Source organism: Aricia agestis, chromosome 2, assembly GCF_905147365.1.
Source record: "Aricia agestis chromosome 2, ilAriAges1.1, whole genome shotgun sequence".
Taxonomy (NCBI): domain Eukaryota; kingdom Metazoa; phylum Arthropoda; class Insecta; order Lepidoptera; family Lycaenidae; genus Aricia; species Aricia agestis.
The window spans coordinates 24,084,110-24,156,198 of record NC_056407.1 but is presented as its reverse complement, the minus strand read 5'-3'; the positions used below and the strand labels follow the sequence as shown (position 1 = coordinate 24,156,198).

The 72,089-nt window shown below is 36.2% G+C and overlaps 1 protein-coding gene and 1 long non-coding RNA gene across 4 annotated transcripts; one reads left to right on the top strand and one right to left on the bottom strand.

Annotated features, from left to right (window-relative positions):
* Positions 1-18,433: 18,433 nt before the first annotated feature.
* LOC121738976 (ATP-binding cassette sub-family G member 4) lies at positions 18,434-58,480 on the bottom strand. 3 transcript variants are annotated; one of them, XM_042131293.1, is made up of 9 exons: positions 40,908-40,911; positions 34,986-34,990; positions 27,218-27,384; positions 22,654-22,950; positions 21,824-22,398; positions 21,040-21,225; positions 20,287-20,679; positions 20,025-20,125; positions 18,434-19,774 (listed from the first exon to the last, which is right to left on the bottom strand). In XM_042131293.1, exons 3-9 carry the CDS (start codon positions 27,346-27,348, stop codon positions 19,274-19,276), a joined length of 2,184 nt encoding a protein of 727 aa, XP_041987227.1. In that variant the 5' UTR covers positions 27,349-27,384; positions 34,986-34,990; positions 40,908-40,911; the 3' UTR covers positions 18,434-19,273. The 3 variants fall into 3 exon arrangements, with proteins under 3 accessions (XP_041987227.1, XP_041987221.1, XP_041987214.1); XM_042131287.1 differs by lacking the exons at positions 34,986-34,990; positions 40,908-40,911 and adding an exon at positions 58,230-58,480; XM_042131280.1 differs by lacking the exons at positions 34,986-34,990; positions 40,908-40,911 and adding an exon at positions 35,814-35,846.
* Positions 58,481-66,339: 7,859 nt separating this feature from the next.
* LOC121739999 lies at positions 66,340-70,529 on the top strand. Its single transcript, XR_006037519.1, has 3 exons — positions 66,340-66,351; positions 68,073-68,079; positions 70,427-70,529. It is a non-coding gene; the product is annotated as an uncharacterized LOC121739999 (long non-coding RNA).
* The last annotated feature ends 1,560 nt before the right edge of the window (positions 70,530-72,089 follow it).

Here is a 72,089-nt window from a genome sequence, read left to right as displayed (position 1 = left end):
TGAAATTTAAATTTATGAAAACTATCTGACTAATAGCGATACATCTGTTAAGGTGCGACATCAGCAGGGTGTCCAATTTTTCACATATTTAGTACTTTCATAATTTAATTGGATGTACTGCGGAATTTGACCTTATAATATACATTATACATCCTTAACAAAACTTTTTCTGACGGACTAATTTTCATTTAGGGCACATCAAAAAATCGTACTCCGATGTCTTTGTTCCTCTGATCCATCATTTGTCACGCGGCCGGTCTGTCTTCAATGCCAGCACTCATTTTATCGTACGTCACATAACGACGGACCACAACGGAGCGGGTCGCATTTTCCATACATTTTTCGTGACATATCGCCTAATGTGCGCTTTTATAATTATTCTGGGCGTCACGTTATCGTGGAAGCCGACTTCCACAATAAAACGTTGGGTACGTTAAATGCCATTTTGATTTTACGCACCGCGGATTTTGTGCGGTTCAGAAGAGTGTAGACGTCGTGATGTCCTCTAACGTGCACGTTAAAAAGTTATCGTCGACGGAAATTTAAAAGCGTCTTCATAATATATTTCCATACATTTCACTTCCCTATGTTATCGTTTTACCACAGACGTCCACGATATTACCGCCACGTCCAAAATTATAAAAGCGCACATTAGGTAATTAAATGTGTACGGAAAATGCGGCACGCCGCTTTGCGCTTCGTCATAGTGTGCTCGTACCTTTACTGAGCATTCATGCCTACTTTGCTCAGATGATTGATAGAACATGGAAAGCCTTACTCAAAAATCCTTAAGTGTACGAGGTTTCGTCACTTTGCAGGTAACCGAAGTAATAAAGGATATCTACAACACAAAAATAAGTAAGAAACTATATTTGGTAAAACATTGTACCATCGAGGAAATTGATTTCTAGGCAGCTGACAGACCAACGTCATTTGGTCGGATTATGATAATTTAATGTTAATAATTGTGATCGGTCGGCTATGTTTGAAGTAACGCGATCAAATTACGTTAGTCCCCAATCTGTCTAGGAATCAACTTCTCTGATAGTACACTAAAAATAATCAAAAAAACATTTCGAAACTAAATAACACAATTCAATGTTTAATGTAAAAGTAATATTATTAGGATTTTACCGTAATATTAGCGAATAAAGCCACAAAATGCCAGATAAAATAATATAATTTATTTTCAATGAAACAATATTAAATCGGCAATAGGGACGATAAATCCCAATTTAAAATGAAAAGTTTTAAATGAAATTTAAGCTTATTGAATAAATTGGACGTAAATTCTTATTCGAGAGAAGTAATTATGTTTTGTTTAAATTGCGACACTCTGAAAATCTATTTATAGGAAAATTAAACCCCTTTAGTTCCGAGCGCGTCTCGATCGTGCAAGGTTGGCGTTTGTTTTATTCCTTTCATTTGAAAGCGGAATTTAATTGTTTTTCCCATTTTTAATTAAATTTTTTTATTAGATTTCGCGTGTTTTGAGTAATGAAATAAGTAATAACAACTCGGGTGTTGGAGGCGGTTGCCGATTTCATTAAAACCAAGTCAACCCAGAAAACCTTGTATTTTTGACTAATATTAGACAAAAATACAAGGTTTTCTGGTTTGATCAAAGTGGAATCCATACTTTTTATTTAATTTACACAATCAAAATTTTTTTTATTGCATGCGAACAGAAACAAAAAGTAATCCTAAAATGTTTAAAAAAATGTCACAATAAATAACCATATAAATAGGTACGAGTAAAACAGAAAATAACGAAAACATCTTTTTAAATAGATAAAGACGCCAATATATATATCTTTTTAGAACTACTTTTGTAAAGATAGCTTAGGAGAGCCCGAACACTTTAACCGATGACTTCCAATAGTCCCATTATTTTGGCGGCAAAGAAATTGGTCCGCTAATGCATCTATTGTTCGTATTTTTAGCTTGTATTGCCGGTAGAATGGCTGCCATTTTGTTTCGCTTGATAAAACAACGGACACGAACGTTTTTGATAGCTTACATATTCAAGTTTTTTTTTATGTAAGTAAGTACTATCAGAGAAGTTAATTCTGAATATTAGGTCACGTTGTATCAAACCCAGCCGACAGATCACGATTAATATTGAATTGACATATTTAATCCGACCAAAATTTGTTCGTACAGCTGTTTGGTTCTTGCTACGAGCCGCGCTACGACTTCCGTGATTTATAAAATGTTTATATGGCCGAATACTCTGACCACAGATTTTAGAAGTAAGAGATCTGTTATAGAGCGTGTCACATGTCGCCAATCCGGCACAAATTGTCAGTCGTATGTCAATCACTCCACGGCTTACACGTTTTCACTACGCCGTAAATTGCGAACAAAATGCTGACTTGTGCTATAATTACCTACAAAAACTGCAGCGATACTGTGAATTTCAAAAATAGCGGGATCACCTATCACAGCCAACTGTAATTTATACGACTTTTTAATTTAAAAATCAATTATTCTTCACGAAAAATATTCTTCACGAAAAATGTTCCGTGAACTATCAACTAAGGCACTAGTGATGTGGTGGGGTGCAGATTTTGGTATCGATATTTTTATCGACATTTTTTATGCGGTTGCGTTATTATCTACACTAATATTATAAAGCTGAAGAGTTTGTTTGTTTGAACGCGCTAATCTCAGGAACTACTAGTCCGATTTGAAATTTTGAAGTATCCTTTCAGAGTTAGATAGCTTATAGCCAAGAAACAGAGGAAAATGTGGAAAAAACGGGGAAAATTATTTTAAAGGGCTTATCTCACGCACCATCCAGCAATTTTTATGTTGTTTGCCATAAATAAAAAGTAGACCACATGAAGGATCATAGGCTATTTTTGTGGCCTAATTTGTCTTTGAAATTCCTAATTTACGGGGGAGAAGCCGCGCGGAAGGTCTAAATTTATTATAAATATGCGGAAGTTTTATTTTATAGTCGAAAGAAGTGGTGCTTTAATGCTTACTCATATAATAACTCACAATAATTAGTGCATCTTTGAAGAATGATTTGTATTACCTTCATCGCTTTTAGTCCTATTTCAGTTTTCCCAGAGACGCAAAATTCAAAGAGAAATGTATGAATAAAATCGGTCAAGTGCGAGTTGGTCTCACGCACGAAAGGTTCCTTATCATAATAGAGCAAAATTAGGCAAATAATGTGTTTTTGTACAAATCCTTAATTATTTAGTTTATTTTAATTTTATTATTAATTGTTAAAGTATAAATACAATGGAGTATTTTGTACTTTTCAAGTGCCTACCTAGTACCTGTTGCCATTATGGATATCGAGCAAAAAATAGCAAAAAAATCACGTTTGTTGTGTGGGAGCCCCCATTAAATATTTATTTTAATTTGATTTAATTTATTTTAGTATCTGATATAACAGACATACACAATCAAATTTCAGAAGTGTATCGGTTATTGAGATATTATACAGCCGAGACAGACAATAAGACATCGAAGTCTTAGGAATAGGGTCCCTTTTTTTTCCTTCTTAAAGATATTCTAAAAATAATGTTACTACATCGCTATAGAAGCCAAAAGTATTAAACAGCTTTTTGTCTGTCTGTCTGTATGTTTGTTCCAGCATCACACGAAAACTACTGATCCGTTTTGAATGCGGTTTTCGCAGATATATTTGTCTTTTTCGTATTTCGTATAGTAGAAGTTTTTCGTAATCTTGGATGATTTCAATCCCTTTCAGCCTTTGAGTTTTTTTTTTGTTAGACTGTAATATTAATTATTTATCACTTTCATTCTTTTAATAGTATTAATTAAATACCTACCAAAATACATCCATATCGTCGTAGTAATAATTAATCGACATCGTAGATAGACCGGACATCACTAGACCGTGTACCGTTAACACTATTCTGACAATATAGTGTCATTGAAATTGGCGACATAGGTTTTCATATAAACGGCGCTACATAACACTTCTCCTTATTTTCCTGTTCTGAGACTCTGACCTTTTTAATCTGTCAAAACTGTAAAACATAACTTATCAATTATTACTTATTACCAATTTATTGTAGGAAAACAGCCTTTATATATAGGCTGGATTTATAATTATGTACCTGACCGAACGCGCACAGCGAGAATACAAGTATTATGTATGTGGTAATTTAATAGTAGTCCGGTCACGCTATCATTTAAAATACATATTTTGCTTGTCATCTCGCGCTATTCCCGCCAAACCGCGCGTTTGCGCGATATCAATACAGCCTTAGATAGGGAAGGGTACCAGAAAAGAAAAAGACAACCATAGAAAACTTGTTTGTACTGCCAAGATGGAGGTGAAAAGTTAGTAGTTCGTCTGACCCACTCGAGTCCATTGTCTACGGTGCTCTCCGAATAGCCGACTGCCGAAGACAGGAAAAACTGGCGTTCTAAAAGAAGGTGTCGGTTATGCATGCTAGTCAGTAGTCCGTTCTATTCAGTTTACTGTGAAAGTAGCAGCGCCGAAAGAGCATTTTTTGTGATTTGTATGGGCAAACGTCATGAATTTGCCCATACAAAAGTTTAAAAAAAGTTACTCTTCCAGCGCTGCTACTTTCACAGTGAACTCTACACACTTTGATGTATGTATTATCACTTAGTTTTGCAATACGTACTGTAGAAGGACCTTCATATAAAAGAAAGAGGTACAGGTATTCCTTTGCCTATTTAGTCTTATATGCAAAATCTCGTTAGGTTTTACTTGATATGCAAAAGGGATATACCAATATGTTGACTGAAACTATATTACGTAGGCGAAGTTAGTTAATTTCAACTTGTGTGTAGTTGTGTACCAGTTTGCATAAATTAACTGCGATGAAAACTGTCTAAGTGGTTCTGCTGAGCTGTTTATTTCATTTCATAGTGAGGGTGATAAGTTTCGTGTGATATTATAATAATAATAACTCCTACATCGGTTTCGGTGACAATGGCCGGTTTCATTGTAACCAGGCCAGTGTTGCCGTATGCAGGAATAATTTTATAGTGCCCAAGTGTGTGTACAGTACACAAGAGCACTCTTTATGCCTTTACTCTCAATACCCAGTGACATTTTTTATACGTGGGAGAGCCATGCTTCGGCACGAATGGGCCGGCTCGACCGGAGAATTACCACGTTCTCACAGAAAACCGGCGTGAAACAGCTCTTGCGCAGTGTTTCGCCGAGTGAGTGAGTTTACCGGAGGCCAAATCCCCTACCCTATTCCCTTTCCTTCCCTTCCCTATTACCCAATTCCCTCTTAAAAGGCCGGCAACGCACTTGCTGCTCTTCTGATGCGAGTGTTCGATTGGTCGATTTTATAAAGTATCGCTAAAGAAAGCGACTTGGCTAAAGGGTGGGTTCCTTGTACCATCGAGGAAATTGATTCCTAGGCAATTGACAGACCAACGTCATTTGTTCGGATCATGTCAATTCAATTTTAATTGTGATCTGTCGGCGGGGTTTGACATAACGCGACCAAACTACGTAGGTCCCCCATCTGCCTAGGAATCAACTTCTCTGATAGTACATCCTATTTATGTTACAGCCTGCAACTTACAGGATTATTAAAATAACAATACAAGGACGTCCTCAGATCATTAGAGGCTGAGTAAACGTATTTGCGTGGCAGTCGATTTTCAATTTGCGCTCAATCACGTCTCAGGATGTCTCCGAATTGCCTTCGTGCTCCAAAGAGAAGAGGACTACACTGCCTTCACAGTAATTTAACCCTTATTTCCTTTAAAATAAAGGTACAATGTGAAAGAATTATATTTTAATCCGTCACATTTTTAGGTGAAAAGCCTAGCCACGTATACATAAAAGTTTATTATAATGAAGTGGACAAAGGATGTTACTGCTGATTGTAATTTTCTGTGTATTAAAGCAGTATTATAGTTGCTACTTTGAAAATTATACTTATGTCAATATATTTTTTAAACTCACTAATGTTAATATGTAAAGTTAATAAGAGCATTTTTTAAAAGATTTCATAATATCTTCCTTTTAGAAATTTATGAAATGTTAAAGTGTTACGAACAAAAATAATTCATAGTTGAAAACGTGAGTGTATGAGGTGGGTAACATTTTGATATAGTTCGGTTTTGCTTGGAGGCTTTAGGACCGGAAAAATGATTTAAAATCAAAGGTATGTGGATTTTATGTAATACATATTATTAGCCAGATGATTAAGTAGGTAGGTTACAAGGTTCGTTTAAATTACTTCCCTTTATGTTATAAAAAGTTAGTTATCAGTGGATGAAAATATGTCATTCACTCATTTCTTCAGTTATTGTTATGAAAAAAAAAACATAATAATTATTAAGTATGATTTATGATAAATTATATTATTAATTAATTAATTCCGCTTCGAAATACCACAGCGCTGCACTGTGCACAGCATCACTTTATTTCTCTTGAGGAATGCGATACGAGTATTTATATCTTATATAAAAATAACTTTAATAAGAATTGAGAAACTTAATATAAGTAATTGGTATGATACACATCTGTGACACCCATTCTGATATCTATGGTGACACCTATTCTAGAAGATATAATATGGGAAACTAGTTGACCCGACAAATGTTGTTTCACCTGTTTAAGGAATGTGCTTGAGAGCCTCAAAGAGAATCTTTCGACGTTTGTATTCTAACTGATAACAAAATCTATAAGTTTTAAATAAACTTCGAATTGATTTGATTCAAAATCTAGTACCGTAGTTGATTTGGTCGCAACTATTATATTGTAATAATTTATTATCTTCATCTTCTTTAATATTTCTTTTTTAGGATTCCGTAGTCAACAATGAACCTTAAAGGTTCGGTCTGTCCGTCTATCTGACCGCGGTTTTGCTCAGAGACAAGTCTTTGCAGAGACCATAATATTAGGACCTACAAAGCTGTAATTCGACATGAATGCACATAATAATGGTGCCGACAAAATGGTATTATAGATATAACTACCTACACATCTATGTGGGGATGATTTTTGTTCCGCGCCCACTCCACCGTGTGGGGTATCGTTAGATAGGTTTTTAAAAATATTACAAGTATTCATAGATCATTTTCCGATTAAGGGATCCATTTGTGAAATATAAAGTTTTAGAGGGGAAGAAATCGTTAGAGTCCAGTGTCCCCCGCCCTCAGCCTAACAGCTAAACGGTTGCTTCTGGAAATATGAAAAAATTCACGAGAGTAGGAAATATGCTGAATTTAAAAGGAAATACTACCTATAGTGAATCATCTAAAAATGTATTCCGTGTAGTATAAATGAACTTTTCGTTCAAGTTCCTTTAAACGTAACTGGGATGATGTTGTTGTTAGTAGTGTTACACGTTTTAAAGTTATATTTTTTTCATTTTGTCATTTTCTTTGCCATTATCATTTTTTTTGTCACTGACCAATCAAAAATTTTCGCCATTACGGAACTCTATATTGCGCGTGGCCCGACACGGGGTTTTTTTGCTGTAGTCATGTAAGTAAAGTTAAAGAAAACTGGCAACGCCTACATTGTGTAAGCAAATTTTAAAACTACTTGACTGAAAACCTTAAATGACATCTTTCTTGGATTTTACATTATACCCGTACCATCTTACCTACTACTTACAAGATATCAACCACAGCATAGATCAAGACAGATACCGCATGTCCCTCCATTTGTATGAAAACGAGCGTGCCACATTTTTCCTGCCTACTGTGATGTACCGATGATAAGAAACGTGTCAATTATCTAGGCCAACGTTTCTATTCGAATTTCTACAGCTCTATACGGCACAATTAGGCATTTTTCAATCCGATTGACGTCCGATTCCGATAACGGTGGAGCGCAGACTAAAGAACAGACTTTCGAAAGACGAGCATTGCTCGTCGTTTGGGAACGCCATATTATGGCACATACACATGCGGTATCTATCTTGATCTATGTCTGTGAAATCGACAAACAGTTTTCCTACGCATGTAGATTTTAAGTAAAATGAAATATGTACTTAAGTGTAAAAAATTAACACCCTGTTTTAATGGACTCTCCTAATGATACCTAAGCCCTAAAAAATTTGGCCGGTAGGTTTATTTGCACCCTGTATATCTTATTTAAACATCGTAATAAACTATTAAGTAACCCATAAGAAATTTAAATATAAATAATACCAATTCATCATGCTATATTTTATGAAAATCTTTTTGAGCTCTAATAATAATAATGACTGATTTTTGTAGGAGATAAATGGAACTGATTGTAATTTGCTATTATAATGCATACGCATAGGTTATACAAGAAGTCCTAAATAAAATGAAATATCAAACATAACCGATTAATATTATTATCGATACTACAAAAGGTATGACGTAGGCGGACACCCTTACTCGTCTGGCAATCTTGAATGTAATAAAATACATTAAAATTATAATTTTAAGATCGCCTACTGTGTACGAAAAGTTCCTTTATACTTCGCCGAATACACTTTTTTTTAGTTGATCGACAATTACTCAATAACTTATGAAGTCTTCTTAGCCGTGATAGTTTTCCTTTTAAATTCAGCATATTTCCTACTCCCGTGAATTTTGTCACATTTCCAGAAGCAACCGTTTAGCTGGTAGAAGGGGGGGGGGACACTGGACTCTCACGATTTTTTCCACTTTAAAACTTCATATTTCAAAAAGGATCCCTAAATCGGAAAATGGCCTATGAATACTCATAATATTTTTTAAAAAGTTAAAAACCTATCCAACGACACCCCACACGATGGAGTGGACGCGAAAAAAAAATCATCCCCGCTTGATGTGTAGGGAAGGTACCATAATAAATATGTTTTTTAAGATTTCATGTACAATTTTGTCGCCATCATTAATATGTGCATTCATGACAAATTACAGCTTTGTAGGTCCTATAGTCTCTGAGCAAAACCGCGGACAGACAGACAGACAGACGGACAGACAGACAGACGGACAGACAGACGGACAGACAGACGGACAGACAGATGGACAGACAGACGGACAGACAGACGGACAGACAGACGGACAGACAGACGGACGGACAGACAGACGGACAGACAGACCGAAACTATAAGGGTTCCTTGTTGATAGGCCAAGAGCGAGTTGGACTCGCGCACGAAGGGTTCCGTACCACAAATCCACAATAGAGCAAAAATAGGCTGAAAATTGTGTTTTTTGTAATCAAAAAAAAATTGTTCAAGGAAACCCTGACCTAATGAGAATGAGAAACTGACCTTAACCAGAGACCAGCCCTTAACTAATCGAAAACCCTAGTGAATAAATCTTCTGTCAAAAAACCTCTCAATTTGAGCATACGACGCCTGCATAAAAAGTGCTAGAAAGGGGGTTAGAAAGGAAAGCGATAAAATTTAACCCTCCAGAGGCTAAAAGATGACGTCACCGTATCTGTCACTTATCGTCACGTCCCGGAATAAATCTGCGTGTGACGTCACGCATACAAATTCCGCCTCCGAGCCTCTCATTACAGACGAAACAATTTCTAAGCCGACCCATTTCCGAATATTTACTTTTGGGCCTCCGCAAACATCAATTTCGGATGCTTAAGGACGGACAATGTGTTCACTTTAATGACGTTTTATTTTACAAGATTTCGCAATTGGATTGGACGATATGAGCTAAGCTTTTGTTTAGATTTTTTCTCCCGTCTGTATTATTATGATATTATTGCTAAGCTCGATTTGTTACACCGCGAGATCACAGCATTTACTCTGCGAAAAAAAAGGTAAAGGTAGTTGGAACCGAGCGACGACACGTCGTCTGCAGTTGTCGCATGTCGCTCGGTTTCAACTTGTACCTTAATTGTATGCAAATGACGACGCGGTCGCGCCACTATTTAAATAAAATAGCTCGCCCCCGAAACCCCTATGTACTACGAGATTCCAGTTATAAATATATATATTTATAACTGGAATCTCGTAATTGTAAATATATATATTTATAACTGGAATCTCGTAGTACATAGGGGGTTTCGGGGGCGAGCTGTTTTATTTAAATAGGAATTTTACGGAAACCGTACATTTTCCCATAAAAAATAGCTCATGTCCCTACTCCCTTCCCTTGGTCCACTCTATATCTGTGCCAAATATTGCCATAAAAATTGCTCCAGTAGTTCGTAATCTATATATATAAAAATGGATTTTCAAATGTGTTAGTCGCGCTAAAACTCGAAAACGGCTGGACGGATTGGGCTGATTTTAGTCTTAAAATATTCGTAGAAGTCCAGGGAAGGTTTAAAACCTTCGTGACACGAAGTTCACCGGGACAGCTAGTTTCTTATATTTCCCCCATTTTTCCCACATTTTCCTGAGTTTCTTCGGTCGTATTAATCTTAGCGTGATAATATAATATAGCCTATAGCCTTACTCGATAAATGAGATATCTAACACTGAAATAAATTTTAAATCGGACGTGTAGTTTCTAATATTAGCGCGTTCAAGCAAACATACCCTTCAGGTTTATAATTAAATAGGTATAGATTTTTTTTAATTATCGCTTGACAAACTCGAGTTTCGATCTAAAAGACTATAAAAAGTACCAATAACAGGATCATTATAGGCTCATAAGTCATAACCATGGGACGATGCATGGTATAATATGGTAGTGATGATGATGGTGAATGTAATTTGCATAGTAGCATATGCTTTCCGTTCTTAAAACAACGCAGAAACTCCCAAACTTGTATCTATAAAGAATCAGGAGTTCTCTCAGCACCTTCCGAACCACGGTATACCAGGTTGGTAGTATATGCTTAGAATACTTCTCACGAAACCGAAGTCACTACATGTTTTCCTATATATTTTGAGGAGTTCCCTCGATTACATATGGATCCTTCATCAGATCACCACTTTTGTGAATATAATACCAAATTCGGATGATACCCTATATACCAAAAGAAAAAATTTGAAAATCGGTTAATAAACGGCGGAGTAATCGTTGAACATAAGAAAACGAACATAACACCTCCCCCATTTTGAAAGTCGCTTAAAATTGTAGCCTGTGTGTTATTCTGATGTATAACCTATGTTATTGTAAAGTTTCATTAAAATCCGTTCAGTAGTCTTTGCGTGAAAGAGTAATAATAGCTCCCACACAGGTTTCGGTGACGGTGGCCGGTTTCATTGAAACCAGGCCAAGTACGCAGGAGTAATTTTATAGTGCCCAAGTATGTGCGCAGTACACAAGAGCACTCTCTATTCCTTTACTCTCATAACCCAGTGGGACGGAAGACCGACACAATTAGCGAGAGAACAGGCACAGGACCGACTTTTTACATGCCCATCCGACGCATGGATCATCTTAGTTGTCAGACAATCAGGTGATCAGCCTGCATTGTCCTAGCCAAACTTGGAAATAACATGTTTCCAACGCGGGAATCGAACCCACGACCTCCGAGTCAAGAGCCGCGCTCTATACCACTAGACCACGGAGGCGTATGTGAAAGAGTAACAAACATCCATACATCCATACATCTATACATTCATACATCCAAACAAACTTTCGCCTTTATAATATTAGTAGGACTAGATGACGCCCGCAACTCCGTTGCGCCAAAATTCGTTTATCGAGCGGGAACCGTACATTTTTGTGTATTTGGATAAAAACTATCCTATGTCCTTTCTCGGGACTCAAAGTATCTCCATGCCAAATTTCAGCAAAATCGGTTCAGCGGTTTGAGCGTGAAGAGGTAACAGACAGACAGACACACTTTCGCATTTATAATATTAGTATGAATAAATCATTACATATCTAGTATTGCTTGTGATTACACGGCGGTGACCAAAACGCGCGTTCGCGTGGACGCATATACATACATGCAGCCTTGTAAGTTCTCACTTCTTTCGTATATATACAATCATGATTAAGGGCGAGTGTCCATTTTAGACATGATAGTCTTATTGCCATACAGAACACACGAATATAGTCTGTCTTAAGACTATCGTGTTACATAATATTAAGAAGCACACATACACATACATTTCATACGTGGGAGAGCCATGCTTCGGCACGAATGGGCCGGCTCGACCGGAGAAATATCACGTTCTCACAGAAAACCGGCGTGAAACAGCGCTTGCGCTGTGTTTCGCCGAGTGAGTGAGTTTACTGGAGGCCCAATCCCCTACCCTATTCCCTTTCCTACCCTCCCCTATTCCCTTCCCTTCCCATCCCTACCCTCCCCTATTACCCTATTCCCTCTTCAAAGGCCAGCAACGCACCTGCAGCTCTTCTGATGCTGCGAGTGTCCATGGGCGACGGAAGTTGCTTTCCATTAGGTGACCCGTTTGCTCGTTTGCCCCCTTATTTCATTAAAAAAAAAATACACAAATCACAAACAAATATTTTGTATTTCTCATAAGACTATCGTGTATCAAGTAAGCGCGAGTACTTAAAGTAGCTATTTTTTCTTGTAACAAAATATGCACGTTAATGTACAGAGGCTAAATGCTAGTAGTATTCTCTAATAGGCCCTAGCCAACATCAGAGTAAGGCGGTAGACTGTGCCGAAGTGTTCCCTTATTTCCGTCGAAGTCCGGTCTCTTGTGAGGTAGACCAGCAGGTCGTGGAGAGTGTTCTGTGTAAGACCCGAGACACTCTCCGTTCAACGGCTGATGGCTAACCGCAGCGGGTTTTAGTGGGTCGGCTGACGGCCAGACCCCCAACACCTGCGAATCAAAAAAGGCGGTAGAGAATAGAGGCACACTTCTTGGATCTAAATGTTCATCACCCAATTCAAAACAGCAGCATTATTATTCCCAACTTGTTACCCTCCAAAATATTTTTACATGGAGAACGCGAAACATAAAATTCGGATAGTATTGTGATAATGAAGTGAAAATTAGCATTGCAATTTGCAACATTTACTTTGAAATCCGACGATTTCGATGTAAATATGAGGCAATTTAAAATATACATGCGGAAGCTCGCAGAGTACATCAATTAGCAAATGACTGTTTGCACTGCGGGGACCGGCGCACGAAAGTGGACTAACAAGTAATGACACGTGACACGTCTGATACGACTGCGAGCAGGCTGTTTGTAACTCAGTAAGTTATGTTGTAAGTAAGCAGTTTGTAAGTAGAGATGTAATGTGTTGTAAGTATAAACTAGGCGTTATATAAGTAGTAAACTAAAGGTGTCTGTAAGTAGAGACATGTTGAGTTGTCTGCAAGTAGAAAAGTAAGCCGTTTGTAAGTTATAGATAAGTATCTATAACTTACAAACGACTTACTTTTTTACTTCAAACAGCTAAGTAGCTGTTTGAAACGTTGGAAATGGTGAAATAGTAGGTGGTAAGTTTTTGCGCAGAACGTAACTAGTAAGTAAAAGAGAGGCGATGAACAATGGGCTACTAGCACCTAGAATATTATTTTAAGGGCCTGTTTCACCACTTTCTGATAATTAAAGTATGCAGAATCTGTCAAATAAGTTGCGGATAGCCTTTCCGGCACCTTATCAGGAAGTGGTGAAACAGGCACTAAGTTTTGTATCACAACTTACATTTAAATCTTGTAATGTAAGGGTCCCCGCACACTTAAAATTTAAAGTTGGCTGACTATCGTACAAACCACAGAAATAGATCAAGATAGAAGCGCCATACGCTCGTGTTCATACAAATTGGAGCGACATGGCGCTTCTATCTTGATCTATTTCTGTGGTTTGTACGATAGTCGGCCAACTTTAAATTGTACAATACAAGGCTTGATATGCATATTAAAATTTTGTTTTTTTTTTTCAAGCAAATACATCCATGTTAAAGCGACATCTGAACGTATTAGAGAGAATTAGTTACTAAACTTTACCTTATTATCTTGCCACACCGTAGTGTTTCTTGGTTCTTGTCGAATAATAAAAGGCGAAGGTATATTTTTAGTAAATTATTTATTACTTAATTTTAATGCTAATACAAATATTACAATTTAACTTTCGTTAGAAAATCACGAACATTTCACAAAATGTCGTGTCAGCTTGTATTTTAATATGTTAATACGTTAGTTCAAACATAGATGGCGCTAGACGTACCCTACTTTGGAAAATGGAAATCCTTTGTTAAAAGATAGCTACGGATCACAGGATCAGACATGGTCTCAGAAGTTTTGGAATTTGGGGGGTTACAACTAACAAGGGACATGTGCGATGACTCCCATAATATTATATAATTTATTGTACTTATTCGTTTATTAAATAAAACTAATATTATTTCTAGATATCCAGGTTTGTTGCATCATAATTTATCTTTGTTTATTATACATCATACTACGCAAACTTTTAAAGCGTTCCCTTACTTTAAAAACAGGCAATTTTAAAAGCAACTTTAATAAATATTGTGTTTTTGTGCTTTTTCCAATGACTGGTACTGTCCAATCTACTAGTAATACCCTACTACTTCTCCAGTTCGAGCTATTTAATCCATACTTATAATCTATACTAATATTATAAAGAGGTAAACTTTGTTTGTTTGTTTGTTTAATTGTAATGAATAGGCTCAAAAACTACTGGACCTATTTAAAAAATTCTTTCACCATTCGAAAGCTCCATTATTTACGAGTAACATAGGCTACTTTTTATTTTGGAAAATATAGGGTTCCGTAATATATTTCAGTTTTTCAAAAACAACCAGAAAATTTACTTATTTTGCGTACGCTGCCTATATAAGCCCTATAAAAGATAGAACCATAGAATGTTCTAAATAAATGTAGATCTTATAAATATCTACAAAAATGTCCGCGATACACTATACCTATCTATGTCAAGTGAGGCACAACAACCATTTTTTTATTTAAAAATCTTGATTTTTTTGGACTACATTTAAACGCATTTAATTTACTCATGCTAATAATCCTTATCAAAATAAATTATTTCATCTCTAAGTACAGTTTATGTAGACAATATTTGGTCTTTGATTGATAAAAATTGGACGTTTGGTTTAGAAGTTATGGCGAAATTAAAATATTGCGATTTACGCCCGTTTCGAAGTGGGCGCTGCTACCAAGGCGGTGTCGGGGGTGCGCTCGCGGCAGAGGAGTTCAGATCTATTCAGAGTATTGACTATTGAGTAGTAATGTAGATCTATCAGTAGTATCGACGGAGAGCTGACGACCAAATCAGCCATGTAGCTTCAGCTGTGTTAAAATTCCGTTAGCTACTTCCCTGAACAACCCTTTCTGATAATTTATTTTACCATTGGAATCCTACATTATTTCTGCTGAACATAGGCTACATTTTATTTTGGGAAAAAATAGGGTTTCGTAAGATATTTGGGTTTTTCGGACGCAAGGTGTAAAAAAATCATCCAGAAAAGTTACTTATTTTGCGTACGCTGCCTAAACAATGAAAGATAGAACCATATAATGTTCTGAGTAATTGTAGACCTTCTAAATATGTACAAAAAAGTCTGCTACACACTATACCTATCTATGTCGAGTGAGGCACAATAACCACTTTTATTTATTTATTATTAAATCTTAATTTTTTTTTTGTACTACATTTAAACCGTTTATCTTACTCATGCTATTAATCCTTATCAAAATAAATTGTTTCATCACTAAGTACAGTTTATTTAGATGATATTTGGTCTGTGAATGATGAAAATTGAACATTTGGTTTTGAAATTATGGCGAAATTAAAATATTACGATAGTGGGCGTCACCAAGGCGGGGCCGGGACAGCGGGGTACGCGTTCGGGAGGAAGACAATTTGTGCACTGTCAAGTTTGCAGACTGCGGATACCTAATGACTGCATTGTCGATGTTAGTGTCGGAGTCTGTGAATTGACCTGGGAATCATTTTGCTGACCGAGTCTTTCCTGGGTAGGCTTTTTGAAGCGGTAAGTGGTAACCGACATCCACGCGGGCGGAGCCGCGGGCGACCGCTATTAGGTATATTTTTCTTCTACAATAGATCGATCACCGATTTTTATCGGACGTAGGTATTTCTTAATCCTTGAACAAAAATCAAACACAGTTATATATAAAAATCACAGTCGTTTATTATTAATAAATACTGGTAATTAAATTAGACAAAGTGAATTACCAAAACTTTTAGCTTGAATCATACTATATTACTTTCTAGAATTGAACGTGATTACCGAACAATATAATAGATATGTACGCCTATCAGCCTATCACATGGTCTGTCAAAATTACGCAAGAAAGGCCTACTTAAAATTATTAGGAGTGTCCTTAGATCGCAGACTTTCTGTCGATGCAAGTCGATAGTTTAGACGACAGAGTTTTTTAATCGGGACTTAACGCGACTTATTTAAGTAGTAATGCTACTACTTAAATAAGTCGCGTTAAGTCCCGATTAAAAAGTTTAATTATAATGCAACGCGAAAGTTTAAAATGTTATCTTAGACGACAGAGTTTTCTCAAACTGGCACTTTCATACAGTATGATTAACCTGAATAAAGTCGTTTAGGTACTTGAGACCAGAGACACTAAAGATCTTAGACAGACTGTTGCAATACAAGATAAGAACGACGAAAACAACGGCTCATATTATAATCAATTGTATAAGAGTCTGAATAAGAGCGACACAACAGCTGTTTTAACTTTTAAAGACTGTACTAGTTGTCGTAAAACAGATTCAAAATATAATTTATAATGTAAGACAAAACCATCAGCTCAAGACTAATGTGTCAAAACTTCCAACACTCCCAACTTTCAAGTAAACGCTTATTATATAGAGAAAAATTGTTATATAGAATAACGCTTGTTATATAGAAACTTGTTATAAGTATTAAGAATATTCTCTACAGCGTTGTTGAAAGGTTAACATTAGACATTATCCAATCAAAGCGTTATAGTTAATAGATTGGCGAAATTATAGCAAACAGCCTTAGAAACTGAGCAAAGTCTCGGTCGACAGAGAGCAGCAGAAAGTCTGCGGTCCGCAATGGCACTGAGGGTTAATTCAGACAGCAACGCGACGCGTAGACGCATTTCTAAATTTGTATGGATTTGACAGATTTGCAAGACGTCTCACGCAATTGAAATCTGTCAATTTGCAGTACTTTAGAAATGCATCTACGCGTTGCGTTGCGGTCTGAATTGGCCCTTAGACTAAAGTTACTTGTAAATGACAATTACTTTACACTTAAATAATGCTGAGCTGCTGTTATAGAATGTGGTAAATTACACTTTGTACCTTTTTTATACAATCTTAAATCTTGATGTTTCAGAAGTACAAACAGAATGGCCGTTTTCAATGAAATCACTTAGCCACTAATTACTTTTAAGTAGTACAATACCTGATTGTACTTTGTGGCACACAATTTTTCGAAATAAATATCGGCATTTTTACTAGGTATTTTATAACAATATTGTGTTTTTTTTTTTAAGTCCATTGCCAGATTGTGTAGAATGTAGATGGTATCACTCTATGGAGAACGTTGCTCGCAGTCGCCACTTAAATATTATAATATTATTGTACTCATAGATTAAGGATATTTATACCTGCATGATTGTACTTTTGGTAATTTTTGATAAGAAAACTAGATGACGCTGCGTGCAACAAGGTAACTTTGACACAATTTCGTCTTGTTAGCACAAAATGGACGGCAGATGTTAATCTCATTGCACCTCCTAAATTGTACAACTAATTCGTTAAATATTTATGCCAAAAATCCCTAAATATGTCATAAATTCATAATAAACAAAATGATAAAACATGAAATGAGACACATTTTCACTTATAGTGCGGCTAGTTTCTTGACACACATGGAGATGGCGCCACTGGTAATTTAATTTTAATTGACTTGACGTACATTTCTGAAGGCAAGTCATAGAAGCTGTCTCTGTATCTGCATTAAAAGTAGATTTTGGTACGATTAAAGAAAAATTATTTAATCGTACCAAAATCTACTTTTATACATACATTACATCGTCTTCAGTTAATCAATGTCTATTCATCAAGATTGCCGCACTATACATTTTAAAAGGTTTTTTTGGTACATGTACACCGCTGAGATCAATACCAAGTACCATTAAAATTATTATGAATAATGTGATAAAAAACTTAAAGCTTTTATTGAATTATTATTTTAAACTTGAGTGATTAATTAATTTAAACTGTAGAACTTGTGTCGTGACAAATTAACTAAATAAAAATTATAATATTAATAAATATTTGTATATTTTACTAGTCAATAAAAATATAAAATAATAAATTATTCATAACTTTTAAAACTACAAAATCACAATTATATCACCTTCTTAACCAAACAAAATAAATAGATAATGAGGGAGATACTCCCAATTTACTTACATAAATAAGTATGATGAAATTGAAAATATTATGAGCAAAGGAATGCTTTTTATAATGGTACATTCAGACTACGACACTAAAGGCCTGTTTCACCACTTCCTGATAATGCTATCCACCACTTAACTTGACAGAATATAGAGTATGAAGAATCTGTCAAATAAGCCTATTCGGCACCTTATCAGGAAGTGGTGAAACAGGCCCTAAGCCTTTGTAATTAAATACTCCATCAAGGTCTCAAATGTTTTTATATACCACCATATTTCTTATTATTATTGAACACTATCACCTAAGTGTTATAGTACAACAATATTGTAGCAAATTGTTGTGAACACATCCAAAAACACGTCGAACACTTATGTCGTAGTGTGAAGGGCTCCATAGCATAGTAATATTATGTAGAAGTAAATAAATGGCTCTGAGTAACTTTTGCGTAACATTGACAGACTTATCAATACAATTACATCAAGCGTACTTACTTAAAACGTCTACGTTGTGATAATAGTCAAAATAATATCATTAAGTAACTTAAAATTAAGTCATGGGCCCAATCGGAAAGTGGATCGAGAAAGAAAACTTCTTTCGCTCCCGTTTATTCTATAAAACCTTATTCTATGTATAAACATTACTGAACCTCACTATAAAGCTATATTTCGATACCTATATTACATCTAAGGACTATTTGCGCGCGAACTATGCGTGAAATCGCGCGTAATCGCGAACGCGTTCTGTACAAGTAACACTCTACGCTATCGAATCATTCAAACTCACCAACGGGCAGTGCTCTTTATAACCCCATTTACTCTGCCAGCGCTAAAAAAGTCCAAGATCATTGAGTCGATTGTATAGCTTGCAACAAGGCTTTACACAATACTTCAATCTGTAATTTTGACCATAAGTGCCAGCTTAATCTCAATAGGCCTCGGTTCCATACTCCAACAACCACGCGTAACCATGCGCGCTATGGCGCCACTAAACGCACAAGGATGCCTGGAATTTCCTATTGCATCATCTTCAGCTTAAACCTTAAGACTAAGTAGGAGACTATTCTGATGAATACGAAAAAGGCGCAGAGGGCGCCTACGTCGACCCAGAAGTTCGCCTGGTCCATTGTCATCTCTTTGAGGAAGTGACTCGGCGTTCGGAAATGACAATACGCTTCTGAGCAGTGCAGCTTCTCTCGCTTGAAGCCGTAGACTGACAGCATGGCGCCTTCGAAGCCGTAGCGTACGTAGCTGAGGTACGACACCCATTGGAGGTAGCCAGGAATGGCGTTGAAGTTGACGAAGAATCCAGAGAATAACACCACTGGGATGGTAGTGACCGGTCCCAGGTATACCCCTGTCTCTATGTTCATGGCTGCGCCTATGAGTAAGCCTAGGGATTGCGCTACCAGTGCCGTCAATATGTTAATAGTTGTAAACATGAGCACCCGGTCCGTCTGCATCGGCTGACCCGTCATGAAGTACACTATTATCACGTAAACGCCACTGAACACTATCTGAAAAGAGAACGTCAAAATTAGTTTTTCCATCATCAACTGAAGTAACTTTTTCATTATCCTCCATCAATGATAGATTATCAGCACTAAAATCATTTTATTCTCCTCATCCACGTCTTTGGTGATTCTCAGTGTAGCTGAATATAATTGAAAGACAAACATAATGTAAGTATTTCTTTATACTTTACAGTTACATAATATTAAGTTACTACAACTTAATATCTCTATTTAAATTCAGTATGAGCATTACCTGGAATGGTAGATCTGCTATAGTTTTCGCGAAGTAGAACGCCTTCAGAGAGTACCAATAGTTCAAATGCTCTCTCACAAACACGTTCATCTCTGTTGGGACTGAAAAAGAGAGAAAACACACGAATTGTCATTTTTGTCTCAAAAATCATTTTGGAGATTTAGGAAAATACCAAAATATGACACCATAACTATAACTATGGAAGTAAAACCAAAACACCAATTTCTATCGCTGAGAGTAGAAACAATAGTAACAAACTTACATGTCAGAATAGTAGGCATCATTGAAGTGAACATTGTGAACATGACGGTGAAGAAGATGCAACCGGCGTTGCTCATGACTTTCGCAGCGTCGTGTCCAATGTCATAATACAGGAATCCGATAAGAAGGCCCACTACGGTATGCGAGCATAGCCTCAAATGCGTAAGCGTCTGATCTCTCATTATACTCTTGAAGGTCCTCTTCAGTAGAATCCAGAACTGCTTCCAACCGGACGTCGGAAAGCCTGTCTTCTGAGTCTTCTTGGTGAAACTTTCGCTGGAGTCTAATAGAGACGTCGTGCAGGTGACTGGCGCTAGGTTGCTCGGGTTGGGGAGTTGCTTCTTCTCCGTGCTGATCGGTTCGGACATGTCTATCACAGTGCATGTTGGTTTATCTGTAAAATACAAAAAGAGTTTACACTAAATATTGTAATGTTAAAATAAACAGGCCATAATTTAATAATATTAGATGTTGGAATTCGTTGTCAGATGAAAACTGATAAACTTAAGATGGTTTTGGACGGTTTAATTACTAATTAGAGCAAGAGTCCAGAGATAGCAGACAAACAAAAAGAAGAGAAAACATAATATTATTGTATAATATTAATATGGACTATGTCAAATACAGAATACTTTATTATTTTAAAATCAAAACTAAAATAGTCAATACGAATTAGTAATTAGAAATACCGTAATCTGATTTTCTACACTTAACGCTAAGTGAAATTCGATCATGTGTGGTGGTGCGTGCTTACCTATAACGATTTCTAAGGCTTCTTTTGTCACGTTATTCTTACTTTGGTTGTTGTAATTACAATTAACTGGTCCGGAGGATGATGATGATGATGTTGACGTTTGCCCACGCCCACAATTTCCCTTGTTTACCGCCATCACTAATTTGTTGCCCCACTCCCCGTGTTCGCCCGTCGCTACCTCCATTACTGGAAAAGAATAGGTAAAGTTGATCCAATGGACAGAGTATAAATATCACAGAATTGAGACGAGACGAGATGAGACGAGATGTCGAAGAGTATTCATGTTTACATTCTAGATGGCAGTACCAGCACAAACAGTAAACAAAAAGTTATGTTCAACGTTTGACAACGTTTCTGACAATATTTTGACTTGTGCGTGTGTTAGATTGTGGTCGGTTTATTTATCTGTATGTACTTACTAGTAGCGCCCCTTTGCTCGGACTTTTGGGTAATATTCCCTATTTGTATTACTTTTGTCATCAGGTCGGTTCTTACCGAAACAAGAATAATTGTTTCGGTGCGACTGTACCTAAATTGCTCAAATATTTGATGACAGAGTAAATTGTAGAATGTTATTTATTTATTATTCACAATGTAACGGACATACCGATGACTCATTTGCAGAATCTCGCGGAAGTTATCATTATTAATGTTGTCTCGTATCATGAGTAATCTGAGTAGTATTTTGCATGAATCCAATATTGTTATTAACATTTAGGTCAAGGGCTCAATTACGAAATATCAAAGAATAATTTACACGCTATCTTATTCAAATAATACTCACTATAATCTGCTGGGTTGTGGTAACTTGGACAATTTAGACCCATTGTGGACAAAAATGGCACTAATCCACGCACCGGGCCTTGGTATATACACTGTCCTTCCGCCAGCGTGTACAGGAAGTCAAACATCTCAAACAACCTCGCCGACGGCTGGTGGATCGTGCATATGATGGTCCTGCCACCTCTCGCCAGAGATTTCAAGAGAGATATGCATTGGAAACACGACGAACTGTCCAAACCGGAGGTGGGCTCGTCGAAAAACATCACAGGAGGATTGTTCACCAGCTCCAGAGCTATCGACAGACGCTTCTTCTGACCGCCCGAGAGATTTATCGTCCTCGTGTCGCAGGCTTCTACTAATCCCAACATCTCCAGGATTTCGTTGATCACAATCTTCTTAGCGGTTATAGTCATGTCTTTCCCTAGTTTGAGATTGGCTGAGACGTGCATAGCTTCTGTTACGGTGAGATGCGGTAGGAGGCAGTCATCTTGCATAATGTAGCACGAAAGTTTCCTGAACCTGCGCAAGTTTCTTTCCTTCCCGTTGATTAGTATTGAGCCACTGACGTTTGATGTTCTGGAATGAGATATACCAAATTTTAGGATAATTGTATCTGTGACTTCTACGTAAGGCAATTCATGACACCAACTGAGATTAAATTATGATAAGCGTTGAGCTGGGGACGGTATTCTGATGCAAAGAAGTCACAATAGATAGAGAGACGAAAAGTTATATGTTATTTTGGATTTTAAAGGTGTTAATACTTTTAAGTAAATTCCAAATTAGTTTCATTGTATTTTGGACCTCAATATAAACGGTATTATTACTCACTTGTATCCTGCTAAAATATTCATTAGTGTACTTTTCCCAGCACCTGAGGGTCCCATTATGGCCGTCAGCTCGCTGGATTTAAAAGTTCCATTGATTCCCTTCAGCAGGGCCTTGTACCCTCGCTTCCTTCCTTCGCTGACTGAGTACGAGAGTTCGGAGAATTCGATGTCCACTGGCGGTCTTTTCGGGAGGTGTGTGAGAGCCGCCATGGGTTTCTTTTCGCCGCAGCCATTCGGGACTTTGGGAACCAGCCCGGTCATTCCGACCATACCGTTGCAAAGATTTATTTGGGAGCCCCTGGAATGAAACAAATTTCAAATTAAAGATTACAATAATTACTATCCCGAGTCATTTATTTTGATTCCAAAATGCATCTTTGTTTCTTATTCGATCCAGCGCGTTTTCTATTAAACTTTTACATAGTATTTTCACAACGAATTTTCATGAAATGTTGAATCAACGTCATTAACATTACATATAGGAAACGATCTGGATAGAAAAGCAGTATGCACTATGCAACTTCCATTAATGTTGCCTTAAAATATGGGTACATTTCAAATGACAAAATAAGTTGTACTTAAAGTATTTGACATGACGAGTTTAGGCTTCGGCCAAACCTACGCGTCAGTAAAAGCCTTTCCACGCGACGTGTTTTTGCGCACTGACGACGCGCGTTTCTGATGCGCTCGTCTTCTGCGCGTTTCCATCGCGTTTTGGCACATATCAAGTTTAAAAGATTACGATGCGAAACCGTAGATTATTCCCGCTCTGCAGACGCTCCCGCTTCACAGTCGCTTTGGTTGCGTAGGTTTGGCCGAAGCTTAACTGACTGGAATTACTAAAGTAATTGTTACTAGTTTGTAACTTAAAATTACGTCTAGTGTGAATTCTCCTTAATAATATGAATTAGCAGGAACGTGTTAAGTGTCGCAATGACGTGAATAATATAAAACTTAAGCCATATCATCCCCAAGTTGGGTAAAGAATAAAATATAATAAGGGTTCTGTACCGTTTTAGAGCTAAAATGGAACGAAAATTGTGCTTTTGTATTGGACCCAACTAAAAACACAAGGTTTATTTTATGTTGCTTTTGGTAAGTATTTGTAGAGTAGCCACAGAAATACATAAATAAAAATAAAATAAATAAAATAAAAATAAAATAAAATAAAACAAATACAGAAATACATAATTTGTGAAAATCTTAAACTGTCTAACTATAGCGGTTCTTGAGATACAGCCTGGAAACAGACAGATAGATAGACGGACAGGCAGACGGACAGACATCGAAGTCTCAGCAATAGGGTCCAGTTTTTACCCTTTCGGTACGGAACCCTAAAAAGCTATTTGTTCGTTATCATCGTCCCACATAATCTACACTTGAACTGAAACTTGGAACCGTTCCAAGACAATATACGGAGCGTTGTGAAACTAAGGTATTAATAGGTATGTAATTTACATTCTTCGTATAAAACTAGGTTGCTTTCTTAATCAGGGTTAGAAAGATAGTTAACGAAGTTTGAAAACGCCTGGTCTATCAAATCTAAGGTGGTTTTAAAATACTAGATGTATCATGTAAGTAGCCCGCTTTTTAATTTCATTAGTTTGTTAATCACATGGATGGTAACCGTTCTTTTTTCTTTACTAAGAATCTAGAAGTATGTATCTCCGAATTAAAATGTAATAAAAAACTGTTAAACTGTACACGTACTTTCATATTACATCAGATAATAATAAATATACTTAGGTAGAGTTTTTTGTTCTTGTCAATTTTTATATTTACCAACTACCAGGTTATGACGCGAACAGACTATGGTCTGAATTCTGATGCTCACATTTTAAAGCCCGATAATCTACGTTTCATAATCTTCTGACCTATTTCTTAGAAACATTATACTTAAACTCATATTACACTACTTACTGCAACATAACTTGAATAATAAAAATTTCATAAAGTTAACTTTGATATCGCGCTCATAATTTGAGCTCTTTATGTAAGAATTTTACGATATTAGTTCACGTACCTAAATTTTGTTACAAAGACATTATAATATAAATACACTAATATTATAAAAATATTTTGATTGTTTGTTTGTTTGAATTGAATAGGCTTCGAAACTACTAGACCGATTTGAAAAATTCTTTTACCATTGGAATCCTACATTATTTTTGCTGAACATAGACTAAATTTTATTTAGAAAAAAATAGGGTTCCGTAAGATATTTGGGTTTTTCGGACGCAAGGTGCAAAAAATCAACCAGAAAAGTTACTTATTTTGCGTACGCTGCCTAAACTATAAAATACTGTACCATAAAAATATAATGAAAGTAATTGTAAGTAGATCTTAATAAATATCTACAAAAAAGTCCGCGACACACTATACAATATACATATTATCTATGTCGAGTGAGGCACAATAACCATTTTTAGGGTTTCGTAGTCAACAAGGAACCCTTATAGTTTCGGTTTGTCCGTCCATCTGTCATTCTGTCTGTCGGTCGGTCTGTCTGTCCGTCTGTCTGTCCGCGGTTTTACTCAGAGACTATAATAGGACCAACAAAGCTGTAATTCGTCATTCATGCCGAATTACAGCTTTGTAGGTCCTAACTCCGTGCATGTCGGGCCACGCGGAATATAATAGGGTTCCGTAGTACCGTTTTTGAGTATTTTTGTATGGTCAGTGTATGTACCACCACAGTATAGCAATATTAGTCCCTATGTCATATTGCTATACTGTGGTACCACCGAGGAAGTTGATTCCTATGCAATTGACAGACCAACTGCAACGTGATTTGGTCGAATATGTCACTTCAATGTTAATTGTGATCTATCAGCTGGGTTTGACGTAACGCAACCAAACTACTTAGGTCCCCGATTTGCATAGGAATCAACTTCTCTGATAGTACATTTATAACGTGTTTTACACTACTAACAATAACATCTCAGTTACGTTCAAAAGAATTTGAACGAAAAGTTCCTTTATACTTCACCGAATATTTTTTTTAGTTGATCGACTATTTCTTAATAACTTATGAAGTCTTCTTAGCCGTGATAGTTTTCCTTTTAAATTCAGCATATTTCCTACTCCCATGATTATATTATATCCCGCTTGATGTGTAGGGGAGGTACCATATATATTCTTTTAAGATTTTATTATAATATATACCATTATGTCGGCATCATTATTATGTGCAATGTGCATTCAAGCCGGATTACAACTTTGTAGTCTCTGAGCAAAACCGCGAACAGAGAGACGGACAGACAGATAGACAGACAGACGAAAGGACAGAGCAAAACTATTATAAGGGTTCCTTGTTGACTACAGAACCCTAAAAAGTTATATTATTATTGCTGAGTTTTCTTTTTTTAAGAAAAATGTAAAGAGCCTTAGTTTGAAAGTGCTTTTAGTATTAACGTCACTTAGCAGGGGTGCTCAACATTTCTTGTCCGTGAAACATAATTACAGTGATTAACCCTGACGCGCGTGCTTCATACGTAGTTTTCATACATTTCATACAAATTACATAATATTCTGTTATTACGGTGTCTGGAGCAAGAGCTGGGTACTGAACTTTTCTTTAATGTTTAATTCCCACTCGCTACGATAGTATCGCACATTAAAATAAATAAATTATAAAAGTATTCTTAGTAACAACTTACAGCAAAATATATGAAACGAAACGGGGTTCATTTTTTTAGCCCCCGACAAAAAAGATGGGTGTTATTATGATTTGATTTTTTTTTCTTAGTTATCTTTAATGATTTTTAAATTATGTTTAAATTTATGTTGTATGTTTAATTATGTTTGTTTATTTACTGTTAATTATTTTGAAATATTAACGTTAACATTTATTATTATTTCGCTATCGCTGTTGAATCATGACTCATGAGTGTTGTCTCAATATTGACTCACTGTATCGCGTGATTTGTTTGTGTCAGTCTGTTTCTATTTTGCTCGGATTTTATTTACAAATAACTTGCTGACGTCAGCATTCATAAATAATTGTAATAGCACCGTTAAGCGTTAACTGAACTTCATGAATATTATAATATTTGCTTAAAACCGATCTAAGATTATGAATTTTTTATGCATAATACTTATTACTATAAATAGGAACGATAAAAATTGTTACCATGGACAATTATATTTTACATTTACGTCATAACTTTTTACTGTTTCTGATTTCAATACATTGAGAATAAACTGAATTATACATGCTTTAGCACCCCGGGCCTGCAAAAAGGTCCGCAATTTGTATACACGCATTATACAATGTGTTGTCCTTGTTTGTCTAGTAATTTCAAAACGTATAAGACAAAGACTAAATTGATGTAATGACATTAAAGTAACGCTTGCACACTGTGTACATATTTAAATAATTGAGAGGAACGTGTTCTCATTTTCTTTCTTTATCAATTAAAATCCTGAACCTTTACAATATATATTCTGTGCCTTTACTTAAAAAAGGTTGAGGATCCCCTCTCCCCAACTTTTGCAAGAACTCACGAAGTTACCATTTTTAAAACAGAAGAAGGAGAAGAAAAAATAGCCAGATTAAAACTCACCCCATCAGCTGTCCATTATTGAGCTGTTCTGGGGGTGATTTGACCGTGGAGAAGGTGACCTTGTCGTTCAGCTCCCCGCGACTGCCGCGCCCCATCAGCGGCAGGTGGATCTGGGTGCCCTTCGACTCCATCCTGGATCCGGTCACCGAGCCATCTTGGTGGAACCCCTGGAAATAATGGAGATGAGTTATTACTTTATTGGTCACGATTCACGAGTACATCAGTGGCGTAACAGTTGTAGAGCGGACTAGCGATACAAAAAAATATATTGACGGGAAGTGAGTTGATAGAAATGGCTTACGGCCGTTCCCAATATTTGATCTATCTCTGGTTTTGCCCTACTAGAGATAGGAATAGCTCACATTAGACATTAGAGACATATTATATTTTATATCAATTCGTGTTCAACATCAATCGGTCGTATGTCAAACCAGAGATAGATTGAATATTGGGAACGGCTGTAAGTCGTGTAGATGCATAACCAAAATTAATTGTTGGTCTGCAATAATTGCAAACCGACAATTAATTTTTAGGAGAATGGTTGCCATTCTCCTAAAATATATTTTTTTGCAATATTGGTCTGACGAATTTAAAAAATACTGTTTTATTTGAAACTTTTACGTAAAAACTGAACGAACGAACTGAACGGATGAATTATGAAATGTATATCTTGGTTTATGCTCGGGATTTACATAAAGGCAGTATTTTATTTCGAAAAAGAACAGTATAAGAAATACTATAATAAAGATAATGCGCATATCTCAAGTTTCTAGAGTAATGTTGTTCAAATGAACATATTTAAAAAGTATTTAGTATTTTAGGCCCAAAAACGTTGCTAGAGATCATTAGTTCGGCACTAACGACCTACAATTTAAAGTTATGCATAAAATGATAGTGATAGTGATATCAGCTAGAATCCCTTGTAACGAGAAAATAATATATCGCTGGCTGGAAGCTGGCTCGACGCCAACATTTTAGTACTTTCGGACTTCGGTGATATTCGACGAAATTTATTAAAACTAGCCTAAGGGAAAACCATTTTATTTTTTACTCTGTTTGTCCCAAATTTTCCAGGAAATTCGGTTTGTCAGATAAATAGCCCAATAGAAATTGAAATTATTTTAGTAATTTTTAAAACCAATTTACAGTAAATTTCCTTAATAATTATTATAAACGCAAAAGTGTATGTCTGTCTGTCTATTTATTTATCTGTGTGTTACTTTTTTACGCTCACACCTCAGTACCTGCTGGAAGTACAACAATACAACAGCACATTCAAGTTGCTAACAACATCCAGTCAAATAAGAACATAAGGAAAGTAGACACAGAAGGTAAATACATGAAAGCTTGTACAGTGTACACAGTGTAGGGCAGACACGTGCAGGTTACGTAAGGCAGACTTATGAATGTTCAGCGTTACCCTAAGCCTTGACGTACAATAACGTGGGTGTCGAACTTGTGGGACCTATACGAGTAGATAGATGTACACTTTAATGGAATACCCAATAAAGTAATCAGTCACTACTCACTTAGCAAATTAGTTCCTAAAATAGATCAGATACCTTTTAAACTGTTTGTACACCAACTGCGAAAATATATGTAATATGATCAAAAATGTTATCAATGTATGGAAGACTCTCACGCAAAACTTATCAGGTTTTAATTGTTATTTATACTAGGCAGTAATTGAGGCTTCCTTGGCTGAACCCAAGGAAAAATACAGCGTGGGATACTGTCGTTATATACCCTTCTTAACACACATGTTAACTCTTTACATTGATAAATAAAAACCGTGGAAAGAAGCTAAACCGTGGAAGAAAGCGCTACGCAATGGCAAGACCCTATCCTATATACCCCGGTTACAGGTATATAATATAATATCTACATTATACATGTTAGTGTCTAAAGACATTAGGCCGAAGTTACGCGGCGTAAATTCCGCATGATTACGCCCGCAATGTATTTTAAATTACCGATGACACACTATTCCGTCGCGTTCCGTCCGTATTTTGTATGCGTTTGACATTGCGGACGAAATCATGCGGAATTTACGCCGCGTAAAATAAAATAAATAAAAATAAAAAATGTTTTATTTCTGAGTAAATTTGAATCAAATTTTTTCAGAATGTCTACCTGATGCCTACCACCGGTTCGGGAACTACCCCGGCGAGAAGAACCGGCGTAAGAAACTCGCACGGGTTCCACTTTTTACCAAAAAAGTGAGAGAAAAATTATTCTTTTAAAATAAAGTTTACAATTTTGTAACTTAATATTATATACAATGTCAACATACATAATTGTAAGTCATAATATAATAATGTAGAAGTAGCCTTGCAAGAAGCCATCCTACTCCCAAGATGTGCCATCTTCTATGAAATCATTGACCTTATAATAAGCTTTGGCACACAAACGCTCTTTGACTACTTTTTTAAATTTATTAATGGAAAGATTTTGAACGTTTTCTGGGATTTTATTGTAAAGGCGTATACATTGACCTTTAAAAGATTTACTGACTTTACTAAGTCTGATCACTGGCATGTCCAGCTTGTGCTTATTTCTAGTATTTCTACAGTGAATGTCACTTTTAACTTTAAATTTATTTATATTTTTTCTAACATATATTACATTATCCAAAATGTATTGAGAAGCAACAGTTAGAATACCAATTTCTTTAAATTTATCTCTCAGAGATTCTAAAGCAGACATTTTATAAATAGAACGTATGGCTCGCTTCTGCAGCACAAATATTGTATTAATGTCGGCAGCGTTTCCCCATAAAAGGATTCCATATGACATCCTACTATGAAAATAACTAAAATATACTAATCGTGCCGTGTCTTCGTCAGAAATTTCTCTAATTTTTCTGACTGCATATGCTGCAGAACTGAGCCTACCTGCTAGATTAGCAATGTGAGGACCCCACTGTAATTTACTATCAAGTGTAATACCTAGGAATACAGTGTTATCTACCAAATTCATCTTCTCATCATTTAATAGCACATTGGTTTGGACTTGCCTAACATTGGGCAAAGTAAACTTTATACATTTAGTTTTACTAGAATTTAAAAGTAAGTTATTAACATTAAACCAATGTACTATTTTTGAGAGAGCACTGTTTACCTCGTCGTAGTTCGACTGTTGTCGCTTCACTTTAAAAATAAGTGAAGTGTCATCAGCAAAAAGCACTATCTCATTATTATTATCCTTTACTAGATAAGGTAAGTCATTTATATAGATGAGAAATAGAAATGGGCCTAAGATAGATCCCTGTGGGACACCTAATTCTATTTTGGTTCCATTGGACCTTTTACTATTTACCTCAACCCTTTGAGTCCTATTTTTAAGGTAAGAAGTCAAAAGGCTGAGAGCAGAGTCCTTTATGCCGTAGTGGCGCAGTTTCCTGATCAATGTAGCATGCTCAACACAATCGAAGGCTTTGGAGAGATCGCAAAACACACCTAAGGCATCCTGCGACTCCTCCCAAGCTTCAAAAATACTACAAAGAAGTCCTATACCAGCATCCGTTGTGGATCGACCCTTAGTAAATCCGTATTGGTTATCGTGCAGCAAATTATTTGAATTCAAATGCACTAGTAATTGTTTTAAAATAATTTTTTCAAATATTTTACTAAAGGTCGGTAGAATCGATATAGGCCTGAAATTAGTGGGATCCGATTTAGTCCCGGCTTTAACTTCGGCCTAGTGTGTTTAGAAACTTAAAGTTAGTGTTTATGATTCTATAATATTTACTAGCTTGTTTTTTTAATGCCACAAAGTAAATAAACCTGAAATTACGTAGCTCTGTATCTACAAACACGATACATCTAACACCCACCCCTTCGCGAGCTGAAAACAAACACTCAACTGTAGAGGCACTTTACTTTTGTATTATGATTAAAAAACCGGAAAATCAAGAAAATGAAAACCATTTTCGTGGAAGCACATAATATTATGTTCTTAACTTTAATTTTTTTTAAACCTAAAGAAAGCTAGTGTGGAAAAACTTCAGGTAAAAGTGTTGAGTGATTTAAGCCCACTTGAGACCTATCTTAAGTTAGCCCTGTGATGTGTTATATATAATTATTATATCATGCCTTTACTGTGACAACGAGAGAAATAGCATTTTAATCTACGGTAACATTCAAAACCCGACTGCCGTATGTCAGTCCTTTTTTTGATAGGGTTTGTTTTACGCCTTCCCGGGTTTGGGGCGATCGGCCCCCGGGGTATATGGGACTCCCCAGCAGGGTCTACCCACTAAAACTCCATGTTTCACTTCAAGGCAGAGTTGCGGGTGATAAAACCTACCGTACCTCTAACAATTATTGTCCACATCATGCAGACCCGTAGTCGGTCGGCGCATGTCGGTCCTACAGATACACAAATAGATACTGGGTAAATTTATGGAAAGAAGAATTTGACCCATTATTTCTGAAATAGTTCTCTCAACCTCTGGCGATCCCCCTTTAGAATCTTCGCGACTTCGTTTCGGTGACGGTTGCCGGTTTTTTTGAAACCAGGCCAGTTACGCAGGAATAATTTTTGTAGTGCCTATGTGTGTGCGCATTACACAAGAACATTCTCAATTCCTATACTCTCATAACCCAGTGAGACGGAAGACCGACACGACCGGCGAGAGATCAGGCGCAGGATCGACTTTTGACATGCCCATCCGACACATGGATCATCTTACTTGTCAAACAATCAGGTGATCAGCCTGCATTGTCCTAAGTCCTAACCAAACTTGGAAATAACATGTTTTCAACGAGGGAATCGAACCCACGACCTCCGAGTCAAGTTACTATGGTGTACAGTGTACTAAATCTTATATCTTTAATATCTTTACACGAGCAATTCTTGTATACTATATAATATGTATATAATTGGAATCTCGGAATCGGCTCCAACGATTTTCATGAAATTTAGTGTAAGGGGGTTTCGGGGCGATAAATCGATATAGCAAGGAGTAATTTTTAGAAAATGTCATTTTATTCGTGTTTTATCGAATACCTAAATTAAAAACTAAACCTGAATTAAATAGCTAGGGGATGTTTACGTAGCATATTATAGTTTTTTTGCAGACATCTCATAGACAACTAGTATTGTTTCTTTATTTTGTGGTTTTCCTCAGACAGAAAACAAGTCACTTATCAGTCAAGATTATAATAGTGTAACATTTTAATTCGTGTAATTTAATCGTATTGTCATGATTTGCGCGCACCTGCTGCCTTCTGCAGCGTAGAAACTACGCAGCATTATTTGACAATTATTGTAGTATCACTGAACAAAGTACGTTTTAACCAACAGCCAAAAAAGTAGAATGCTATCAGGAAAATCCAACATTTTTATTGAAAACGGTATATTAATTGTAATCTAAACAGTACAGTCGACGTCAAAAGTAAAGTTCAAAATTACTCTCATACTATTAGCACAGTGTAATCTATTTATTACACTGTGCCATTAGTATAATAAATATTACAGTCTTAAAAAGTACTATGTATAAAAACTATCTGAGGGATTTGGATTTAATTTGACGCTATCTCTTGTATATCTTAACGGTTAATGACCTAGACGTACAATGCAAAGTCTGTTTGTCTAACCAGATTACTAAATACAAACTTCCTACTTCGTTTAACCTACATTGTGATGTTCATCAGACAAACTCTTTGTACCAATACCTAAGTGTATGTAAGTTCGTATCTGCGGCAAATAATACGCAGTCTTCGTCCTTTATAAGTCCTTTCCGGAATTCAAAGTATATCCATACCGAAATTCAGCAAAATCAGTTTACGGGTTTAGACGTGAAAAGGCAACAAGCAGAAAGCTGGCTAACACACTTTTGCATTTATAATATTAGTAAAGATAGTATTCGCTTGTACCAAAAAGCTTCTTCAAATTACTAACTATAACTTTAAATGAAATTCAACTTTACGGAGACACGATGTTGGGTCACGAAACTTTAAACTTAGACCCTTGAGACACGCTTTAGAGTTTAGACCTTATCTTCTAATTGTGTTAAGTGAAGTAGCCCTTGGGATAGACGTCTCATAGCTTAGGAAGCCACGACCCACAGAAAGCCCTTCAAAATTTCAAGCCCATCCAATAGATCAGTAACATTGAGTTGACAATTGACATAACCCATTAGCTATGTCCACACTATGCGCTTTCGTCTTCAATTTTCGTCATCTTCTTTCATTCAATTTTCGTTTTGGCGCATTCAATAATAGAATACGTCAACGAACGCAACGCCAACATTGTCATTTTTGTTTTTTGGATACGGTCAGAGGGCATGCGCCGCGGGCATGCCTCACATTCGCTGTTGACTGCGCTATAACGCATGCCCTTGACGAACAGAAAAAGGCACAGTGTGGATAAAGCTATTCGCCCAGTATCTGCCTTTGTATCGATTCCTTTGATTGTTTCATACCACAATAACTTAACATTTTTTAAGACAAACAGAATTTATAAAAGTTAGAAAGCCGAAATTTTAATGCTGACAATTCATGTGCTCCTAAACCCAATATTGTTTGGGTTAAAGAAAAACCGTAGCGCTACGGCCTACGGCATACGATACACGTCTACAAGGATTAAATCACCTCTTAGGCGAAAACACGGCCCCAGGGGCGCGTTTGCTAAAATTATAGCACCTTCTACGCACCTTTCTACGTAAATTGAAATTAAAGTTGTATAGATGTTCTCACTTATTTTTGACCGACTTCCAAAAAGGAGGAGGTAATACGTTCGGCTGTATGTATTTTTTTTTATGTATGTTCAACGATTACTCAGCCGTTTGTGGTCCGATTTACAAAATTATTTTTGTGTTGTATAGGGTTTGACTCGAATTTGGTACCATGTTAATAAAAGTGGTGACCTGATGATGGGATCCATGAGTAATCGAGGGAACTCCTCAAAATTTATATGGAAACATATAGTGATTTTGATTTTTTCTGAAGTGTTTTAAGCATATACTACCAAAAAGTAAGATTTTGCACCAGGATGTATCCTGGTTCCGAAGGTACCCAACAGAACTTTTGAATCCTTATAGATACAAGTTCGAGGATTTTGGCTTTATTTAAACTACTCCAGGCAAAAGCCAATGGATTCTACATTATTTCTGCTGAACATAGGCTAAATTTTATTTTGGAAAAAATTGGGTTTCGTAACATATTTGGGTTTTTCGGACGCCAGGTGTAAAATCAATCAGAAAAGTTACTTATTTTGCGTACGCTGCCGAAACTATAAAAGATAGAACCATAAATTTTATAAGTAATTATAGATCTTATAAATATCTACAAAAAAGTCCGCGACACACTATACTTATCTATGTCGAGTGAGGCACAATAACCATTTTTTTATTTAAAAATCTTGAATTTTTTTGGACTACATTTAAACGCGTTTATTTTACTTATGCTATTAATCCTTATGAAAATAAATTATTTCATCACTAAGTACAGTTTATGTAGATAACATTTGGTCTTTAAATGATTAAAATTGGACGTTTAGTTTTGAACTTATGGCAAAATTAAAATATAACGACAGTGGGCGTCACCAAGCGGGGGTGCGTGTGCGGGAGGAAGACAATCTGTGCAATGTGCACTATATTTAAATGCATCCCTTCGGATAATGACTGCGTCCGCGTCGTCGATGTCAGTATTGGAGTCTGTGAATTGAAAATGTGAATACGTGGGAGAGCCATGCTTCGGCACGAATGGGCCGGCTCGACCGGAGAAATACCACGTTCTCACAGAAAACCGGCGTGAAACAGCACTTGCGCTGTGTTTCGTCGAGTGAGTGAGTTTACCGGAGGCCCAATCCCCTACCCTATTCCCCTCTCTTCCCTCCCCTATTCCCTTCCCTTCCTTACTATATTAACCTATTCCCTCTTAAAAGGCCGGCAACGCACTTGCAGCTCTTCTGATGCTGCGAGTGTCCATGGGCGACGGAAGTTGCTTTCCATCAGGTGACCCGTTTGCTCGTTTGCCCCCTTATTTCATAAAAAAAAAAAAACCTGGAAATCATTTTGCTGACCGAGTCTTTCCTGGGTAGGCTTTTTGCAGCCGTAACCGACATCCACGCGACCGGAGCCGCGGGCGACCGCTAGTAATAATATGTACAACTCTAAGACAACGAGCTATAAGTAATATAGCCTTGTGGTCTCATAGGTAACTAAAAAGGGTAAAATTATTATTTTTTAACAAAAAATAATAATATTATTCCAGATCACACACTTAGGTATGATAACTGCCCTAGATAATATGAGTATATATTCGCTGTAGAAACATTTATAGGGTATCAATTCTCAGTTTCTGATTTTTATTTACAGGAGTTTGTCTCTCACTATCTAAAAATGTGGAAAGATGGACTTTAGTAAAAAAACGTTTTAATGTTTTCTGCGACTTTGTCGACCAAAAATTGTTTGTGATAAAAACTATTCCTTTAAGTAATATTATGTGCGTTACGTTTTGGAGTTGAGGTTGAATTTTCTATGTTCTGTTTTCGGTAAATTGCTTCGATGCGCTTCGACCGTATAAATTGACTCTAAGTCCTCGTCAGCATAATGGTACTGTGTGCCTAATGGGACATTTATTGGGCCTACCTGAATAAGCGTAGCACTAGCGAACATCACGTAAGCACAGATCACACAAGACTACGTCTAAACGTTGACGTACATAATATATGGCAATCGTCAGATATAAATTATAATCAATTAATCGGTTCACTATCAGTACTTACGAACTTAGCAACGGATACACATTATCTTAAGCCATGCACAGATTTCAATGTTAAGATTCATGGTCTATTCACTCATTTACAAATTACAATGTAGGTGATGTAAAAAAATATATTCTAGTACCAATTTTCCATTTATACTACTAGATGACGCCCACAACACCATTGCGCCTAAATTTGTCCACGAGACTCGGACTCAAAGTATTACCATACGGTTTAAGTGTGAAGACTATAAATAATATTACGATTCCAACTTTCCGTCTATTTTCTATAATAAAAGATGAGCCTGTGCTAGTTTTTTTCGGCGAGCTATGAAATGAGTCTTTGCGGGAACGACGACGGAAAACGTTTTAAGTATAATATTATGTATAATATTATGGTGTACTTTAACAGCACCTACAATGTATATTACAATAAAATTAAGAGAACTTATATCTTCCATCCATAGTTCTCAACAAGCAATACTTACATTATAATTACTATAGTTTTCATACACACAAATATTTTGTGCCACCATTCTCACTTAGTTTTAGTAAAACAATGAACTTGCACGATTTTCAAACATTTAATTCATAAAATATCCATTTATAAAATGTTGCCACATTTTTTCATATTTTGTAAATCACAAAATTTTTAAATTATTATCTTCTTTCTACAAGATTACAAAATACCAACTGAAAGGTAATTATAATAATGCAAAGTATTTAAAAGTAAAATCAGCGTAATCTACAGATTATTATTTAATGACGCAAAATGAGACTGATAAAAAAGCTGAATTAGTTCTAACACTTCTAGAAAAAAAATCTGTCTATGGCCATTCACGAATCGCGACTTAAACGAATCTCATGATAACTCTCAAGTCTCAAGATAAAATCCGACCAAAATCTTAAGGCCTAGATTCAAAATTGCGTCAAAAAACGTAAAAAATAAGTTATAATTTATGAATACCTACTAATAATTGTATGTCTCTAATCTCTATAATAGAGTTCACTGTGATAAAAGCAGCCCTGAAAGTTAATGTTGGGGCACTAATAAGCCCTTACATGAATTTCCCTATACAAATTATTTTAAAAGTTGCTATCGCAGCGCCGTTACTGTCGCAACTCACAGACAACAGTTAACTCTATACAAGGACACATACGCTACCTAAAGTTTTACTTATCAATATTTCTCTATGTTCTACGTCTCTAGTCCACCGACGCTGCGAACTGCGAAACAGTGGCGAACCGATTAAGAGCAGGTACACATTGGGCGTTTTGAGAGGGCGCGCCAGTAACGCGCGCTTGCATGTGTACGCTTCAATAGAATCCGGGGTTCCCAAACGCGCATTAGCAAAGCGCGCGCTTCAAATTGTGTACCTGCTCTTACCGTCTCATCCGCCACACGACAGTGCCTTATATTGCATCTTGCTCTATTGCTGTTTCGCAGAGTTTTCGCAGTTCGCAGTGTCGGTGGACTAGAGGCGTTAACATTTTGCTAAATAAACCTCAAGTCCTATGTAAAAATCCATGTTAATAATCAAAGCTCCTTTGTAGCTATAAATAGGAGTTATTTATTACACGTCTTAGCGGACTCGGTGACGCCAACGTAATTCCATTACGTTTGCGCGGTAGAACCAACAGTTGAGTAAACATTTAACTACTAGCGCTAGCTAACCACGGAACCATTTAAAGGAATTTCCCAACGAAATCTTCAGAAGACAATCTCAAGATGTATGAAGCCCAAGTTTGTATAATTAAGCTTGTGTTTCAGAGTTTTTTGAGGTAAAAAATTTAGAGGCATTGTTTCCTTGTTTTGGTATATATGTAGGTTAACCCACATCAGCCGGTATAAGATGCGCACAGCGAGATATCTCACTCTCGAGCTTAGTTATATTGTCGATATCGATATATAATCTCTTTTTCCCTTACATGCGTATTGCGTACCTACGTCGAGAGATAAATTTCTCGTTCGTAGACTAGCTTCACAGATATGTAATAGGTATAATATTATACCGACAAACTACTCTTCACGTTTGTCAAAATCTTGACAAAACTCGATAAAAATGTGTTGTCATGTTAGGGTTCGTAGACAAAAATAGCGCAGATTAAGAAAAAAACACAATTATCAGTAATTTTGACGACAGTTCGTAACTTTTCTCTTCGTGTCGTACTGCACTTCCAATTTAAAATTTCATCTCGTTAAAGGTAGGCTCGCCAACTTTTCAGCTTTTTATATATGCTTCTAATTGGTAGCTGGTATATAAAACATTTTAATTGTGATAGTTATACAAACGGCACTGGTCTTCGGAAATGTCTAATGAGTAATACGTAATACATCCTCAGGGAAATCAAGGCGAGCCATTAAAACATTAAAGACAACTGAGAATATTATTCCACATAAATATTAAAATTACTTTTTCTTTTAGTTTGTGTTAATGGCACATTAGAGTAAAAAAGTTACGTCCTCATATTTTCTGGTTTATCCCCGTTTTGGAGTCTAAAACGACTACTGTCACCAATTTGCAAATTAGCTCGTGTGCATATAATGCAATAAAGTCGTAATTCCAACTTCGTAAAATTGGCCTTCAAGTCTGAGAACCCAAAAGTAACTCTTACTAAGCTGTTGCTTTTACTTACACAGTACTTCTGCATATATCGATTAGAAATCACAGTACCCAAGTCCGGAACACCATTAGAGCCGATTTCCACTTCGGAAGCGATGTGAACCGTTGTGAATATGCAATGAGGGTACAGCTGAACTCACACTACGTGAGGAGCATGCGGCCATGACAATGTATTAATGACATTGACTTTATTAGAGAAGATACTGCGGGCAAGTTCCGAAATTTGACCCAGTTTACTGGCTGCTTATGACGTCTTGCATCCTACGCCGCATTCTACGGTGTGCCGGATGAGACAAGTGTGACGTATTATAATGACATGATGTCATTGAAATCACAACAAAATCATGTAGGTACGTTAATCAATATAATACTATCGTTCCGAAGAACGATTTAACAAAATTGTATGATTCTACAGGATGTAACAAAATTAAGTGATAATACTCTATGGTGTGTATGTGTCCCTTATATAGAGTTCACTGTGAAAGTAGCAACTCTGAAAGAGCAAAATTATTTTTGTGATTTGTATGGGGCAAGCGTCCGTCTCTTTCAACGCTGCCACTATCACAATGACCTCTAAACCCATACACACTCCAAAGTATTTTAACTAAGTTTTGTTGCAACCAGTAGCGGCGTTAGGGGGAGGGGGACGCTGTATAAAAAGGGGCGCCGAATTTTTCAGCACTATCAGCACAATGGGCGCCGAAGAAATCTCGCCCAGGGCGCTGGTAGTGCTAAAACCGGCCCTGGTTGCATCCTGTAGACGTCATTGGCGTTGGCCACAGGCGAGCATACTGGGTAAAATTTCGGAACTTGCATACTGTCTTTACTACAAGGATGTATTCGCGTCTGACCAAAATTCGAGCCAACGCTGCCATCTCACTACGTGTCAATTATGAGAAAGTTTCACACCCACTCGCTCCGGTCCCATCTAAGTATGCAATTGATTTTATCACTGGTGTCATTTTAATAATAAAATTTACATCCACAACCCCATGACAATCTACAGTGTGTGTCTCACCTCCCACCTATAATATAAAGTAGGATATGTTATTATTAAGTTAGTCTGACATTGCATAGCGACACTGCCAGTGCTGCCTCGTGGCAGCGCTGCGCAGATGGTACAGGGGCTATTGAAGTCAATCAGTCTCCCCTAAGCCTGACATTGCAAATGTCATCCACGCTCAAACAATCCTTGCAGGCCTGTAGTCTCTACGGTTCCGTACAGTGTACAATACGATTTAATCATTGTAATTATTTTACAATAGGCGCTTATAAATATTACTGTACAGGGTAAACTACATTTTATTTATCACTTATAATCACAATTTCATAAGATAATAACAACTAGAGATCGCCCTATGGTCGAAATTCAACCTTAATTTCAACGACATTAGGACTACTTAACTACCTATATTTTGTAAAACATATTGACTTTATCATATTTTTTTCAACTCTTGTCTTTGGGACTCAGCTGATCTCAGACTGGCCGTGTAAGCACTGTCTTAGTATCTAAGATTCAATAAAAAAAAACTATAATCCATTTTCAATTTGTCATCTTGTTGTCAACAGACTTCAACCATAAATAAAAGAGTATAATGCGTATGTATAGGCTTGTCACTCAAAAATCTGTCATTTTTCGTAGTGTGTATATTGTAGTGTGTGTAATGTTTTATTTGTTAAAAAAATGTATGATAAAAGCATAATTTCAAAATAATATTAGGTCGATGCACTCCTTCACCATATAAACTATAACTGTGCAAAATTTCATTCGACTATGTTTCCCCATTTTTCGTCAAAAGGGATACAAAGTTTATGGCTCACGTATTAATATATAGATAATTAATTACTGATTATAAGAGTAGGAACCGCACGGAACTTTTGTGGAAACTTGTAAGGAACTTCTAGTAGAGAACAAAAATACCTAAAATTGTCAGACAACATTTTAAACACGAATTTAGGTTACTCACAATATAAATGGAAGCTAAAGAAAAGTAATGAATACTTTATCATTCCACCATAATGCTTTCATTGTCAAGGTTGAGCACACCCTTATAAAACGTACACGGTACAACGGATAATATTACCTAACCATAGAGATCAATATTATAAGGGCCTTGGATACCTTTTGTACGTGGAATCGCTAAGTAAAATGTTTTAGGGTACAAAAGTTCCGTACCCAAAGGGTAAAAACGGGACCCTATTACTAAGTCTTCGTTGTCTGTCCGTCTGTCTATCTGTGTGTCTCCGGGCTGTAACTACTAACTGGAGAACGATAATAGCTAGAGAGTTTAAATTTTCACAGATTGTGTATGTCTGTTGCCGCTATAACAAATATTAATAAAAATAAAATAAAACTAATATTTAAGGGGAGCTCCCATACAACAAACTTGATTGTTTTGGCATTTTTTGCTCTATATCAATAATGGCAATTACAGGTAGGTACTTCAATTTTTCACAAACTTCTCTGTATGTGTAATTTAATATTTAATAATAATCTATCTTATATATAAAAATGGATTTTCAAATGTGTTAGTCGCGCTAAAACTCGAAAACGGCTGAACGGATTGGGCTAATTTTAGTCTTAAAATATTCGTAGAAGTCCAGGGAAGGTTTTAAAGTGACACAAAGTTCACCGGGACAGTTAGTATATATATAAAAATGGATTTTCAAATGTGTTAGTCGCGCTAAAACTCGAAAACGGCTGAACGGATTGGGCTGATTTTAGTCTTAAAATATTCGTAGAAGTCCAGGGAAGGTTTTAAAGTGACACAAAGTTCACCGGGACAGCTAGTATTAGAATAAAATAAAAAATAAGGAGGGCTCCCATACAAAAACCACAAGTTTTTGCCTAATTCCGCTCTATAATGGTACTTAGTGCGCGAGTCCGACTCGCACTTGGTCAATTATTTTTAATTAACAAGAGGCAAGAACAATGTCTCGCAAAGGTCAGTTTTGTAAGTAATTAACTCGTTACAATGTAACTATCGGTAGCGATTGATATGATAGCGTGATTGCGGGATAATGACTGATAAGTGATAACAGACTTGGAGGGGTCCTTCCCGTTTCATACCACAAAATTTTCATACCGCGGTATGAAACAGCGAAGTACTGTTTTTGAATTGCCTGTTTCATACCGGCGTCCGAAACAGCGAAGAACTTTTTTGAATTAGTCGATTCGTACCGCAGCGCAGATTTTAGTACAGTCAAGCTCAAAATGTTCATACATATTATATAAATTATAAAATAATAAATTATTTAATTTAATTTTATTATTTATTATTTTTATTTATTACATATTATTATTATTTTATTTGATTATTTAAATTAAATAAATTAATCTCAGAGAAACCAAATACATATTGGGCAATTTATTGATGGTATACGAAAAAACCCCAAGTATTATTGTGCTTTATTAAAAAAACCCGATTATGTAAAAAATTCAAAAAGATCAACACATTCAATTGAAATAAATCAAAGAATATGAAACGAGCAAACGGGTCACCAGATGGAAAGCAACTTCCGTCGCCCATGGACACTCGCAACATCAGAAGAGCTGCGGTTGCGTTGCCATCCTTTTAAGAGGGAATAGGGTAATAGGGCAGGGGAGAGTAGGGAAGAGAATAGGGTAGGGGATTGGGTGGTGCGCCTCCGGTAGACTCACTCACTCGGCGAAACACAGCGCAAGCGCGGTTTCACGCAGGTTTTCTGTGAAGGGGGTGGTATTTCTTCAATCGAGCCCGCCCATTCGTGCCAAAGCATGGCTCTCCCATGTCACAACCATACAAAAATTAAAAAAAAACTAGCGATACTACGGAACCCTACCTATATTGCGCGTGGCCCGACATGCACTTGGCCGGTTTTTTTATTTGTATTTTTTAAACTATCTATTTTCATCAAAAAAATCAATGCACACTCTGAGGGCACTTTTGAGATTGACAGCTCCCGGACCATAAGTACATTTATATTCTTTTTGATAATTTAAAATCTTCTATCTATACTTATAAAATTACATGTCCTGACTGACTGACTGATTCATCATCGCTGAGCAAAAACTGTAAAAGTTACAGCCACGAAATTTGGTGAGTAGGGTTGTTTTATTAAGTAGACACCCACTAAGGAAGGAATTTCGAAAATTTTACCCCGAAGGGGGTGATTCACCCCCTTCGGGGTAAAATAAGGGTTGGAAGTTTTAATGAAAGTCCTCCATTTCTTGAGTTAGAAACATGAAACTTTATTTTTGGGTTACTGATTAAAAATGAATGGATACGTATTTAAGCGTTTTTGGAAATTCTACCTCCAAGGGGGTGAAATTGGGGTTGAAAGTTTGAATGAAACTCCGTTATTTCTTGAGTTAGAAACAATAAATTTTATGTTTGGGTTACTGATTAAAAATGATTGGATACGTGTTTAATCGTTTCTGAAAATTCTACCCCCAAGGGGGTGAAATAGGGGTTGAAAGTTTAAATGAAAGTCCGTCATTTCTTAAGTTAGAAACATGAAAGTTTATTTTTGGACTGCTGATTAAAAATGAATGGATAGGTGTTTAAGCGTTTTTAGAAATTCTACCCCCAAGGGGGTGAAATTGGAGTTGAAAGTTTGAATGAAAGTCCGTCATTTCTTGAGTTAGAAACATGAAACTTTATTTTTGTGCTACTGATTAAAAATGAATGGATAAATATTTAAGCGTTTCTGGTAATTCTACCCCCAAGGAGGTGAAATTGGGGTAGAAAGTTTCAATGAAAGTCTGTCATTTCTTGAGTTAGAAACATGAAAGTTTATTGACGTTTGCGTTTGACGTTTGCTTAAATAGGGTCCGTTTTTACCCTTTGTATAAGGAACCACAAAAACAAAAAGAAGAAAACTATCCATCTTTGATATTATACTATGTTAACGCGGATGAAGTCGCGGGCAACTGCTAGTTAATTATATAGTGTTAGGTTAATTTTAAAGTACTATGTGTAATCAAGCTGTGATTCTATTGTTAGAAGTCTGATAGTATATAATATATTTTTTGATTTTGAAAGAAATGACATTTCTTTATACAAAATATTTTTTTATTTCTTCTTGTTACCACTTTTCTATACGCCAGTATAAATAAGTGATTAGACTAAAAATATTTAATAAAATTCATGGTACGAATCCACCCATACCAAAAAAGCACCGCGGTACGAAACAGGCAATTCAAAAACAGTACTTCGCTGTTTCATACCGCGGTATGAAAAATAAGTGGTATGAAACGGGAAGGACCCACTTGGAGACATTTTGTGCATCTCTTCACGTGTTTCTAAGGCTTATCGTGACCTTAAACTTTGTTGGGAACAAACGATTTTATACAAAATCGGCCAAGTGCGAGTCGGACTCGCGCACGAAGTGTTCCGTACCGATTCAGAGCAAAAATAGGCTAAATATTGTGTTTTTTGTATGGGAGCCCCCCTTAAATTTTTATTTTATTTTAATATTATCATTAATTATTAAAGTAGACATGTAGGTAACTAAGGACTTCATAAAAATTTTAACTGCCTAGCTGTTGCCATTGTTGATTACGAGCAAAAAAGGCCAAAAAATAACGTTTGTTGTATGGGGCTCCCATACAACAAACGTTATTTTTTGGCCTTTAATATTAATTTTATTTTGTTTTTAGTATTTGTTGTTATAGCGGCAACAGAAACACACTATCTGTGAAAATTTCAAAAGTCTAATAATAATTATTATACCGCGGTATGAAAAATAAGTGGTATGAAACGGGAAGGACCCACTTGGAGACATTTTGTGCATCTCTTCACGTGTTTCTAAGGCTTATCGTGACCTTAAACTTTGTTGGGAACAAACGATTTTATACAAAATCGGCCAAGTGCGAGTCGGACTCGCGCACGAAGTGTTCCGTACCGATTCAGAGCAAAAATAGGCTAAAAATTGTGTTTTTTGTATGGGAGCCCCCCTTAAATTTTTATTTTATTTTAATATTATCATTAATTATTAAAGTAGACATGTAGGTAACTAAGGACTTCATAAAAATTTTAACTGCCTAGCTGTTGCCATTGTTGATTACGAGCAAAAAAGGCCAAAAAATAACGTTTGTTGTATGGGGCTCCCATACAACAAACGTTATTTTTTGGCCTTTAATATTAATTTTATTTTGTTTTTAGTATTTGTTGTTATAGCGGCAACAGAAACACACTATCTGTGAAAATTTCAAAAGTCTAATAATAATTATTATACCGCGGTATGAAAAATAAGTGGTATGAAACGGGAAGGACCCACTTGGAGACATTTTGTGCATCTCTTCACGTGTTTCTAAGGCTTATCGTGACCTTAAACTTTGTTGGGAACAAACGATTTTATACAAAATCGGCCAAGTGCGAGTCGGACTCGCGCACGAAGTGTTCCGTACCGATTCAGAGCAAAAATAGGCTAAAAATTGTGTTTTTTGTATGGGAGCCCCCCTTAAATTTTTATTTTATTTTAATATTATCATTAATTATTAAAGTAGACATGTAGGTAACTAAGGACTTCATAAAAATTTTAACTGCCTAGCTGTTGCCATTGTTGATTACGAACAAAAAAGGCCAAAAAATAACGTTTGTTGTATGGGGCTCCCATACAACAAACGTTATTTTTTGGCCTTCAATATTAATTTTATTTTGTTTTTAATATTTGTTGTTATAGCGGCAACAGAAACACACTATCTGTGAAAATTTCAAAAGTCTAGCTATAGCAGACGGACAGACAGACATCGAAGTCTCAGTAATAGGGTCCCGTTTTTACCCTTTGGGTACGGAACCCTAAAAAGGAGAATAAAATATTATTATGATCCACAAAGACCTCAAAAAAATTAAAGTCAAATAATGTAGGAATTTAGACAGTACTGTACAAAAAACATTTTGTATATTAACATGTCGATTTTTATATTCTAAACAAAACATCCGTTTTTACATTCCATGCAGTTGGGTGTGAGCCAAACACAAAAACTATAGTTTTAAATTGGTTACGTTGTTCCGTAGCAAACTAGCGACTGAACACAATAAATCGATTTTGAAGAGTTTTTCTCAAAGATACTTCTATACTGAAGATATGGACTGGATGGACTCAATATATTTTATAAACTCTTACAAATATTTTGAGTCCTGGGAATGATAAAAAATACATCCCACCAAAAATATCACATGTAAAAAGGAGCCAAGCAAAATATTGCATTACATAATATATCAATCGTAAAAAGTTTTCATATCACATTCAAGTCAAGCCTTCATCTTATTTTGTAATTTAAATCAACATTCAGTGAATTTATCAATAATTTTTTCTTCATTTTATAATTATTATAGATGTACGGCAATAACCTAACCGCTTCGAGAAAAGTACGGCACTGCCGTGCCCCCAGATAAGCTGGCAAATTTAGTATCTCGTTTTTTTGACCTAGAAAACAGTCAACTCATAACGGAAGGATATAATCAGAAGTTCTAGTTCCTTATTTCAAGACTTTGCAACAGAACTATCCTTATAAGTGAATATTATTTTGGACTAGATTTTTAAAAAGTATTTAGCAGTCCACGTATACCAAGGGTCAGTTACAAATATTTTAATTTTTTATTGCTTCTATGCATCTCGTTACGTTTCGTTTCTGTGTGACCGACCCCAAGTTGAATAAGTGACTCACCATTTGCGTAAACTGATGAAATCAAATAACTATTAATATCGAATGCTAACGTTTGTGTTTCCGTCATCATACATTATTACCGAAGTTAAATTGCTCTTAGCGGTAAATTTTTGATCCCCTTTGAAAAAAAAAATTATAGCATCCTCTGCAATAATATCCGTACTAATATTGTAAATGCGAAAGTGTGTCTGTCTGTCTTCCCGTGTTACCACTTTACGTCCAAACCGCTGAACTGATTTTGCTGAAATTTAGTACGAAGGTACTTTGAGTCCCGGGAAAGAACATAGGGTACTTCTTACCCCAGAAAAATGTACGGTTTCCAAGTTGTGTTGTGAGTTGCGGCCGTCGTCTAACTTTGTCATAAGTTTAGTGTACTTTTAGGAAAAAGCCTCTATTGACAGTTTAATGTTTGCTTACAAATTAATGACACATTGGGTGTTACATATTTCTTTACTGATCGTTCTGATTTTACCACTTCAATGATATTTATGCAGATTGCAGAGTGCAGACGTTATAAGGTTCAATTTTATAGGAAGAGGTAAAATAGCTCCGAACCGTGTACCTACCGACTTTCAAAGCGAACAGTTTCCGTTCTCTTATAGAATGATAGTCATCAAGGCCGTCTTTGTTGTCACGTACGGAAATGTTAATGGCGACGGATGAGGACAATTATTTTATGATCCAGACTACTGTATTGTAACAGCTCTGGATTTATGTATAGGCATATGGCGTCCTAGGGGGGAGGGGGGGTGGAAGCGTCGTAGCCCCTAGGATGGCGGCAGAGTTCGTACATAGGGGCGGTAAAATTAAAGTGGCCTATACTCATAAAAAATATAAATCCGGCCCTGTAGTCTAACAATACATTTTCGATCCAGTTCAAGGACAAATAATCAAGTTGTCTTCAATAATTTCTGTATGGCATCACTATTAGCGATAATAAATGAATAGCATTTTACATAATGCATCGTTCTGAAGTTTTATGACAGGCGTTTATCTATTTAACAGAGTACTTGATTGGTTAATAGTTTGTCAGCCAATCAAAAACGTTAAAGAAAATATAGTTTTCCTATCGAATAACCTTAGTAACTAGGAATAAGTTACACTTGAATTTTTTGTGTTTATAACTTCGTTGTCAAAAATATCAAAAGTTAAGTAAGTAAGGGCGGTGGCTGAGGCCTAACTCAATAACGAACAATAGCTGCCAATACCGTGTCACCGTCTGATAGCGATCTACCAATAGCGATCTGTCAGATCATTGACTCAGGACTCTACCAATACGCACCCGACCAACGAGATTTAATAATCGAACACTACGCCTTTTCTTTTCGTTTTTGCCGAGCGATCTTTACATTTGCGTAATGTAAACTCTACTGTTTGCGCTTGTATTTGTGATATATATAAACATGTATACGGATACATCTGTAGTCCTAGGGGCAACAAACTCATTTGGTAAGTTGGTACATATAAAAAACTTAGGAGGTTTCCAAGGAGTTTTTATCCACAAATAAAAAGTCGTCTGCGCAATTCTAAACCGCAATTAGTTTTGGCAACTCCGAACGATTTAACACAAATCACGATTATTAATTGCCGAAAACACCTTGAATTTCACTAACACAAAAGAACGAAAACGAAAGAAAAAGAGAAAGAAAAGAAAAAACGGTGCGTAAAAATCTAAAATTGATAAAACAGCTTTGAATGTAAATGTTAATAGCTATTTGACCCAGCTATGCTCGGTATTCGATAAAACACGAATAAAATGACATTTTCTAACAATGATTTCTAGCTAGATCGATTTATCGCCCCCGCAAATGGAAATATTAAGAATAACAATACGAGTATTAATTGCGTTATTGACTATCAATTCATAACTGTGTGTTAATTTTCTGGAAGGCAAAAGGGCCTTAACATCAAACCCTTCCAAAGTTCAATTCATAAAATCATGACTTCTAAATCACGAGTCACGAATCACGTCACGAGTAACGAATACACACAAACCGAAGTCAAAAAAATCTCAGAAACAATAATATTATCGAAAGGCTTATAAAATAAGGTAAGTCAAAAAATAATATTTTTTCATCAATTTATTAAGTTAAATACTTCATAACGTTCGCGTTGGTACTACTAATATATTATATTATATCAATGATAACGTGCGGATAACGTGCGGTTAAAATAGAGCAAAAAATATTTGCCTCCTACTATAAAAATAATCATTACTAATCTATACTAATATTATAAATGCGAAAGTATCTCTATCTCTGTCTGTCTGTCTGTCTCGCTTTCACGCCAAAACTACCCAACCGATTGTAATGAAATTTTGTATACAGATAGTCTAAAGCCTGAGAAAGGATATAGGCTACTTTTTTACTGGAAAAAAGGGTTGTAAGGGGGTGAAAATACGAAAATTTGTTCAAATTAAGTTAGTTCCAAAAATTCATACTAGATTTCGCCGTGCGTCTCTTACATCGCGCTAACGCTTGCCCAACATCTTTCTATAAGAGGTGGTATCATCTTTATTCGAGTTTGGATTTTTTTCGATTGTTATTTCTTTTTTACGTTATTTAAAAAGTCAGTACTTTATATACAGTGACGTAACCTTAAACCTATCAATGATAAATAGTTTATGGGTAAAGTTGTGTAATTGGGAGCTAAATAAGCTTTCAAATTTGGCATAATATATAAAGTTTAATTTAAAAAAATGAAATATTATGTGCACACTGCACAGCTGTATTGATTTAAGGGGTACCAGGTTTTTTTTATTAAAGCTTTTGACACAAATTTTGTTGACAAGTCGCAGGCAACAGCTAGTATAATTATAATTTCAAACAAACAAAAAATATGTTTGTTTGAAAAAGTTTGTTTATTATTATGATTGCGATAGTATGTCTTAACACGCTTAAACCTGTGAACTGGTTTTGATGAAATAGTATGGTATGAGGATATTATATTTTCGAGTTCCAGGAAAAGCAAGTGAGAAACTTTTTATTCCCGATCCCCGTGAAATTTCAGTACAATGAAGTTACGGACAATAAAATATAGTATCTCGTATAATTTGCAAAAAAAAACTGTCAATTAGGAGTCAAATAAGGTAGTAAATCTTTGTTGTGATTTTTGCGGTAAAAACATTTTGATGGCATTGACCACAATGCCATCAAAGGTTTTTAACACATTTAAACATGATAATATGAGTGAACATTTTGTTACGGTACTTCAAGTAACTTTGCGGGTGAATAAAGTCTGCGACAGTTGACACTTGGCTTTTTTTTCTACCTCTGAGTTCGTGAATTTTACTCATATCGTAAAGGTAGACGAAGTTGTACCTTATTTTAGCAAATAAATAATTTCCCTTTCTATTCTATGCTAAGGTTAAATTACTTCTAGATTTTTGTTTAGTCCTAGAGTGAACTTTGAACTGCATAATAAAATTCATACTATGGTTTATCTATATTTATTATTTTTACATCTACCTTTTCAAACAACTTCCAAAAAAAAGGAGGTTATAATTATGTTCGGCTGTGGATATTTTTGTATATTAAACTCCTTGTTTATCATAATATTAAATACTATTTTATTGCGTAGGTGATCAAATTTTGAAAGTTACTTTCGATTTTTTTTCCGAGAAATCTAAATAAATGTGGTGATTTATGTATTAAAAAATATGCTTTAAATTAGATCATCTCTTGAATGTTTTTAAATTTAAGCCAAGTTTTAGAAGACCATTTAAATAATTGAATTTACATTTTAATGTTCATAGTTTAAGTTTATTTTCTCCAAGGTCTAAAATCTAAATGCAAAATAAAATATGGTAGATAATTCACTTTTGAGTGAAAAAGTTGAGTGAGTACCTACCTATTGCGAGTACAATAATTATTATACTTATAATATTTCTTAGCAAAACACAATCTACTTAGTAGGCCTTTTTAGTTTTTTTCTTTTTTTTTGGAGTCAAAACGTAAAACTAGGTATTAGAGCAGCTATCCCCAACCCGCGGCTTTATCTGCAGTTGTGGCCCGCGTGCTGTTAAACAATTTTGAAATTTACGCCCACCGGCAAAATAATGTAGCTGTCGTGAAATTCGTAAATTTTTTTCCACTTTTAAATCGTTAATTTTAAAAAAGGTTATTTTTTCACCCTAAAAAATGTTTGATGCGGCCCGCGCCACCAACACCAAAACATGTTTGTGGCCCGTATGAAAAGAATGTTGGGGACCACTGTATTAGAGTCACATAAAGTCCTTAAAAATAAACCTTGACCATGCCTTGACCTTTATTACCTGGTTTATAAAAGCGATTATGTTTTGATGGTATTCGACTCTACCATTAAAGGAAATCTGTCCTTTTACTGCGAATCTCTCGAAATGTTACGACCATCCGCGTTGCGTAAGTCACAATTTAAAGGGTACATAATTTTGATTGTTATCTTCAGGATTCAATATTATGTTGTAATATTATAACTGTAGAGTTGTTGTAATAATCGTAGTAATAATATTTTTAATACTAGCTGATGACGCCCGCAATTCCGTTGCGCCAAAATTCGTTCGCACTTCGCGCAGCAACTGTACATTTCCAACATTATACGTATTTGTTACGCCTTTCGTCTCATATTAATTGAATACGTGAGTGGAAGAACACAATAATTAAAAGTAAAAAATGCCGTTCTTTTTATTAATTTTTTTATTAGGCTTTAGGGCCGGAAAAATTATTTGAAATTAAAAAAATGCATTTTATTTGTAACCAGATATATTAGCCAGGTGATAAAGTAGATAAATTACAAGGTTTGTTCAAATTATAAGGGAAAAAAGGAGTAAATGACCGTATGATACAAAATGTTAGTTATTCGTGTTCTTCAACTCACGTCTCCAATTACTATATCGAACAAAGTCTATGGCACCATTTAGCCATCGATATAACGAAAATAAAATATAAGTTCGCGTGCCGCAGCGGTGTCACGAATCGACAAAGATAGAGCCAGACGCTCAAAAATAGTCACAGTAGGTCTGTTATGTAAGCGACATCTCTCTAGACATCTAGAGAGTCGTACCACAATAGAGAGAACGACCGTCATACCTACCATAGGCTGGTTAGTACTTACTTAAAAATTAGTGACTTAATAAATATGACTTACTAGATTCCGCCTACTGCAGCTCCGTTGCGCAAAAATCGTTTGTCGCTCGGGAACCCTACAGGACAAAATGTATCCTATCACCTATGTCCTTCCCGGGGACTCAAAGTGTCTCCATACTAAATTCAATCGTTTGTTGGCTATTCACGGCTATAGTTGGATTCAAATCTTATTCCAAAACTTACGAAACTCACTCTAACTAGCCCACACAGAGCCGCACACAGAGACTAGATTTTGACATAAGCCCCATACATTATCTGTCAAACTCTTAATTTAATTGCAGAGTAATAATTCATATTCCTCTCTGAGTGCGGCAATAGGACAGAGAAAAATAATACATAGTTTTAACTTTTAATTCTATAGGGCAACCCTATAGAATTCGTAGTTAGCCTAGGGCTATAAAAAGTTATTTCGTATATATATTTTGACGTGGGAGAGCCATGCTTCGGCACGAATGGGCCGGCTCGACCGGAGAAATACCACGTCTTCACAGAAAACCGGCGTGAAATTCCCTTCCCTACCCTCCCCTATTACCCCTTAAAAGGCCGGCAACGCACCTGCAGCTCTTCTGATGCTGCGAGTGTCCATGGGCGACGGAAGTTGCTTTCCATCAGGTGACCCGTTTGTTCGTTTGCCCCCTTATTTCATAAAAAAAAATAGAAGTCAGGCGTAGTGATCACATCGAAGCCCGACTAGAAACAAGTATTTTCAAGGCTGTGCGTGTTTAGGTGTTTCTAATTTTGTGCTATTTTACTTACGACAACGATACGATCAATTCCTACATGTAGAGTACAAGGAATTTTCCTTTTATTTAGTTCTAATATGCGTAAGAATGCCGCTATAATTTTGTACAAATATTACGAAACGTAATGTAATATTTACTTAACAAACTTGTTTTTCAGACTAATCCATAAAAAAAATTATAGGTTGATGCGTTCTATTGCTATTTTTGTTTTTATAACACAACTAGATGACCTGGCGAACTTCGTCTCTTTTTCCTTCCAATCTAATATAAACCTTCCCTGGATTTCCACAAATGTTACATGACTAAAAATCAACCAAATCTGTTCAGCCGTTGGCCGTTGTCGCGTTTAAGGCCCGTATTTTTGGTCAGTACTTACTACTTAACCAGCACCCGGCCTCAAGACGCGGTTCGGCTCTGTGATTGGTCCAAATTTTGACAGCCAACCAATCACAGAGCCTGAGCCGTGTCTTGAGACCGAGATGCATCTTGAGTACTGACCAAATACGGGCCTTAGAGAGAGTAACGTTAAAATAATTTTATTTAAGTATAATAAATAGATTTTGCATTTTGCCCCTTGCATAATACCTTTATTATTTCGTATTTCGGAAAACTCGCATACAAGCAAATATTATGACTATTGCCAGGCTTGTAAAATTTTTTGAGCGAGTAGTAACTAACGTCAAATCTTTAACCAATCAACAACGCTCTTGAATAGCTGCTATCTATTCAAGAGCGTTGTTGGTTGGTTAAAGATATGACTCCTGTCAAAAATCCCCGAAAACGGGCATTTTTTATGAAATAAGGGGGCAAACGAGCAAACGGGTCACCTGATGGAAAGCAACTTCCGTCGCCCATGGACACTCGCAGCATCAGAAGAGCTGCAGGTGCGTTGCCGGCCTTTTAACAGCACTTTTGTATATTAATTCTCATTGTATTGTCATTTGTGTCCCGACTTTATTATTATTCTGACTTATCATACTATTAGATAACGCCCGCAATTATGTTGCGTAGAAAATAACCGCAAATTTCCGGGAATAAAACGTATCCTATGTCCTTTCCCGGGATTCAAACTATCTCTATACCAAAGATCAAAACTGGTTTAGCGGTTTGAGCTTGGAGAGATAACAGACAGACAGACAGACACACGTTGTGTGATAACGTTATAATTATACTGGCATTTACTCCGACCTGAAATCGTAGGTGGTGTACAAAAATAAACCAGCACCACCAAAATATAACGTACATAAACTGAATTTTCGTTAAACCAGTAAAATTAAACTCGGTCGTATGAGTCAATGATTGTTATTTAGCTTCGGCGCGTACCGGGTTGTGACCCGAATTTGGTTGCAACCATTTCTAGAGCATGTGGCTTCTGTGACCGAATTAATGCAGGCCAGCTAAATAAATATGAAGCAATATAACGTTAAGCAGCCGAAAACCTCTTTGGGTGCAAAACTTTAGAATAACGAAAGAGTACAGTAGCTATAAGCTATTAGAACAGTAACCTTGCTAATTAAAATATTTATACAGCTGCTAAGACTATCCCACCAAAAACATTTCTTGTAATATGTAGCCGAGATGACCACATAAGGTTTACGCTGTGAAAAAGATATGAGATCTCATGTAGAGCCAAGCTTCTGAATCTACACGGTCTAACTCTACCGAACCTAACAACAAACTCTACATACTAGTTAAATATGTATGACTTCACCGTTTCGCTACCGTCATGGAGGTGATGCGAATATTGAGTTTCTGAAGTTCGTAACGAAACAGCCTAGCCATTTATTTTTAATGATATTATGTAGAATTTGTTTAAGTTAGGGTCAGCACAGTTAAGCCTGTAGATTCAGAAGTTTGGCATACATGAGATGTCACACACAACGCCGCACCGCTGTGCCGGTCGGAGTTTGGGCTGTTAGGTTTATTTTCGTTACGAAATTTCTTGATTCGGTCGCTGTGCTCAAAGTCCCCGATAAAAGCTATGCAATAGCTTAAAAAGTAATTATTTTATTGAGTTAGAGGATACTTCGTAGTTCATGATAGCCCATTAAAATGTTACAATTTAAGGACCGAATAGTGACGCAATTTTATTTTTGGGATATGTTGGGGGGTCAATAGAAGCTTTTTGCCCCCGGCCGCCATCTTGAAAAAAGGGGTGACAACGCTATTTTCGCGATATCTCGGAAACTATACGTCTTACAAAAAATGTGTGAAAACATGCAAATTATTTTGCCTACAAATATGTTTAAATATTACTTTTTACCCTAAATTAAAAATTAAACTAAGCAAAAAAAGTGAGATTTTTTTAAGCTTATTTTTGCTCTTTAGCTTTGTTTATTTTACGTTCCTTGTATAAAAAATTACCTGTTATTAATACATTTAAAAAAATTACCTCAGACCAATCTCGTAGATGATTTTTGAGAAAAACATCCACTGATCCCCCCGATCTCATGTAATTAATTTTCTGCAGATACAAAGGAAACTGTGGAAGCATAATGCGCGTGTCTGCAGAAAAGCAGACCTGAAATGTATACGTGGGAGAGCTATGCTTCGGCACGAATGGGCCGGCTCGACCGGATAAATACCACGTTCTCACAGAAAACCGGCGTGAAACAGCGCTTGCGCTGTGTTTCGCCGAGTGAGTGAGTTTACCGGAGGCCCAATCCCCTACCCTATTCCCTTTCCTACCCTCCCCTATTCCCTTCCCTTCCCTACCCTCCCCTATTACCGTATTCCCTCTTAAAAGGCCGGCAACGCATATGCTGCTCTTCTGATGCTGCGAGTGTCCATGGGCGACGGAAGTTGCTTTCCATCAGGTGACCCGTTTGCTCGTTTGCCCCCTTATTTCATAAAAAAAAAAATGTTTTACAGTAGGTATAATAGCATAAATGCAGTGCTCATGTAACATTTGAATGGACTAATAAACTGTACGAGTACTTATGGTGATAAAGTTACAGGTAATTAAAGGATAACTATTTTTATTGTCCAATGAATTAGAAGATGATGATGGTATGTATAAATGGCATCATTCGTTTAGAATTAATACGTTCACTACCACTTCTCAAAGTAATTAAAAGGTTCTCGAAGAAAAATTATATTGATTGTCCAGATCTCCTTGACCAGACCAGATATATCTATCAGAGAATTAGTTTTATTGGCATGAATTACCCCTCATTCAATCTAGAGTCTTGGTTCTTAAAATCTTATATATAAAATTCTCGTGTCACAATGTTAGTCACCGTACTCCTCCGAAACGGCTATACTGATTTTTACCAAATTTTATATGCATATTCAGTAGGTCTGAGAATCGGCTACTGGGTACTTTTTATATCGATAAGTGATTTTGTTGAATAAATAATAGTAAATTATTACAACTCGAGACTGACGGCGACCATTGTTTGTGCGACGGGATAGCGACGGACGTTGCCATGGTGAGTGGTGACATACTTATTTAGTCACTTCAATAAAAAAATACGGGCGAAATACTTTATATGGCAAAGAAACGTTTGCCAGGACAGCTAGTTTATGTATAATGAAAGGAATTAAAATGTTAAATTGCAATTTGTAATGTCTTTAGTCTTCAGTTCTTCACGCTAGAGGCATCACCTGCCAGAGCACAGTAAACAAAAATTTTATTCGACGTTTGACAACGTTTCTGTCATTATTCTGATACGGCGTGTCAACATGTCGGATTTTGGTTGGATTATTTACTGTATTTTTTAATGAAATAAGGCGGCAAACGGATCACCTGATGGAAAGCAACTTACGTCGCCCATGGACACTCGCAGCATCATAAGAGCTGCAGGTGTGTTGCCGGCCTTTTAAGAGGAAATAGAGTAATAGGGGAGGATAGGGAAGGGAACAGGGGAGAGTAGGGAAGGAAATAGGTAAGGGTAGGGAAGCAAAAAGGGTAGGGGATTGTGCCTCCGGTAAACTCATTCACTCGGCGAAACACAGCGCAAGCGCTGTTTCACGCTGGTTTTCTGTGAGTCCGTGGTATTTCTCCGGTCGAGCCGGCCTATTCGTGCCGAAGCATGGCTCTCCCACGTCATGTGTATGTGATAGTAGTGCCATCTGCTCCGACTTTTGCGTAATAATATTCTCTATTCGATAGTCATTAGTCTGTCTATTGTTATAGCCCTCATTGGACTGAAATCATTGCTCAAAACATTTCTTCGCAATAAGTTACAAAATATCAACGAACGTCTTCGAATCTTCTATTGAAATTAGTACGGTGTGCCATTCGATACAAGATTCGTTGCATTTTAGGTATTCACTTTGCTTTTTTAGAGCACCGTACCCAAAAAGTAAAACAGGACTCTATTGTATCTATTCATGTATCTGAGACTTCGGAGTCTATCCGTCTGTCTGTCTCCAGGCTGTATCTCAAGAACCGCTAGGCATGCAGCTCTACGAAACCTTTTATACGCGAGTTAACTCGCACTTGGTCATTCTTTTTTATTTCCTTGTATTTTGTTGATCAACCAAATCACCTTTGGATAATTCGATGGGTATAATAAATCATTGACGAATAAACATCAAGTCTCTACTGGATATTTTATCGTACTTGTTTTAACTTTGATTGAAATCCCAAAAAGGTTGAACTTGCCCTGTGCCCACCATGTAGACATTTCTCGGAAAGGTAATTTTATACCTCGATAAAAAGATTTGGCGACTAATGGTCAATTCAGACCGCAACGCTTCGCGTAGATATGCATTTCTAAATTTGCATGGATTTGACAGATTTCAACTGCGTGAGACGTCTTGCAAATCTGTCAAATCCATACAAATTTAGAAATGCATATCTACGCTTCGCGTTGCGGTCTGATTTACCCTAAGGGCCAGGCCACAACACTGCGTCGCGGTGTCGTATCGCAAAAACAACATCGCACAGAAATGCGTTGCGTTGTTACAACGCAAAAATTTCATCAGAAATGTCGCTGATGCATCGCAAATTTCCACGATGCGTTCTGTGACGTCGTAGATTTTTACGATGCGGCGCCGCAACGCATTATTGTGGCCTGGCCCTTAAAGCTCGTAGGTCGTAAGATTGCAGTTGGAATTACATAGTTGTGACTTAGCCTATGATTATAGTGTAGTACAACTTACAAGTTACAACAACGTAATGTTGTTCTTGACTGTACTATTTTGAAACGCACAATTTACGATCGAGTTCTGATTAGTTTATTCCGAAAAATTGGTGCCCACAACTCTGTTACGCCAAAATGCATCGCGTGGGAACTGGACATTTTTCATTTCCATGGAGTCAATGCAACTCCGTACCCAGCAAAAATGATTGAGCAAGGCGTGAAGAAGTACCAGAGAGACAGATACTTTCGTATTTACCTCTATAGCATTAGATAGCATTAGTATCCAGGATGTATGTATTTGAATAAATCTTCTGTCTGGAAAAAACTACTGATGCTGTATGTTATGTAAATATTTTTTACTCACATTTTTTTGTAATTATCGTCACATACATGTGAAAATTGAGAGTTTTATATCTTTCTCTTCCCAACCAATGTTTTCTTAATGTTCTATGATTTTCTTTATTACGATCATTAGTATGTATGTATATATTATGATCTATGTGATCTAATAAGGTAGATAGGTCAAAGAAAGTCTTGACTCTTGAATAAACCGAATGAATGAAAAAGTCTTCTAGATGTCAATTCAGTCTCTATAATCCAATTGGAATTATTGATTTAACCGAAGCTGGATATTTCTTATACTCAGAATTCTATAGATTGTAAGACACGTCTTGTGAAACAAACTCTAATTCATGGAATCAAAGAAGAATTTAATGCATGAAGGTTTCTTTTTCCACTTTTGACTTAATTCAAAATCCTAATGGAGCTTATCTAAAATCTAATAACAAATTTGCTACACACGTAATAGGTACACAAAAAATACCTGTTTTTAATGAATTTCAGTCATCAAAAGTAAACACGATCGGAACACTGCAATGGGTAGCTGCATTGTGCATAGAGCAGCCTTATTGTCTATCACAACTTCTGATCAGAATCATGATGAACCATACAGTAATGAATAATATATTTTTTAATGATCATGATTCATGATAATAGACACCATTTTCATCATGAAGAAAGACCACGAAAGCATTGTCACTAGAATTTTAAAAAAAATCAATAATTACCTTAAGTACGAAAATTTTAATCCACTAAAACACAGCACTGCACTTTGTCAATGGAATACGCACTTTAAAAAATTGCTGGACCAAACAAAAGACGGTGAAACATCCGCCTCCTGCTATTACCCTTTCGCAACTGCCAACTGGCTTCACGCTTGGCGAGGCGATTGGCGGGCGACAACGAACTCGCGTACAGTCGTGTAGTCTATACTTTGTTCGAGTGTGCACGGCTGTACTGGTGACGAACAAAGACGACGTCGGCCGATTCATCACAGCTGTTCAGTGTTTGTGAACCCGATGCGAATCGAAGTCGATGATGAGCGAGATTTGTGACGTAACAAAATTTGAATTTGGAATCATGTTAAACCACAGTTGAGTCACGCATGTTACTGAAAAATATCGAACAAAGAAACCGGTGATTTGAAATGGAACTCCGAAGGCCTTTGCACATGCATTTGTAACATTCTTTCCGTTATTGTAACTAAGTGTTATTTATTTATATTGTTTACATTACACACGCTGTATTTGTTCATTCAACGTTACCATCCGCTTCAATGCCATCCGAAGCATCCTCTTCAGGAATTACTAAACAATTACTTGTTTTGCGATGTATTTCACAGATACTTACTAGAAATTGAAGAGAGAAGAGATAAATACTTCGTAAATAATTATGTACTTAAGACATTTTTTTACTTTCCGGAGTTACCTCTACATAATGATGTTTAAAGACAAACAAGTAGTGTATCATGTCATAAAGATAGAGATTTAATAAAGAGATAATAATCTGTTATTGTTTGGGAACATTCTAACGTGGATACAAACTCGACACAAAGTACAATTTTCCAAACATGTTGATAAGGTCAACCGTAGCCATTGACATTAAACGTATATTAGGGTTTAAGGTTGGAGTCAATTCGCTACGGTAACTTTATGAATATGTCCTTCTACTGTTATAAAACAAGATATCAGAGAGATTAACCACGGAACTAAATAATTACACAAACAATTCAAACCGAAGAAGCTGCGAAGGACATACAATAATATAATGTTCCCATTAACCACGGAATTGAATAATAACGCAAAAGTGTGACTACATAATGCAAACTGAAGGACAATATAACACTATATTATTCAATTCCTGCAAATCAAGCACAGTTTCTGAGGCATTTTGACTAAAAATCATATTCTACTAACGCTTTTGAAGAGTTAACGTCAACCAATAAACATTAACCAATCAACAACATTGTTGAGTTGATAAACTCTCGTTAAATACGTGTGGCACTTGAGGACTGCCGCGGTAAAGCTATTGCATAACAATAGCCAGTCTACACACAACCGCGCCGAAGTCTGCCGAACTGAAACGTCGTTAGTTTATTTTCGTTACGGAATTTCTTGACTCGGCCGCTGTGCTCAAAGTCTGCTATTAAAGCTATGCAATAGAACTTCAGAAACTGGACATAAGAATTGCTGCATCTTAAAACAAAAGCCTCGAATCCTTAAATACACTGGACAGGAGACTCAATGAAAGCCTTATCTACCGACTACCGCGTCTCTACATTGTCTATTTCCACATTTACTGATAGTATATTTGTTAATTGATACAATAATAGTGTCAATTGATTGTACTCAGTAAACAAATTCGAAGGTCTGATCTTTGAACCAGACCTTGGTGTATGGCTAATGGCTCATATTTATATTATCTACGTGATTTATGTTATTCTTATAATATTTTTTCTGATCATAAATCAAAATATTCTTATTCTAGGATTAACAGTTTATATCTGTTACTACGTTACGTTACGTACCTAGAAACGTTCGTGATAATTACGTATTAAGGAAATAAAATAAAAATTATTATTTCTAACTTTATTTTATTTTGTAATTATATTTTCTTAGGTTGAATAATTTCATTAAGAACGTAAACGAATTAAAATATTTTACTTTCTTCACTTTTTTAATGGTTCGGTTCATTGTGTATTGTGTAATGTATATAGTTCTTTTGCATTACTGTATTTTACATACACTAACAATATACATTTTCTAAATGCTACAGCCTATCGGGTTCGGGGCACAGGCTGACCTTTAAGAGAGGAGGCCGTGGTCGCATAAAAAAATGGAAGATTTTTGCATACTTTAAGACTGTAAGTGGGTTGCTTTATAAGAAGCCGGTACTCAGATAGTTTTAAAACGATTCTAAACGCTGATATTAAAAATTCAGCAGGTGATATTCAGGTATTTAGAGCATCCTAAATACCACCGAGCTTAGGTGCGCTGTGCGACCTATTGAAAATAGCCTCATTTCACAAGAGCTTCACGCTTCACAGCTGTATTCATTTTCCATACGTCTCCGACCTACGTAATCTTTTATCATTGTGTATCGTAGGTGGTACAATCGATGAACGTCAGAACTTACATCACGTCATTTGTTAACAATAAACAAGAGATTTACAAATATTTACTCAGATTAATAAGCATTTTGAGGTCCTGAGGTCGATATTTGACGTGGTTAGTCACAACAGCTGCGTTCGTGAGTTCCATGCCTAAACGATTCATAATAAACTTCGGTGCATTCAGTACACGCGTACCGGCGGTGAGCGAGACAGAACCTCTGTCTGTTTCAGTCTAACATCGATTTCGGTCATTCCTCCTATCTCTTTCGTGTATATTGCTCCGTCTCTCTCTCACGCACATTGCGGACATGGGGTAACTTCAGTAGGCAAAGATTAACTGCCCTATTTAAAGAAAGCTTCAACCACCGGTGCATTCTATAATGGTCCTTATGCATTTAATCAAATTCTATCTTTGGCATTTACATCTATTACAATAGAACTATTTCTAGCTGGGCTAGACTTGATTGAACTAATAGTTTTTGGCCGACGAAACACTGGTACTTATGTCTGGCGTTTTAGAAATGGACCATCATCATCAACTATTCCTACTACTGGGGCTTTCTATGTTATGAGTGTTATGACTATAAGGGCCTGTTTCACCACTTTCTGATAAAGTGCCGAAAAGGCTATTCACAACTTTTGGGACAGATGCTCCATACTTGATCTGTCAAGTTAATTGGTGGATAGCCTATTCGTCACTTATCAGGAAGTGGTGAAACAGGCCCTAAGGCTTTTTATTTTATCACAAGTTCAGGAATCACAATCTCAACATTAACCTCTATCAAGTTACCACTCTTAGGGCCTGTTTCACTATTTCCTAGTTCCTGACAAGTGCCGAATAGGCTATCTACCCCTTAACTTGACAAATGAAGTGTGGAGAATCTGTCAAAAAAGTTTTGAATAGCCTATTCGGCACTTTATCAGAAAGTGGTGAAACACGCTCTTAGATTAATGATTGGTCTCCGCGCACTACTACCAATCGCCAGTTACCACTGGTTGATGTCTGATGGGTAGAACTTATATTATGTGTATGGGTGTAAAAAGAGTAAAGATCTACAGTCTACACATTGTATACTTTTCATTCCTGGATAGCACTACTTTCAATGTAGAGACTAAAGAGAGACCCATCAACGCAATAAATAAATAAATTTCTGATTAAATTCATAAAGCAATCTCTAAATTTAATAAGTACTTATCGCAGAAAATTATAATTATCTTTATTAAAGTAACAATTAAAATAGCTGTGGGAATTTCGTGACTCTTTGATAAACGGTAGCGACTAGTGAATAATGAAATAGGTCGTTGCACCTGCGTCGCGTCGATTCAAATATTGAAGCTAGATTATTCGAAAATTAAATTTTAATTTCATCCATAGATTCTAGAATATTTTAAAAACTTTTTTTTATTGTGGAAAAAAATATAATCGCGTGGCCTTTTCGAAATGTAAAACCAAGACGTGATTTTTCAATAATGGCCGAAGTTCGGAATTTAAAAATTTAAATTTCGAACTTCGTAAAATATCGGCATTGTTTTGAGGGTTCCGTACTCAAAGGGTAACAACGGGACCCTATTACTGAGACTTTGATGTCCGTTCGTCCGTCCGTCCGTGCGTCCGTCCGTCCGTCTGTCTGTCTGTCTCCAGGCTGTTACTCAATAACCGCTATAGCTAGACTTCTATCTCAATCAAAATTTTCACAGATTGTGTATTTCTTTTGCCGCTATAATAACAAATACTAAAAACAAAATAAAATTAATATTTAATACAACTCCCATACAACAAACGTTATTTTTTTGGCCTTTTCAGGGTTACGTACCCAAAGGATAAAAACGGACCCTATTACTGAGACTTCGATGTCGTTAAATAAAATAAAATTTTAAGGGGGGCTCCCATACAAAAACACAATTTTTTGCCTATTTTTCCTTTTTATTGGTACGGATAACGGAACCCTGTGTGCGCGAGTCCGACTAGCACTTGTTTTGACTTCTTTTAGTCGTAATCAATAATGACAGCAGGTAGGCATTTGAAATACTCACAAAATACTTAATTATGATTGTACTATAATAATAAATTATAAAATTTAAATAAAATGAATATTGAAGGGGGCTCCCATACAAAAAATACAATTTTTTACCAACTTTCGCTCCATGCAGGACCATGACGGTACTTCGTGCGCGAGTTCGACTCGCACTTGGCCGATTTTTTTATGCTTATTTTCGTACTAATATTATGATTCATATTATTTTTTGCAGCGTAGGCAGTTTTTATCTCTAAACGCATTATCTTACAAATAATACCTGCAAAAAAAAAAACAACAAAGGTAAGTATAGGTAATAGGACGTTCGAATCTTGCTTACATACTTATAATAATTAAATACTTATAATATAGTAACGAATACGGTAGCTATGACGTAGATCGTTTTATAATACGATGAGATCTTTAAATCCAATAAGCTAGACGCTAGTACAAAATGCAATAACTTTATTGAATTTACAAGTGTTATGGAATAAGGCTGGTAAATGAGAGCACAAAGCAAGATATATTTAAATTTCCACCCAAACTAGATATTTTATGCCATTGCCATTTAGCCGAAATTTTTTCGTTTTCGCTTCGTTATAGAATCGCCGATCAAAATGTATGGAATTGACTTATGCGTTCGTTACTATGACGTTGACGTTCGACTCTTCTAATATGTCAAATAACGAAGCGAAAACGAAAAGATTTTGGCTCACCCCCCAGACACAATAGACATAACTACCAGTAGCTCGACTGCAAAGAAACGGACAGTTTTCAATATCTGTCAAATTCGTCGGGTTTCACTAGGATTATGAATGGATTGTGCCTCGCGCTGGCTGATATAATTTATTTTTAAATATTTAAAATAAAGATTTTAAAATTGAATTCTGACAATTTTAATCGCATGTGCCAAAACACAAACAACAATACGACCAAAGAGGAACACGTCCATCAAAAATGTCATATTTTTAAATTCGTAGGTAACAATCTAACAACCCTAGCGACGATTTTCGTCATAATACGTCAAATTTAAAAATTTCAACATCAGTTCTAAGTCGGTATACTCTATCATTCTGTCTACTCTGCCCCAGATCTATGTTTAAGATATCATCAGTCGACTGTTGGCTTTGTTTTATCTAACTAGTAACGCTTATGTCAATTCCATACATCTTGATCGGCGATTCTATAACGAAACGAAAATAATGATAAAGTCTTGGCTTAATCATTTTCGTTGCTATATTGAGACGTAGGTTACGTAACTAATAACCAAAATTATAGCTAACCAGGAACAGTTGACGGCTATAAATTTGTTAACTTATTGAATTGTATTAAAATATAAAAGCAGCTTGCAACCAAAGTAGATATTTCAATATAAACAGCAATGCGACGCGTAGAATGCATCTAAATTTGTATTGAATTGACAGATTGACATGACGTCTCACGTAATTGAAGTCTGTCAAATCCATACAAATTAAGGAATGCATCTACGCGTCGCGTTGCGGTTGAGCCTAAAATGAAATATCTCTATTCTTTATCTTATCTTGGCTAGAGGCTCTAAATCATACCACCTGCAACTTTTCGCTATCGTCCCACGCGAAAAACATACCATCCTCATCACCTTGATGAGTGGCAGTCTTCCACAGTGCGTTTTTCGAGTAACTTTCTGTCGCGCACTGTAAAACTCTGGAATGGGCTGTCACCAGCAGTACTTCCGGACCGATACGACCTGCAAACCTTCAAGAAAAGAGCGTATACCCTCTTAAAAGGCCGGCAACGCACCTGCAGCTCTTCTGATGTTGCGAGTGTCCATGGGCGACGGTAGTTGCTTACCATCAGGTGACCCGTTTGCTCGTTTGCCCCCTTATTTAATAAAAAAAAAAACAGTTATTTTTTTCAGTGTGAAGATTTGATCGAAGGCGTGAAGCCTGTCCCGCCGGGGTCGATGACCGCGATTGCGTTTCACTCGCCGTTTTCTGTTGCACCATTATCATAGAAGGATAAATTTCAATAATCAATATTCTGATTCCTGTTAACTTCGAAACTCCTAAATTAATAAGATGATATTAAGATAAGAAGATTAAAAAAATAGATGAAGTTCTTGTAAAAATAAAAGGGCAGGAAAAGAAGGAGATATTATTAAGAAATAGGATTGCCTATGTATCACTATTCACTATTATTGATTTTGTAATCTGGCTCCTTAGTCAAAATGCATGCGCCAGTTTCGATAGCGAAGAAAAAGATGTCAAAAACATGTGGGATTTGACACAGCATACTAAAGGCCTGTCCACACGTATGGCCTGTATTCAGTTTGATTAGTGCAAGTGAAGATGATTAGAACAGATGATTAGTGATTATGAGAAAATATAGAACTTGCACTAATAAGTCGCTGTTAACACCTGCTTTTTCCTGATTACTAATCACCTGCAATAATCACCTGCGCTTATCACTAATCAAAGTGAATACAGGCCATTAGCGTTGTGTTATGTCAATTGCCATACATTTTTGACTCAGCTTTTCTAGATGATCGAAAAATATTCTAAAAAGGTAGAGTTAGACAGTAAACACAAGTAGAGTAGATCAGTAGAGTGAGTCAGACTTGTTAGTCTGTTCTGATTTTGAAACTGTCATCGACTATCGTGCCGCATTTGGAGTTTTAATTTTCGTTAATACTAATAACTAATTGACAAGTATGTATCACTTAATTTGGCCAAAGCAGCTGAGAAGATCCAAAATACATATTGTTATGTTTAAGTACTTTGAGTGCACGAGTACCTACTCACTTGAACAACATTGTACGCGATTCCGCGTTTTTAGAATAACCGTACAAGTTTTTACTTTTTTTAAGAGCCCATATGACCCTAACTTGACTACATACTTTAACCTAGATCTCAAAATCTGTAAGGTCTAGAAAACTGATTTTTTGACACAAGTAACTTCAGTTCATAAAGATTAAATGCTCAAGACGAAAACACGATTACTCAAAAAATGCTCGATAGTTTCTTTTTTACAAAAAACCTTGTTTTAGACACATTTTTGCTTGGATCTTCGAAGTTTGCTGTCTTTTCTTTAATATTTTTTAATATCTAAAAAGGTATTGATAAAACCTAAATTTGCTCCAAAACACTTTTTTCATAATCATTATAGTTCGTCTTTTATTCAAGTAAAACAAACTAGGCGATGATTCCGCGCCGTCCTTTTTCACCTGGCATATGAAAGACGGGCGTGAGTGTGAAGAGAGAAGGACGATGTTTGATTTTTAGAGTCAGGTGAGCTCTTAATGGGTCAAAACTACTCAAAACTGAAAATGCAAGCATGACATCCAGCCGACGTCTTCCCGCCGCACCCGCTGGGAGAACGTTGGCGCCACTTCACATCAAGCCCATGGGCCGGGGGCGCAACATCAATTATTATTCTTCTATAGTACGTAATAACTAATAACTTATTTTTATTTTAAAATTTACATTAAAATACAGTCCACTATGCAAGTTATTTCAATTAATTAACACAAACAACATTAATTTTATCTACATTTTACTTATTTTTTAAACTTTTAAAATATAATATACTTATTTCACTTGTACTATATTTTTGTGATGATAACAAAATATTAAAAATATTTGGTTTGTTTTATCAAAGTAATGACCTGTATACCACTGTATAAATCACCACTGATAATAATATAGTAACGGTCATTATCATGACCCAAATCCCAATTATATTTGGGTCATTCTGTTTTACTACTTGCAACATTGACCCGTTCACAATTTTGCAATATTTTAAGGTAATTTCGGTACAGTGAGCATAAAAGTGAGCACTTTAAGTCTATAATAGTCTCTTGTCTGGGATCGAAAATTCAAAGTTCTGAGTAGGTAAGTATCGAAAATTTACAAAGAAAATATGAAGTTAATAAACTTTTAGTAAGTATCTAGTGAAATCAGAAAAGTTACTATAGGACTTACTTTTTATCACTTATTTATAATTCGTTAGAGAAATCTGCGCTCTATCAGTATTATATTGTTAATATCATCAGTGGCGTTTATATTAGAAAATTTAAATAAAAAGTATAAACGTTATAAACTGGCCAAGGCAAACATAATTAAAGTAATGCGCATTAAAAATACTATTGCGAATCTAAGTTACATTGCACCGTAAAAACTAGGAATGAGGAAATAGTTGCCTTAATCTTCTATTTCTAGTAAATAAGAGGTAAGAGTTTCCAGTAAATAAAACTGTATCATAGTAAGTCACATCAGAGTTTATAATTAAACAATAAACAATATTTTAATCACGTTTTTAATTTTAAAATCGTTATTTAATTCTTTACCTAAATAGGTCAAGTTTTGTCCCACTAGAAACTTTTTGATGATGAACCAAGATGAGAAGATAATATTATATCAACATCATTTATGTCATGCAATGAGTGTTTGAGTGAACAATGAGTGAACTTTGAACTCAGCACGTGCGCTTACTGACATACTCAGTCGCACTCGATAATATAATAATTATTATTTCAGTAATTATAAACATATATTTATTACATTGTTATATTAATTAATGGCAATGATAAGGCTAATTGAAATGTGGTTGTTCTTTTCATCTGTGTAAATTTATACTATTGTGAAAACTGGAAAGCATAAGCAAAGTACTAAAGCTTTTTAGGGTTCCGTACCCAAAGGGTAAAACGGGACCCTATTACTATTTACTGAGACTTCGATGTCTGCCCATCTGTCTGTCTGTATGTCTCCAGGCTGTACTCAATAACCGCTATAGCTAGACTTCTGAAATTTTCACAGATGGTGTATTTCTGTTGCTGCTATAACAACAAATACTAAAAACAAAATAAAATTAATATGTAAGGGGGGCTCCCATACAACAAACGTATTTTTTTACCTTTTTTGCTCGTAATCAATAACGGCAATAGCTAGGCACACACTAGTTAATTGTATCTGTAATCTAGTAATAAATAACAAAATTAAAATAAAATATATAATTGAAGGGGGCTCCCATACAAAAACACAATTTTCGGCCTATTTTTCCTCTATAACGGTACGGAACCCTTCGTGCGCGAGTCCGACTCGCACTTGTGTGATTATTTGTTCAATATGTGCAATTAACTGATAGAGTCTCATTTTATATTATAAATAACCTACTACAACTATTTTATTTGTTAGTTTAGGCTTTCAGACTATAGAAATTGATAATTTCAAGAGCACAAAATGAATATGAATTTCAGTTCTGTTATTTTCGAATAGGGCTCTTTTAATTGTCTGACACCTAATATCAAGCATTCAACCAATCAACCATTCATCCATTCCAGATCCATTTAAAAGATAAACATCTGTCAGAAACTGGACTGTACTTAGCTGTAGTAGGTACTCCCACAGAAATCCATTCTTATCCAGATGGATAATCTGCATTAATCAGTTGGGCTATGTTAGGCCCAGCTAACATGTAATGGCTACTACCGTTGACTTGACCTGATCACATTTGGTCAGGCTGGACATCTGATGTGATCAGGTCAGGATCTTCCTATAAATCAATTTCCCTGACTGTACGTACGTCTATAGCAATAATGCACATTCAAAAAGCAAGACACCTTGAGACGAAAGTTTGGCGACCCCTGCTGCAATGGTATGCCGTTGCCTTAGTTATTGAACTCCATCTGACCGCAATAGATTCATTGTATTGAATTGCGGACCAATTGCCTCTTGTTAACATACATTTAGCGTCCGTTAGCGACAATCGCTTTAAATGATCTGCGTCTGTGCACTATTTGCTCTTATTGGCTCTATTTTATACAGGTGATTTTTTATTTATTAAATCAATACTTTTAATAAAATGCGCAAATGTGTTACCACCTTACAAAAACTGATAACTACAAGTGTAAACTATAATGGGCCAGAAACAGGTCATGGGATCTGGGGGCATGGAAGTGCCCCCGCCGAGACGAGCCAAGCGAAGTGCAACGGTACTTACCTTTTCTCGAAGTGTTTCGTCGTTTTTTTGAACCGTACATATACTCAGGATATGATGTCAATTATATTTAGACTAATTAAACATACAAAGTCTCAATTGAATCCCTCTAATACTTTAGATTTTATTGATATCTAAAATACAAAGATTTTGTCACTGATGATCATCAAAATGTTTGGCTACTTTTGAAGTGCTAGAAAGCTGGGTATGTAATTTAAGTTTAGTATACAACCAACAAAAAAATTCATAAGCTTATAACTTTCGCCCCCCATCATCTTAAATTGGGGGATGGAGGTTTATAATAATTATGAGACTTTCATCAATAATTATATTATGAATTAGGACTTAAGAGTTTACACGGGACTGTTATAGGTAGTAACTAAAAAACGCATTAAAAAGGTAGATACAGCTTACAAGAACCAACTTACAAAAAGAACTGAAATCCCACCAAAAAAATTTCATGCGAGAAAGATGTCAGATCTCATGTTGAGATCTGACATCGTATCACCGTGTGACCTCCACGATGGAAGCGAAACGGTGAAGCCATACATATTTACTGATATTATGTAGCATTTACTGAGCTGGGCTGGTCACGTAGCTCGAAGAACAGACGATCGCTGGAGTAAACTTACTCTGGAATGGAGACCAAGGCTGGGAAATCGGGGTGTAGGTCGACTTCCAACTAGGTGGGACGACGATCTCCGCTTAGTTGCAGGCCCATGTTGGATGCGAGTAGCAGGAGATCGGTCATCTTGGCGTTCATTGAGAGAGGCCTATGTACAGCAGTGGACGACTATAGGCTGATATGATGATGATGATGATGATGATGTAGCATTTGTTGTAGTTAGTGTCGGTAGAGTTAGGCCGTATAGATTCAGAAGCTTGGCTCTACATGAGATCTGATTTCTTTTCGTAGGGTAAATCTTATGTGGTCGTCTCAGCAACATTTTACATGAAATGTTTTTGGTGGGATAGTTTTTATTTCGGAAAAAAATACGGTCTCTGTACGGCGAGCGAATTTTTGACGAAGCACAGTTGCGGACAACATCTAGCACTTTATAAAGCTGTGAGTTATAACACTAAGAAAACATCTCCTAGTTGTTAAGAAAGAACAGGCTTCATTGGGTTGTAACTTGTAACTGGTAAATTGATGGAAGATGCAACCTTCACCTCTGAAAATGTTAATTGTTACAAAAACAACCATTTTATTACCACATAGTTTTACTATCATCCATATTATCTTTAATTTATTCGTTAATCTTAATATTATGTGCGGTATGAAGGTTAGTACTAAAAAAACTAAGATTTGCAAATGGACAGACATGACAAGGTCTGCAGCACTTATGGACTAAGAATTTGTTATTCAAAATACTTAAGAATATCAGACATTCTTAAATCTATATTATTCCCATAAGACATAAGTGGAACTGCAGTATGCAGTGTTGCAATTACATTGCGTGCTCATACTAATTAATACAAATTACAAACATCATGAGTAATGACTAGTTCATATAATGGGAGGAGTTGCTAACCATTTACTGTTTTCACCACATAAGACTGGACCAATCTGGATTGTTGTCAACTGCAGAAAAGATTACGTTAGTAACATATTAATCTATGATTAATTTTAACTACTTTCACGAACTTAAGTTTAACAAAAATAGGCACAAAGTGGCCTAACGACGAGTTTATTGGCCGTTCTGTCTAAATGTGATTTTACTCTACATTTTGTTATTTTTCTATGGCCTAACCGTGGCCTAACCGTGGCCTAACCTAACAAGTTAAAAATACATATTTTTATCTTTATTTAAAGAATAGTAGCTAGTTAAAGTACTATCAGAGAAGTTGATTTCTAGCCAGATGGGGGATCTACGTAGTTTGGACGCGTTATATATAACCTAGGCGACAGATCACAATAATCAACAATGAATTGATTGAAAATATGATCCAACCAAATGACGTTGGTCCGTCAACTGCCTAGGAATCGATTTCCTCGATGGTACATTATTTCAATCCAGTAGCAATCCACCCTGGATTGTATCACTGATTTGGAATAATGTAAAAGGGTCATCGGTCAGTTTGGATCGAAATAAAGAAGTAATCATTTGCAAGAAAATCGTGTCAATTGAGGGTCGGACTTTGGAGCTGTATTACCGGTCATTATAATAATATAATCTCTCTCCGATTCCCTAATGATGAGCATCAACCCAGAACGTGTAAATATTTCTTCTTATTGGCTTGGAAGTATTATAGTGATGTGAAAAGTTTGAAAAAAGTAGGTATTAATCGTCTGACTTAAAAAATATGCAACTTAGGAGTTAGGGGATACAGCTGTCAGCTACCGCCTACCACCAAAGGATGCCGTAACAGTTTCATTCTTTTTACCTCCTGCCTGGATCATTTCTGTAATTTTATGCCAAAACCATTTGACAGTATTATCTTATGTCTGAATAATACCTAAATATTATTATGTAAGTACCTGGATGACCGAGCTTTGCTCGGTATAGCAAACACTCATTGACTTCGTGTTACTTAACAACGCCATCTGCTGGAATAGCTTTAGCTGTTGTTGTGTCGCTAAAGCAATTAGTTGCTTCAGCGACACAACAACAGTTCAGTTTATCCAGATTCCAATTATATTTATATATATATACAATACTACAGTTCTTTGTCAAAACGTATATTTTATGTTCAAAACATAAATTTTCGTCATGTGCGTCGTTTGGATATTTCATCACTATTAGTCGCAACTCGCAATTTAATTAACAACCAGCATCAATTTTAGTGGGCACCAAGGAACAGTTAGGTAGTACCTGTAATTTTATCTTAGGCTGATGCTAAAACTGGGAATAACTGCTTCTTCAGAAATATAAGTTAGCGTATAAATATATTGTTACGGTACACGGTATACGGACATGTGGTGCCAACTAGCGGCAAACTAGCGAAGCTGATCAGGGGACATACTACACATAAATCCTACTCGAAACTAGATGGCGCTAGGTGGTACATGCTCGTGCCTCCTAGAAAGTTCCACTTGTTTACTTGTTTACGTGAATCGGGAACTTTCTGGAGTTCGTCTCGCCATATAAAAGGCCGCAGGTAGATGGACCGGCAATTCAGTTCGATCTGAGCAATCGTCAAGGCGATTTTGGAGTGAAGACAAGTGATCAATAGTGAGTGAACCAGTGAAACCTACGACTTGGCTACGACCTAGGACAGTGATAGTGCTTAGTGATTGGACCTAGTGATTAGTGTTTGGACTTAGTCCTAAGTGTGGTCACAACACTTAGCACTAAGTCCAAACAGTAAGTGTTTATAGTGCAGTGTTAATAAAGTCTTCAAGAGAGTCAGCAGGTCTTTCTCTCCAAATTCTTCGAACCCTAGCACGTAACAATATTATGACAATAATTATTGACAAGTAGGGATTTGTACCTAATACTATCCTAAAAACTTGAGAGAATTGCCGCACTCAAAAGAGAAAATTAATT

Bases quoted from the DNA above. Each gene is read 5' to 3' on its own strand.
- LOC121738976 (XM_042131280.1), bottom strand. From the start codon at position 35,840: ATGTTCGCTAGTGCTACGCTTATTCAG. The intron at 22,399-22,653 runs GTGAGTAATAAT...ATCTCATTCCAG, and splicing joins AATATTTTAGCAGGATACAA to AACATCAAACGTCAGTGGCT. The intron at 20,126-20,286 runs GTAAGTTTGTTA...TCTCTTTTTCAG, and splicing joins GATGCCTACTATTCTGACAT to TCCCAACAGAGATGAACGTG.